The sequence below is a fragment of the Vicia villosa genome, linkage group LG1 (assembly GCF_029867415.1).
Source record: "Vicia villosa cultivar HV-30 ecotype Madison, WI linkage group LG1, Vvil1.0, whole genome shotgun sequence".
Lineage (NCBI taxonomy): Eukaryota > Viridiplantae > Streptophyta > Magnoliopsida > Fabales > Fabaceae > Vicia > Vicia villosa.
Window position 1 is genome coordinate 218,735,183 of NC_081180.1, and position 72,089 is coordinate 218,807,271.

General features: G+C 34.9%; 2 protein-coding genes, 1 long non-coding RNA gene and 2 other non-coding genes across 7 annotated transcripts; all 5 read right to left on the reverse strand.

The window, feature by feature from the left end:
* Positions 1 to 3,666: 3,666 nt before the first annotated feature.
* Positions 3,667 to 3,773, reverse strand: LOC131645423 (small nucleolar RNA R71). The gene has a single exon (XR_009297045.1). It is a non-coding gene; the product is annotated as a small nucleolar RNA R71 (small nucleolar RNA).
* Positions 3,774 to 4,773: 1,000 nt separating this feature from the next.
* LOC131644880 (uncharacterized) lies at positions 4,774 to 6,863 on the reverse strand. 3 transcript variants are annotated; one of them, XR_009296740.1, is made up of 4 exons: positions 6,579 to 6,863; positions 6,348 to 6,435; positions 5,298 to 6,254; positions 4,774 to 5,003 (listed from the first exon to the last, which is right to left on the reverse strand). It is a non-coding gene; the product is annotated as an uncharacterized LOC131644880 (long non-coding RNA). The 3 variants fall into 3 exon arrangements; XR_009296739.1 differs by having other exon boundaries at positions 4,774 to 5,008; XR_009296738.1 differs by having other exon boundaries at positions 4,774 to 5,018.
* Positions 6,864 to 17,338: 10,475 nt separating this feature from the next.
* On the reverse strand, positions 17,339 to 17,445 carry LOC131645424 (small nucleolar RNA R71). The gene has a single exon (XR_009297046.1). It is a non-coding gene; the product is annotated as a small nucleolar RNA R71 (small nucleolar RNA).
* A 9,768-nt stretch (positions 17,446 to 27,213) lies between these two features.
* Positions 27,214 to 34,316, reverse strand: LOC131644881 (uncharacterized protein YNL011C-like). The gene is made up of 12 exons (XM_058915492.1): positions 33,906 to 34,316; positions 33,629 to 33,765; positions 32,720 to 32,812; positions 32,365 to 32,408; positions 31,077 to 31,233; positions 30,840 to 30,911; positions 30,231 to 30,314; positions 29,142 to 29,243; positions 28,818 to 28,865; positions 28,389 to 28,514; positions 27,804 to 27,896; positions 27,214 to 27,695 (listed from the first exon to the last, which is right to left on the reverse strand). Exons 1-12 carry the CDS (start codon positions 34,231 to 34,233, stop codon positions 27,564 to 27,566), a joined length of 1,416 nt encoding a protein of 471 aa, XP_058771475.1. The 5' UTR covers positions 34,234 to 34,316; the 3' UTR covers positions 27,214 to 27,563.
* A 19,786-nt stretch (positions 34,317 to 54,102) lies between these two features.
* LOC131644882 (uncharacterized) lies at positions 54,103 to 57,834 on the reverse strand. Its single transcript, XM_058915493.1, has 2 exons — positions 57,160 to 57,834; positions 54,103 to 55,157 (listed from the first exon to the last, which is right to left on the reverse strand). Exons 1-2 carry the CDS (start codon positions 57,621 to 57,623, stop codon positions 54,311 to 54,313), a joined length of 1,311 nt encoding a protein of 436 aa, XP_058771476.1. The 5' UTR covers positions 57,624 to 57,834; the 3' UTR covers positions 54,103 to 54,310.
* Positions 57,835 to 72,089: the final 14,255 nt, after the last annotated feature.

The window sequence follows — 72,089 nt, forward strand, 5'->3', positions numbered from 1 at the left end:
TATTTGTATAATTTTATAAATTTATCTTTAGGAGAGAGAAGTAATTGATTTTCATACGTGTGTATTTATTATTGATTGCAGATAAAGATGTGATATAATTAGGGGTGTCTTTGAAAACAAATAATTAAAACATTTTAAAAGTTGAAGAGAATCTTATAAAAGAGACAAGAGAAAAATTCAGGAGAATCGATCTTATAAACACAGAGAGAGAGAGAGGGGTAGTATTTTATTTTTATAAATGAAAGCAAATACTTCTAAACGAGTTTAAAGTGAAGAAGAGTGAGCATTTATTTTCAAGTCTTTTTTGTATGTTGTGATGCATATTTGGTAAAATGATTTTCCGTCTCATTTGGTTCAAATTCCAAGTTAGAAAATTCACTATATTGGGATTCTAGAAAGTTTCACTATATGATGGGAAAATTTAGAAAATTAGAAATTGTGGTCATCAAAACAATTCCTAGGTAATTAAACCAACTGATTGGTTGAAAACATTTTCTTGTGTTTTTGACTCAACATAGAGGAAATATTTTTTTGTAGCTTGATAGTTGGATAACCCGACGGATAAGTTAAGACAACAAAGAAAATTGATTGATTTAATGAACCTTTTGTTTTTTTTGGAGATGTCACATTTTATCATAAAATCGTTCAAACTAATCTAAATAGGAAAATCGAATGATTTTGAGAAAGATTATTATAAAAAAAAATTTAATAATAAATTAGAAATCATATATTAATAAAGTAAAATATTTATTTTAATCAGTTAATTATATTCTTAGGTTTAGATTAGTCCCTTAATTTTTTTCGTATCACTTAGGATCCTTAACTTCTAAAACATTTCATTTTAGTTCTTTTTGTCTAATTAAAGACGGATTTAATGACCAATTTTAAAGTTTTTACGTCGTCAATTAGACAAAAATGAAACATTTTGAAAGTTAAAGAACCAAGGCGACGACACGAAAAAAATTTAAGAGACCAAACTGGATCCAACGGTATTGTTAAGGGAGCGAAATGAGTATTTTGTCTATTATTAAAATAAAAGTTCACAAAAAGAATAAAAGAACATAGAGTATAAATAGTATGCAAGAGCGGGAATAACAAATGAGACAGGGTCGTCCCTGTGGGTGTGTGGGGAGTGCTACCGCACAGGACCTCCAACTTTTTAGGAACTCGTTGATAGGCTTAATATAAATACAAAAGATAAATATTATATATGTCTAGTTACATTTTCAATCACATGTGGTTGGCTAGCCGAGCGGTTGTGGAGGTGTTTTTATAGTTAAGTTGTAATTTGTAATTAAGTTATAGACTGGATAAAATTTACTCTGGAAATTTGTAATTTTTGGTTGTTGGTTAAATACAACACTTCCTTGTTAATATTATCAAAGAATTTCAAATAATTATGTCCTTTCATTAAATGGTATGAACTTTTCTATAAATAAAAAATGGTAAGAATAAAAAAACGTAAAAAATCTAAACTTCGATGACTCGAATTTCTACATAATATTTCTATATCATTTTTTATTTTTATATAATTAATTTTATTGACAATATTAAATGAAATATGATGTTTTTAATTTGTCGTGTTTTTTTATATTAAAGGCCTAATTTTAAAATTGAACGGGGCTTCCAAATTGTTTGGGTCGGCCCTGAAATGAGAAAGAGCAAAAATCCACTAAAAAAATAGCCAACCAAAACAACAACTCAACCTAACAAGACATCTCTGATACTACGAACTAATGAAAAGAGCAAGTTCAAGGAAGATAAACACAACCGCCGTTACAAAACAAAATTCGCTTTAGCCGGTCCCGTTGACAATCTAAAATTTGATAACTTAGAAATCTATCATGTTTTCTACTCGATTTGCATATGCTATTTTATGTTTTTTTTCTTACCCTTTTTATAGTTTTATGCTGGTGTGAGAAAGTGGTAAAAAAACGCGACAAAATGCAAGGATAGAATTGGCATGATGGGCCCTGCACAAGCTGAGGAGAAGAAATGAAGAAAGAAAAAAACAGCAACACTGGCTGATGGGTAGGCAGTCAACTAGGCTGACGCCCGTGAGCCCACCTGGACAACACCTCTTTTGAAAAGGTCATGACGCTAAAAAGTCGATTTTCACACTCACTACATACACCTTCATCTTTCTCACTCCCATATTTTTCTCCACTACTCTTGCACGTTTAATGCAATTTCTGTAAGAATTTTAGCTCTATAAATAGACATTTACATTCAGTGCAATTTAAGGTTTCTTATTTATTGCTTTTATTATTTAACTACCACTTGCATGTGCTTATATTATTTTATTATTATAGTTATTATGCTTATAATATTTACATTTTATTATCAGTATTGTTTTTGTTTTGTTTGTAAGATGTCCGACTAAACTCTTAGAGCTCGGAATGTAAGGATCGTTGTATTGACGTTGCTCGCATATAGGTTGTAAAAATTATGATTAAATTGAGATTATTTTAGGGACTTTTTTAATCTATTTTTAATTAAAATGTTTACTGCGAAAGCGTAACATGAAGATTATGGTTCCAATTTGAAAGAACAGAACCTATATTCGACTTTGATAAAAATCATATTTTGACTGTAGGCACTGTGAAAGCATCTTTTAATACATTTAAACTTAATTTTCACCTTAAAATAACTTTTTGAATAACTAAAAGTAATTAATTTGTAAAAATATAGCTTTGCACTTTAACAATGTTGAACATGCGAAAGCGAGAACATAGATTTTTGGCTAGATGCCGATTTCGGTTATGCGAAAGAAAATGGCTCCTTTAAATTAATTATTTTCTTATGAGAAAAAATTATCTGAATTTAGTTATAAAAAAAATAAAATTTCGTGAGTATTGTTGGTCGATGAGGGCCGCATTCCGGTTTCCTTCTTTATATTAATTCTTAAAACTAGCTTACTATATTTCTTCGGCATCCAAAATTGTTATTGATAGCCTTAGATTTACATAGCAACGATAGATAACGACACATTTGATAATTGGTCTATGTGGGTTCGACATTCTTTTATATTACTATGATATTTCCTCGCACTTGCGGAGCTATCAACTTTTTGGCGTCGTTGCTGGAGATCACTAGGTTAGTAAATATCGTAACTTCGTTGTTGCGTTGTATAAACTAAGGAACTTTTTGTTATTTCCCCATTTCATTGATTGTATGCCAAGTACTCGAACTTCATGAGGGACTTGTTAAGAGTCCCACATCGGACAATGTATGGCCTGAACATGTCCTTATAAATGGGGGTAATCCTCACCCTACTAGCCGGTTTTATAGGGTTGAGTTAGGCCTAACCACATTTTCTTAACATGGTATCAAGAGCCTCGTTTAAGATCCGGTTGGCCACCTTCTATGGTTTCCGCTATCGGGCCACCCGCCATTTATTTCCACGCTCCAGTTGTCTAGTCCTGGGCGTGAGGGGGTGTGCTAAGAGTCCCGCATCGGACAATATATGGCCTGAACATGTCCTTATAAGTGGGGGTAATCCTCACCCTACAAGCCGGTTTTGTAGGGTTGAGTTAGGCCCAACCACACTTCTTAAAAGGACTGAACCAGAGCTTAGATGTAGTCCCCGTCATCGAATTCCATCACTACATAGAATAAACTGAAAAGGCATACTTTGCATATTATTTCTCTCCAAGTAAAACGGTTATGCTACGAAGCCAAATAAATTGTTTCAGACCGAAAGATGGTGAGTGCCTTTTTGAAGCTTAGAAGATGTATAAAGATATGATGAGGATTTGTCTGCATCACAGTTTAGAGAAGTGGTTTTTCACACCATTTAGCGTAATGTATATATTGAGTGTTATGCATGTGTTGTCGAGTCTTTTATGCATGATTTTCTACTTGTTATTAAGTTTACCCGATACTTAAACCCCTTGTGAAATTTTGAAAATACTTGAAATCTGTAGCATGATTAGAAAGTATAAAGGCTATGAAGAAAGAGAGACTAGGTTGAGGAGACTTGGGAGATTTTTTGCAAAATCGGTATCATATCTCGTTACCTCATGCCTCCTAAATATGGAGATCGGTCTGAAATTATGTTATAACAATAATTAATCAACCTTTGACCGATTAAAAAATGTCTTATAACAATAAACTTTTAATTAACTCAAAATTATTTAAAAATTTTAGCATTCATAATTGATGATTAGCAAACTTACAAGTTTAACATTGTATGATAAAATCAAATAAACTTACAAGTTTGACCACATTGGTAATTAGCAAACTTTCATAATATTTAATTTATATAGTTATAGACAAACATACAATAGATAAAATACACAGTTGTCAATGAAAATAAAATAATGTACGTATACGTCAAATATTATAAAAAATTAGATGAAAGTCCCATAATACTTTAATAAAAAAGTAATCACAGCATATTCAACGGAAAACATGATTTTTAAAATTCTATATTGGAAAACATAATTTTTAACATTTTAAATTGGAAAACATAATTTTTAAAATTCTAGATGATCGAAATTGGCGGCTTCAGAATGTTCTTGACACATGGAGTTTGCAGTTGTTGACTTAATACATGCAATGAATAAGTATAGGGCTGGACAACGGGCCGGGCTGGGCGGGTTCGGGCCCAAATCACCACCCAACCCAAACCGCGGGTAGTAATAATAGACCCATTTTCGCCCAATTTCAAAGTTAGTTTAGACGGGTTCGGTTTGAACGGGTTCGGGTTATTTCGGACGGGTATTTCGGGTTAATTATCTGATACAATATTTAGAGTCAAAATATTTAAACTGATATAATGCATATTAACTTATTAATTTAATACAGAGCCTCCAGTATGATCGAATTCTATTAATTATCAATAACTTTAATGATATTAAATTGCCAATACAAATTAAAATCCTAGATAAAAAATATAACATTGAAAATTGATAATTAATGTAACATTTAAACTCCATCAATTTTAGATAATTGTTGATCATCATCAACTTTGCTGATCTTCATCCCCTTTGCATTAATGGCTATTCTACATCAATCTGAAAAATGAAATAATGAAATTAAGCCAATATAAAATGATAAATTCAATTGTCCAAAAATTAGTATACAGTGATAATACTTAAAATCTCATTAAAAATTTACTTTACTGTGAATATTTCTACATCAATCTTATAAATGAGTTAGATTTAAGTTAACATGTGCTAGAAATAAGTATTCAAATTTGTGAAAAATGAATCCCTTATTCATCATTAAATTAAATTATGTGCAATTAAATGTATCTGGAAACAAAAACATGTCTGATGCAAGTATATACTCACCTAAATCATTAACCATCAGATTTGCATAAACTTGAATAGCATTGTGAATTCCACATAATAAGCTAATGGTTTATTTAAACTTCATTGAAACTTTAAGACTGAAAAATAGATCAACAGCTTGCACACAATAAGACAATAAATGGAGGAATTTTCTGTAGCTAATTGGAAAAAACAGAACAAAACATATTCAACTGGTTTATGCAATATTAAGATATTATAATCATTGCATATACTCTAACCAAAACCAAAATTCTTAACTTCAATAACAAGTTTCCATAGAAAGACCAATTATTATTAAGATAAAAACAACAACATTAAAATGAAATGACCCTTTTAATTACCATTATTTCTAAAGGACTGAGACAATTCCATGACTGACCAATCATTTTAGTAAACTCCATTTCTCAGCTACATTATACACACAAAAAGGACAAGAAGATTTCCATAATCATAGAAATTAGGCATAGCAGTTTGACATTCCTCAAAACTAAGCTAACCATATACTTTACAAAACGTTCTTGTTTTTAGGAGATTATTTACTTAAGCTTGGTACATAACATCTTTCTTATCATACATTTCATTTCAATAATATAAGTGCATGTGTGGAAAACGGACTACATAGTTTAGCATCACAGTAGATAGATATCAATATTTGAAAAATTCCTAGTCACATAACTTAAAACTCTAGTTAGATATTGAACCAGTACAATTTAACAACCATTACATAATTTAACTTAAAATTCCTAGAATGAGCAAATAAATTGTGAGATAAAGAAATTCATACCAGAGCAATTTCTAGAAGTTGGCATGACCGACGATTCTTCTAGTCTCTGTTTGAAAGAGAAAAACACAAGTATCATGATCTCTTCTAAACTAAGAGAAGCATGATTGATTTATTAGAACGGTTCTTAAGAAGGTAACTTAGGATTTGAAATCAACACCACCTAATTAGCAACCCTGGCATTTTTTGCATTTAATCAGTAAAAAAAACCCAAATCCAGTATGAATAATTAAATATTTTAAGTAATCAAACTCCACAAATAAACATACTCTATGCAGCATTTTGAAGGTGACTGAAGACGAATCAAACTCCACAAATAAACATACTCTATGCAGAATTTTGAAGTTGGTTGAAGAGCTTCAACAAATTTCAGAAAAATAAAGAAACAAAATCAGGAAATAAAATTAAAATCAGAAAAACCAAAACGCAATAACTATGTTTGAAACCCTATATAAGAAAAGCTAAAATTCCATAACTCCAAAACTAAAATAGATGCTAACCTTACAAACAACTAGAAACAAGCCATGAATAATAGACTGTCAAGATGATGAATGATTTCTTTTTTTGATTTGTGAAATATATGTTGGATTTGTGTTTTGTGAGGATGAGTTACAAAAACGTGGTGATGATGAGTAGTAGTGGTGACCGGTGACAATGAATTTGGTGGGAGTGTTGGTCATTATGTTGGTGTTGGTCGTGGTGGAGGTGGTGAGGAGTGGCGGCTAGGGTTTTTAGATAAGGGAGGTGGAGGTGGAGGTGAAGGTGAATGATGAGAGAGAACGTGTTCTTTTTGTGTGGTGAGAAGTGAATGAATAAAGTCAGTGTTTTAAAAACTGGACCGGACCGGCCGGTCGGACCGGTCGAACCGGGAACCGGCCAGGTAATCGGTCTGGTTCAATAGTCGGATCGGGTATGCCATCAAACCGGTGGGAACCGGAAAAGCCGGCGGTTTAATTGCTTTTTTTTTTAACTTTTTTTTTAGTATTTCTTTTAAACTTTTTTTTAATATATTTAGCGGTGTATTACTTAAATAGCATTCTAACATAGTTTTTTCGTTAGTGACAAATTAAAAACTTTATTGTCTATTTGTTATCTTTGCTAATAAATTTTCTTAAATAGCATAAACATATTGAATTTTATTTGATTTTCTTTTTAGGAGGATCCTATTTTGAATTAAATTTGGTACACATTGGAGTTATTTTGTTATAAACTATTCAATTAGATTATGCTATAATTAGACTTTGTTTAGATTATGTTGTAATTAGACTTTATTTGCAATTAGACTTTGTATTTTTTTACTATTTTGTTATGTGTGATACCTTTGTTTAAAATTTGAATTTAAGTTATGAAATTGTGAATTTATGATATGATATTTTTAAAAAATTTAAAAGCTAGTTATATTTTTTTAGAGACTGAATCATCCGGTTCTACCGGTTTTATACCTATATAATGACAGGTCTATTCAACCGAGTTATCCGGTTTAATCCGGTTTGGTCGTGCGGTTCGACCAGTGACCCAGTGGTTCAACCGATAAACCAGTGACCCAGTACCCTCACCGGTTCGATTACCGGTCCGGTTTTTAAAACACTGAATAAAGTAATAATCTGATGATAAAAAGTAAAAACAAATTTGCATATTAACTAATACTACATGGGCGGGTACGGTTACCTGCGGTTTCAGTTTCTTAAACCGGAACCGCCCAAGTGAGCCCAGTTAAAACCGCATTTGGCACCCGCAGAACCGCCAAACCGCGTAAATCCGGCCCAGTTTGATTTTTTTATTTCGGTTGATGCGGTTTGGGTCGGTTTTCGGGTCCCTGTCCAGCCCTAAATAAGTAGTTTATGGTCTAAGAATTATTAAATAAATCAAACAATTAATGAGATAGCTTTATTGTGGAGAATTTGAATAAAAACCAGAATCTTTAGATAGAAATGTGTGGTTTTACTCCATAGAAAAATTGCATGGTTTGCAGTTTACCATGTCATATTTTTCTTAAAAAAGAAAAATACGTTTTGCACCACTTGCTAACTCCAGCCCAAGAAAATATTTGAGATCTATAAAATCTTTGATATATATAACTTACTCCACATCTTGATTATTTATTCTCCTTGACCATTTATTTTCTTTGTCATCATCAAAATTTATTATAGTTGTTAAACACGTAAAGCCACATAAACGCCTTTTCCGAACCACATCACAAAGTATTTTAACTATTCTCATTTGGTTGACAAGGATACTTCAATTATATTAACATGTACAATTATTAAAATTTTGCAATATTTTTAGTTTAAAAAAATCATTAAATGGATAATATTATTAAAACTATATACTTATATATTACTACCTCCGTCCCTAAATATAAAATTTCGTAGGATAAATTACGCTAATTAAAAAAGTTGGTTAGAGTATTAAATTTATTGATTATTTGTATAATTTTATAAATTTATCTTTAGGAGAGAGAAATAATTGATTTTAACACGTGTGTATTCATTATTGATTGCAGATAAAGATGTGATATAATTAGGGGTGTGTTTGAAAACAAATAATTAATACATTTTAAAAGTTAAAGAGAATCTTATAAAAGAGACAAGAAAAAAACTCAAGAGGATCTTATAAACACGGAGAGAGCGATAGTATTTGATATTTTATAAATGGAAGCAAATCTTATCTTATTAATTAAAGTTCTTAAATCTCCTAAGTAATTTTTGGCGCCAAAACTGATGATAATTTTGTATTTTTATGTATTTATTTATTATTGTTTATCGTATAACTATCTATTTCTGTTCCATTACTTTTATCTCACTACTAACTATCTTGTTTATGTTTATTTATTAAATCAATTAATTTATAAAATATTCGTTTACTAATTTTTTTTATTATTATTATTATTATTATTATTATTATTATTATTATTATTATTATTATGACTATTTCTCTCTTATCTTATATATTAAAGTTTATCTTATATGAAATTTACTTTCACATATAAATTCATCTCAATTAATCTACTAAACCACATCGCTCATCACTAATTATCAATTTCCTCAAAAATAACTACCGCTCACCATTAATTATCAATTTCCTCAAAAATAACTATAAATTTACTTTCACATATAAATTCTTCTCAATGGAAGTTCTTCACACAATTTTTTTTTTGAAGAAGAAGAGTTCTTCACGCAATTTTCTTTGTGCAAATTCATTATTCATTATTTTCTCCTATGAGAGTTGTCCATGCAATTTTCTTTTTGCATATTTATTCTTCATTATTTTCTTTCTTTAATTATTCAGTTACTATTTTCAACACACAAACAAATTTGTACTATCTTATATAGTTTACAATATATTGTGTTTTTTACTGTTGAAATCTTTTACTATCTTTTTGCATATTTATTCTTCATTATTTTAACACTACTAACATATATGTTATTTATAACATTGTTGTGTTTTTCTTTGTTGAAGTTTATTCTTCATTCTTTCTCTTCTTTATTATTATTATTATTATTATTATTATTATTATTATTATTATTATTATTATTATTATTATTATTATTATTATTATTATTATTGTGATTTGTTTTTATTTTTTATTTCTTATTCCTTCAATTCTTAATTTTACTGTTGTTTGCTAATTTTTTTTATCATGATTTTTATGTAGGTACAAATTTTAAGTTATTACAAACTATACTTTTTGGTAAAGAAATTTGATTTCTTATTTCTTCAATTCTTAATTCAATTGTTGTTTGCTAATTTTTATAATGTTTTTTTTGTAGGTACTAATTTTAAGTTATACTTTTTTCTAAAGAAATGGTTGAAGATGTTTTCGGAAGTCAATCATAACGACACAAATAATTTAGACTTAATTGCATTTGACCAAATTTTTTAAGAGTGGTCATTACAATAGTTTGTGGTGGAATGAACCAGCACAATTTATTTATCTTGCATAATTTATTTTCTCACATGCACAATTATATGTTGTAATTTTAAAAATTACATAAAAAATAATTTAAAATTATTGATAACTAATAATAAATGTCAAAATATAAATACCACTTAAGGTATTACAATTATTTATTTAATTCTAACATCGTAAGGTGTGTGACATTATTCTTTATTCTAAATTTTACATTTATTTACCTCTATTTTACTTCATTTACCTTTTCAATCAAAAGGGAGGAAAATATTATATAAATTTTGTAAACTTCAAAACAATTATTTTATATTCTAATCAAAAGCATAATTATTCTTGAAAATATTTATAGCAATATATTCGACACGATTTCTTTAAATTATAATAATTATAAATAACAATTTAATAAAATTTATCGTGCATCGCACGGGTAGACGTCCGGTACTTCTAAACAAGTTTAAAGTCAAGAAGAGTAAGCATTCATTTTCAAGTCTTTTTTGTTTTTTGTTTGTTGTGATGCATATTCGGTAAAATTATTTGCCGTCTCATTTGGTTCAAATTCCAAGTTGGAAAATTCATTATATTGTGGACTTGTGGTCATCAAAACAATTCCTAGGTAATTAAACCAACTGATTGGTGGAAATCATTTTCTTGTTTTTTGACTCATAACATATAAGGAATCTTTTTTAGTAGCTTGATTGTTGGATAACCCGGCGGATAAGTTAAGACAACAAGGAATATTGATTGATTTAATTAACCTTTTGTTTTTTTTTAGATGTCACATTTTATCATATAATCGTTCAAACTAATCTAAATAGGAAAACTGAATGATTTTGAGAAAGATTATAAACTCTTTTTTTAATAACAAATTAGAACAATAATTTATTCATAATTTATTAATCAACCTTTGACCGATGTCTTATAACAATAAACTTTTAATTAACTCAAAATTATTTAAAAATTTTAGCATTCATAATTGATGATTAGCAAACTTACAAGTTTAACATTCTATGATAAAATCAAATAAACTTTCAACTTTGACCACATTGGTAATTAGCAAACTTTCATAATATTTAATTTATATAACTATAGACAAACATAAAATAGATAAAATACACAGTTGTCATTGAAAATAAAATAATGTATGTATACGTCAAATATTATAAAAAATTAGATGAAAGTCCCATAATGCTTTAATAAAAAAGTAATCACAGCATATTCAACGGAAAACATGATTTTTAAAATTTTAAATTGGAAAACATAATTTTTAAAATGAGATAGGGTCGGCCATGTGGGTGTGTGGGGAGTGCTACCGCACAGGACTTCCGACTTTTTAGGACCTTATATTTGGTTGATAGGCTTAATATAAATACAAAAAATAAATATTATATATGTCTAGTTACATTTTCAATCACATGTGGTTGGCTAGCCGAGCGGTTGTGGACGTGTTTTTATAATTAAGTTGTAATTTGTAATTAAGTTGTAGGCCGAATAGAATTCACTTTTGGAAATTTGTAATTTTTGGTTGTTGGTTAAATAAAACACTTCCTTATTAATATTATCAAAGAATTTCAAATAATTATATCCTTTCATTAAATGATGAACTTTTCTATAAATAAAAAAAGATAAGAATAAAAAAATGCAAAAAATCTAAACTTCGATGACTCAAATTTTTACATAATATTTTGATCGGAAAATTAGCAAGTGTACTATTTTTCACCGATGTAATTTTAAATAGAGGTTTATACCCAGTATCGAACTCGCGGACTGCGTAGGAAATACAAGTTTTACAATTATTCAATTGAACAAAATATCATGGGGTTTGTTGGTTTGTAGAGAAATTATATAAATTATAACTAATGAAAGCAAAAGTAAAATAACGGTTCTTGACAATATCAGAAAGCATGCTAGGTTAGGTGTTTAAATTGCCTCGCAATGAACTTGATTTCCCAATTTATGAAATATAGTTATAGTGAGCTACTACCGAATCTCAAGAGTTGTTTTCCTTAATTCCTTAACGGAAAACCTTTGTTGTTTATCTTTAATCCTAATTCCTTAGCTATTAAAGATAACATCAAGCGCTATAATAATAATTATCAAGAATTAAACGGTTACTACGGTTAAATCCTCATTCCTAAGCAATTTCACCGAAGTATTATTGTGCAAATTGCGTTGAGTTGGTTTGTCCGACCTAAATCTCAACCGTGAATCCGAAAACTATTTGTCCGATAGAAAAGGCATTAAGATTTTTGCACAATAAAAATAAACTCATAAAACTTCAATAACATAAATTGATGAAAATACGATTCATAACAATGGCAATTCAGGGACACCCCCTAGCAATGGGGGGTTTAGCTACTCATAGTAATATTCGAAGAATTAAAAATAAAGACGATAGACATTACAAAAATTAGGGAAGGCTTTGATCTTCAATTGCGATTGCCGTTGAAAATCTCCATTCTCCGAAACCCTTGTTAGCTTCTCTTCTTCACCGTAAAATTCTTCAATATGATCCAAGATAATCCACCAAAACTCTCAAACTAGGTCTAAGTAGTGTTAGGTTACATTCCATTCATGTAAAAAGTCTAGAACGCCCTTAATGAGACTTGAAATAATGAAACAGCTAAAAAAACAAATTTTGGCCGCATCAGCTGACATGGCCGTGTCCCACTTCACTTGCGCCCGTGTCAGCCTCTGTTTTCTCTTCAAAAAGCATCTTTTTCCATGTATCAGCTGACACGGTCGTGTCCCACGACACTGGCGCCCGTGTCAGCCTCTATTTGCTCCCAACAGCATTTTTCCCTTTTTCAGCTGACATGGCCGTGTCCCACGACACTGGCGCCTGCGTCAGCTTCTTTCCTTGCAATTTTGGCTTTGTTTTCTTCTATTCTCGTCCCATTTTTTCGGCGATTCTTCCTTACACCTGAAATAACCAATAACTACCAACAAAGTGATCAAAAGTAACTATTCTACTAAAAATTACCACTAACAATTAAATTAACAAAACATGAAGGAACTACTCAAAACAAAGAACAAACAATTCACAGTGTTACCGAAATGACCGATTTTTACCAAATAATTTGCGGAGTATAAGTGAAATTGGTGACCGATCATATTTCTATATCATTTTTTATTTTGGTATTTATATTAAGCAAAAAATTCTGTTTTGTAAAAGCGGTTATTGTAACACCCCGAATTTAATTAATTATTTAATTAAATTGATCAAGGATTTATTCATTGGAATTAGTTGAGGTCGAGATTTATCGATATTATTCTAAAGGCGTAATTTGGATTAATGTATTGATTTGTGCAGTTAATTTGTGGTCAGATTAGTCAGAGGATTATGAATTCGCGAGTCGGTATATTTAAGTTATGGATCGATGGTAGATGCGGAATATTATTGGAAATAATATTCGGTTATGTTGTGTGGTTATTTATTTATGTGTATTATTTGGCTTAATTGAGTAATTAGAGGAGTGTTATGAATTGGGCTTATATAGAATATGATATTGAATTGTGGGTTAAGCCCAATTAAGAAAAGAAGGATAGTAAGAGAGTTAGGGTTTTAGAGACATAACTCTCATTTGGTGAAAGAAGAGAAAGAAGAGAAAGAAGAGAATGAAGGAAAGAAAGAGGAGAGCTAAGGCTTGAAGGAGAAGAACTCCATTGAAGAAGGTGAAGCTTTTGATAAGGTAAGGGTGGGGTTCTTACTCTCTAAGGGTTGGCATGATGATGTTTATGGTGGGTTGGATTATATGATTGAACCATGGATTATCTTTGTGTAGAAATGTTAGGGTTTATGAACAAAATGCATGAATTTGTTATTAGAAATGAGTTTTGATTGATGTTTGATGATAGATGATGGTAGATTTCGTGTTTATACATGTTTAATTGTTGTTTGAGAAGGGTTTAGGGTGGTAAAGGTGGGTTTGCGCAAGTCTGTTTGCTCTGTTGTTTTTCTGCATAATCGCGCCTCCGCTAAGCGGACCTCATCCCGCTGAGCGGACCTTGCTGTCAAGAACATTTTCAAAACTTTGAAATGTTTTAACTTTTGATCCGTAACTCTGTTTTATGCGCCGTTCGAAGCGTTAGAAAGCTAACGGAATGAGCTATACCATGAAGCAATAAAATGATTCATAGGACATAGTCTCTTATTATGTTTATTAGGATTAAATGATGAACTATGTTGTGCTAACATGTGAAGTATGTTCTTTGCTGTGAATCGATGTAACCATGTTGTGGTATAACTTGATGTATGTTCTCTTATGACGATACAATGCTATTGAGATAATGATACGCACTTCCCTTATGATGAGATAATGATGCTTTATAAAGAATTAATAATGAATATGCTTTCATTAAGTAGTTGAATTAACCGTGTTACGTCGTTCCTTGAATTGTGTAATGTGATGTTTATTGTTAATATGTGTCATTTGAATGTTCTTGTGGATAATGTTTACTTGACGACTTAATTATGACGTGGTTGCTTTCATAACATGTAAGTATGTGGATATGTGTTATGGCTTGATGAAATGTGAATAACATGTTACTTGAATCGTATTTATGTAATATGTGAATTGGTGTTGATTTGATAACAATATTGTTGGCATGATACGTGATATGATATTCATGATGTGTATGAATGATTATGTGATGTTGTTTTTGAAAAATTAAGATGGCCCGCTAAGAGGAGCCAGTCCGCTAAGCGGAGCCTGTTTCGTAAAAAACTTCTGCCTATCGTTGCTTGTGGGCCGCTAAGCGGACCCTGTTTCACAAAACTGGTTCAAACCTTGAATTGATGTATATTTTGAACCGTAACTTGTTTTTAATTGCCGTTTGAACTTCCATGAAGCTCTAATTGATGTATATCCATTGTATATGCTTTGAATATTCTTGGAAATCTTTATGATCCCTTTCATTGTGTTGAATTACTTTATATTGTGATGTATTATGAAGTGAATTATCGTTGTATGCTTGTATGCCGTGACGACGTGGTTGAGACGTGATGAATTACTATGATAGTAATGATAAGGTTATTTTCATAGAACCTTGGCGTTGAGTTGGTTTGTTTGAGACGATGCATGCCATGTTGCTTAAGTTATTTGTGTTGCTTATGTTGTTTAAGTTGATTATGTCGTTTAAGTTGATTAAGTGGCTTAAATTGTGTTTGTGGATGTGCAACATCTGAGTCGCATCCATTGCATTGTTTGAGACGGCCCTTGTGGAAAATGTTTGAGACGGCCCAATGGCAAACTATTTGAGACGGGAGTTTACTCCAATGGTACCACATGCATGTGCATAAGTTTGAGTCACATTCGAGTCGCATTTGAATTGCATTTGAATTGTGTTTGAATTGTTGAGATGATGAGATGTTTGTTGTGACGTGATCATATTATAATTGTGAATTTGAATATGTTGTCTTAATTGGTCAATGACATTGTTACCGTTTTGAAAGTTGTATTATATTGATAAGTTGTTTTGTGATGAAAGTTTGTTATAAGATGTTGTGTGATGCGAAGTGGTGAAATTATGTATGATCTATATCTCCTATATTATTTATCATGCATTACTTTATATTGTAAGATATCTCACCCCGTTGCTGATATTTCCCCTACCATGGGAAATGGGCAGGTACTCAAGATTAGTCGTGGATGTTCGAGGTTATTTATGTGAAGTCTTTATGTTGCTTTATGGCTAGTTGAGTTGGTATCCATTGCTCTGATACGCAGCACTCGGGGGATTAGTCGTTATTGTTTATTTGTTGTATTCTATGTTGACATTTATTTTAAATTGAATTGAAAGATGTTTATAAGTTGAAGTAGGAAGTTGTGGATGAAGTTATGTTTCCAAATGCTATGTATCATTATTAAATGCAATACAAGTAGGTTTGTTTTGGTTAAGTCGAATTGTGACATCCCATTGTTTGATGAAGATTTTTAAATGCACTTTGATGTTCGCTTATAATTACGGGGTAGATTTGGGGTGTTACACTTATTTTCCCACACTGAGAGATAAGTGCATCTTAGATTTGGATTCTGCAAATTTTCAGTATACATCTGAATTGTCTGAGTTGTAATCTTGTTGGCATCAGATTTCCAAAAATTTTTTTAAAGATTATTTAGTACCAATTTTTGGAACTTTTCTTTATTATTACGTATGATCAGTGCAATTTAAGGTTTCTTATTTACTGCTTTTATTATTTAACTACCAATTGCATGTGCTTTGATCATTTTATTATTATAGTTTTTTTTATAGTGAGTATACTTAGAATGTTAATTCTTCATTATCAGTATTGTTTTTGTTCTGTTTGTAAGATGTCCGACTAAACTCTTAGAGTTTGGAATATAAGGATCGTCTTATCGACGGTGCTCGCATATAAGTTGTAAAAATTATGATTAAATTGAGATTATTTTAGGGAATTTTTTAATCTATTTTTAATTAAAATGTTTACTGCGAAATAGTAACATGAAGATTATGGTTCCAATTTGAAAGAACAGAACCTATATCCGACTTAGATAAAAATCATATTTTGATTTTAGGCACTATGAAAGCATCTTTTAATTAAATTGTAAAAATAATTATTTTCAAAAAGGGATTTCAATAATATTAACGAACACGTGAAGCGGGCGTTTATGTGATTAAAATACGGTATTGGGCGATGCAAAAATCGGTAATACATTTAAACTTAATTTTCACCTTAAAACAACATTTTGAATAGCTAAAAGTAATTAATTTCTAAAAATATAGTTTTGCACTTTAACAATGTTGAACATGCGAAAGCGAGAACATAGATTTTTGGCTAGAAGCCGATTTCGGTTATGCGAAAGAAAACGGTTCCTTTAAATTAATTATTTTCTTATGAGAAAACATTATCCGAATTTAGTTATAAAAACTAAAATTTTGTGAGTATTGTTGGTCGATGAGGGCCGCATTCCGGTCTCCTTCTTTATATTAATTCATATAACTAGCTTACTATATTTCTTATGCATCCAAAATTGTTATCGATAGCCTTAGATTTACATTGCAACAATAGATAACGACACATTTGATAATTGGTCTATGTGGGTTCGACATTCTTTTATATTACTATGATATTTCCATGCACTTGCGGAGTAATCAAGTTTTTAGTGCCGTTGCTGGGGACCAGGTTAGTAAATATCGTAACCTCGTTTGTATAAACTATGGCACTTTTTGTTATTTTCCCCATTTCATTGATTGTATGCCAAGTACTCGCACTTCATGAGGGATAGAACCAGAGCTTGGATGTTGTCCCCGTCATCAAATTCCATCACTACATAGAATAAACTGAAAAAGGCATACTTAGCATATTATTTCTCTCCATGTAAAACGATTATGCTAAGAAGCCAAATAAATTGTTTCAGACAGAAAGATGGCGAGTGACTTTTTGAAGCTTGGAAGATGTATAAAGATATGATAAGGATTTGTCTGCATCACAGTCTAGAGAAGTGGTTGATTTTTCACACTGTTTAGTGTAGTGTATGTATTGAGTGTTATGCATGTGTTGTCAAGTCTTTTATGCATGATTTTCTGCTTGTTATTGACTTTACCCGATACTTAAATTCCTTGTGAAATTTTGAAAAGACTTGAAATCTGTAGCATGATTATAAAGTATAAAGGCTATAAAGAAAGAGAGACTAGGTTGAGGAGACTTGGGAAAATTTTTACAAAATTGGTACTTCCCGACACCTCAAGCCTCCTAAATATGGAGATCGGCCTGAATTCATGTTATAACAATTTTTTTTTTTTTTTTGTAATCAAGATTTCATTAAAGAACCAAAAGTTCTTACAAGGAGATTACAAAAGACGGGGCATGAAACAAAAACCCCAAAGAAAATTACATGCCAAATACACTCTATAAAAAATACAATAAAGGAGCATTTGTAAATTCATAGAAATTATACTTGATGCGATAAATTTTAGCATTCATAATTGGTGATTAGCAAACTTACAAGTTTAACATTCTATGTTTAAAATCAAATAAACTTAGAAGTATGACCACATTGGTGATTAGCAAACTTTCACAATATTTTATTTATGAGTCTTGCTAACCAGTGGCCTCAGGGCAATGGTTAACCAGATTACCGAGATAAATAAAATAAAATACACAATTGTCATTGAAAATAAAATAATGTATATATACGTCAAATATTATAAAAAAATAATTGAATGTCCCATAATGCTTTAATCAAAAAGTAATCATAGCATATTCAACGGAAAACATTAACATTACCCTTTTTAAAATTCTAAACTGGAAAACATGATTTTTAAAATTCTAAATGTTATTATTAAAGTTCTTAATAAATAGAAGAGGAGAGAATTTAATATTCATAGAGAATCACATAGTTCCATAATTTCATGTCTTGATATCCCATGTAAGTTATATTTCATTCTTGCACATTTAATCAAGAAAATATCATCATTAAATGTGTACCTTATTTTAATGATGATTAAAATGTGTCGGATTGTAAATATTTTTAGGGTAATGCTAACGAGTGCCCTAAGGGCACCGGTTAAGAGATTAAAAAGATAAGTTGAACATTGTTTAATAAAGTAAGAAGATAAGTTTTTTTACTCTAAAATATATGTAATCAATGCATGAAAACATAGATAATTAACTTTTTTGAAAAATATTGTGTATATTCAATACATTGAATATACATATTTTCTTTATTAGGAATGTTTAACCAATACCCCTGGGGCATTCGTTAGCATGACCCTTATTAACCTAAATGAACAATACATGCAATGAACAAGTAGTTTATGGTCTAGGAAATATTGAATAAATCAAACTATTAATGAGATAGCTATATTGTGAAGAATTTGAATAAAAACCACAATCTTTAGATTGAAATGTGTGGTTCTACTCCATAGAAAAATTGCATGGTGATCGTACCTGATCAGAAGAATCGTCGTAGGCTGCTCGGACTGGATCTTCTAGGAAGGAGGAGGAGGGGGGGGTTAGGTGCATGTCGGCATGCCGCTGACATTTGTCGCATTTTTGAACATGCTCTTTGGCGTCCTGCTGCATGGTCGGCCAATAGTAGCCGGCTCTGAGGGCTTTCCTCGCCAGCGACCGGCCGCCGAGATGCTGGCCGTTAATCCCTTCGTGGATCTCCTGCAGTACTTCCATTGCCTGCGAGTCGTCGATGCATTTGAGAAGGGGAATGGAGAAGCCGCGCCGATAGAGTTTATTTTCGATGACTGTGTACGAGCAGGCTCTCCTTTTAATAGCTGAAGCTTCCTTCGGATCATCGGGGAGCTCGTCGTTCATGAGGTATTTGTATACCGGAGTCATCCAGCAATGGTCGTCTCCGATGGCAAACACTTGTATGGCCGGCGCGTTTTTGCCTACGCTTGGATCGGACAAGACTTCTTGTATCACCGACTTGTTCCCTCCCTTCTTTCTCGTGCTTGCGAGCTTGGATAAGAGGTCGGCCCTCGAGTTGTGTTCCCGAGGGATGTGTGCGACGTCTGCCTTCGCGAACCCTTTCATCTTTTCTTTGACGAGCGATAGATATTCGGCTAGTGTGTCGTTTTTGGCCTGGTAATCGCCGCTAACTTGCGACGCGACCAGTTGTGAATCGGTATAAATCACGACTTCCCGAGCGCCTACGTCCTCGGCAAGGCGTAGGCCCGCTAGGAGGGCTTCGTACTCGGCCTGGTTGTTCGATGTGGTGAAGGAGAGGACTAAGGATACTTCGATGACGAGTCCCTCGTCGTTCTCCAAGATGATCCCGGCTCCGCTGCCCGCGTGGCTTGAGGCACCGTCTACGTAGATGGTCCACTTATTCACGGTGGGTGTTAGGGAGTTGGAGATCGTCGTCATCTCGGCCACGAAATCGGCGAGTGCTTGGGCTTTTAGCGCTTTCCTGCCCTCGTATTGTATGTCGAACTCGGACAGTTCGAGGGACCATTTCAGCATTCTTCCGGCCATGTCTGGTCGGCTGAGAAGCTGTTTGATCGGTTGGTCTGTCCGGACGATAATAGTGTGGGCGAGGAAGTAGTACCTCAGTCTTCTGGCGGCCGTTATTAGGGCCAGCGCGATTTTTTCTATCTGTTGATAGCGGACCTCGGGTCCTTGTAAGGCTTTGCTAGTGAAGTACACTGGCTTCTGCCCGTCTTCCGTTTCTCGGATCAGGGCCGCGCTGGCTGCCTCGCCAGAAACGGCCAAGTAGAGATAGAGAACCTCGTTGCTGTCTGGTCGGGATAGCACCGGGGGTTTGGAGAGCACTTGTTTGAGGTGGGATAATGCTTGTTCGCATTCCTCGGACCACTCGAAAGCTGCTTCTTTCCGAAGAAGCTTAAAGAATGGAAGTGCATGCTGGGCGGATTTCGCGACGAAGCGGGACAATGCCGTGAGCATTCCGTTTAGTACTTGGATGGATTTTTTATTGGTGGGGGTAGGGAGGTCTGAGAATGCTCGACACTTATCAGGGTTGGCTTCTATTCCTCGTTCTGTTAAGTAGAAACCGAGGAATTTGCCTGCCCGTACTCCGAAGGTACACTTCTCCGGATTGAAGCGCATTCTGCAGGACCTGGCCTGCTTGAAGACCCGCTCGAGATGTAGTGTGTGGTCGGAGTCTTCCCGAGATTTGACGATCATGTCGTCCATATACACCTCGAGTGTGTCGCCGATTTCTCCTCGGAAGACCTTGTTCATCATCCGCTGGTAGGTTGCCCCGGCGTTTTTGAGTCCGAAGGGCATTACGTTGTAGTAATAATTGCCCGATTCGGTCATGAAAGCCGTGCATTGCTTGTCGCATTTCGCCATGGGAATCTGGTTGTAACCAGAATAAGCGTCCATGAAGGACAACAGTTTATAGCCGGCCGAGTTGTCGACCAGTCTATCAATATTAGGTAAAGGGTAGGCGTCTTTTGGACATGCCCGGTTAACATCAGTATAATCAACACACATTCTCCATTTTCCATTAGATTTTTTGACAAGTACAACATTTGAGAGCCAAGTTGAATACTTGGCCTCGGAAATAAAATTTGCCTCTAGGAGGTCTTTTACAGCTTTCTCGGCAGCCTCCGCTTTCTCGGGAGACTGCCGACGCCTACGTTGTACTACGGCCTTGGCGGTTGGATTGATGGAGAGGTGGTGACAGGCGACCTCAGGGTCGAGTCCGGGCATCTCTGCGGCGCTCCAGGCGAACAGGTCGGCATTGGCTCGAAGGCAGGCTATGAGTTGCTTCCTCGGCAGGTCAGGGATACCTTTGCCGATCTTCACTGCTCTGTTGGGGTTGTCTCCCAGGGGGATCAGCTCGAAGTCTCCGTCGGGGACAGGCCGGACGGGATGAGGGGCCTTTGATTGTGTCTCTTCCCCGGTCTTCAGTTCTTCCTGCGTAAACCTCGCATCGAGGTCGACCGAGCTGACGTTGGCCGTTGGAACCTGATCTTCCCGAGGACGCTTGTCTTCGGCTCTTGGTTTTTTGTTGGAGCTGTTCGGAGGAGCGATCAGCTCCAGTCCTTTGACGGATGCATCGAAAATCCTTCTCGCAGCTTCAATGTCGGCGTTGATGGTGGCCACTTTCCCTGTCCTCGTGTAGAACTTCATCTTCAGATGGACCGTGGAGGGTACGGCGGTTAGCTCGGCTAGTGTGGGACGCCCGATGATGCAGTTGTACAATGTCTTGCAGTCGATTACCAAAAACCTGGTTTTGACTTGCCTGGACGCTTCCCCTTCCCCGAAGGTGACAATCAGCTCGACGTATCCCCATGGTTTGGTGGTGGCTCCGTTAAAACCTTGGAGGTCGGAACCCACATAGGGGGTGAGGTGCGAGTCGTCCAGCTGAAGTGTTTGGAAGAGGTGGGAGTACATAATGTCGACTGAACTGCCTTCATCTACCAGGACCCGTCGAACATCGAAGTTTGCCATTCTGGCTCGGACAAGGAGGGGAATGGTGGCGTTTGGAGCTCCACCGGGCAGTTCTTCGAGGTAGAAAGTGATTGGCTCTGACTTCCCTCGGAATTTCCGCAGAGTAGGGCCGAGGTCGGCATTGGCGTTGAGTAGCTCGTCGAACTTTCTCTTGACTGAACTGACGGTGAGAGAGCCGGGGTCCCCGCCGTTGGAGATGACCATAGCGGTGGGGAAATGTTCCCAGGGGCTGAGGGCGGTGGTCACGCCGAGTAAGGGGATGAAGTCCTCAGGTCGGGTTACGGACAGTGCAACTTGAAGCGGTCTGCTGTCCGGTGAGTTCCCCTCGTCTGAGTTTCGAGGGATGTCTCTTTTGGAGGGTTCTCCCTTCTTGGTGTATTTTGCCAGGTGGCCCTGGGTCTCTATGGCATCTTTGAGGTGTATGCACTCGTCGGTCATATGCCCGTGACTCTTGTGGTACTTGCAGTACTTGGACTTGTCCGTCCCCGGTCTTGTAGGATTTGACTTCGGGGGCCTGATGTTGGATTTCTTAAACTCGGCATTCTGGCAGTCGGCCAGGATTCTCTCCCGGGAAGTGTTCAAAGGAGTGTAGTCGTTGAAACGCCCGGCCGGTCCCCGCCGTTCTTTGTTATCTCGGGGTCGGTCGTCCCTTCGTTTGTCTTGTCCTCGGCGTGACCCCGGGTCTTCAAGGTTTGAGCTACGAGCGGTACCACTGCCCCTCGGGGCTCTGATTGCGGCTGCCTCGCCTTCTTCAAAATCGATGAATACCTTTGCTTTGTTGAGGAGGTCATTCATCGAGTGCACCTTCTCAATCTTAATAGCTTTCTTGAAGTCACTGCCGGGGAGAAGTCCTCGCTCCAAGATGTACCTCTTCATGTAGTCTTCTGTCTGCACTTGGACGGCCTCCTTGTTGAATCTTTCGAGGTAATCTCGAAGAGGTTCGTTGGGTCCTTGTACTACGGCCTCGAGGTTGGCTTCCGATTTCGGTTGCCGTCGGGAGGCTGTGAAGTGGCTCAAGAAGAGTTCTTTGAGCTCGGTCCAAGAATGGATGGAGTTCGAAGGGAGGTTCCTGTACCAATTCATCGCTCCTTTCCTGAGGGTGGTCGGGAAAATGCGGCACTTGATCGAGCCTCTGACGACGTGATAGTCCATGACCGCTTCGATGCTTCGGATATGGTCGTCAGGGTCAGTGGTCCCGTCGTATTGGTCCAATACTGGCGGTTTTTCCATTCCCCGAGGGAGGCGGGCTCTCCGGATACTGGCGGACAAGGGGCTGCGAAAGTCCTCCTCGTCGCTCGGTCCTGGTGAATTGTAGTGCCTGTTTCGTCGGGGATCATCTTGGTTATTGCCCGTCGCAGCTTTGGAGGGGCCCCGACGGCCCTGTTCGGGGGAGGGGCTTCTTTGTTCAGCAGTTTCAGGTTTCTGGTGCTTCCTGTTCTTTCTGTGTGGAGAACGGGAGCGAGTCCTCCGGCGGCGATGTCTTCTCGGGGGAGACCTTGAAGAGGACGGAGAACGCCGGCGGTATCTTCTCGGCGGTGAGCGCGAGGAGGAATATGAGCGTGACCTGTAGCGCCTCCGTGGAGAGGGGCGACGTCGCCGCTGTCTTTCCAGCTCGTGAATTCGGTCATCCTGAATTCTGAGGAGGCTGTTCGTTAATTGTATTTCTTTGAGTAGGCGGACGGTGAGGGGGTCCGCATCCTCGGGAATGTTGAGCGGTTCCTCTTCCTCCCCGTTACGGGCTCTCCGCCTCTCGGAGGTGTGAGTGAACGAGGAAGCAGGTTGCCCGTCTCGGAGGTCGGTCTCATTCACATTCTGGGCATGTTCCGGCACGTTGGTCGTTCTGATCTGCTCGCCGTTCTGGACGTGCCCTTCTGGAGGAACATGGTCAACATTCTGGACCTGTTGTAGGACCTGCAACAGCTGGGTGTCCTGGGTTTCATGCCCGGACCTTTGTCGCCGACGATCCCCCCGACGATGATTAGCTAGCTCGCGGGAGGATTCCTCGATCAGATCGTGAAGGAGGAAAGGGTCAGCGCTTGGGATGTTGTTGTTGTCCGCCATGACGATTGGAGATGATTAGCTTTGATCTTTGTTCTTTAAAGATGGGGAAGCAAGTTTCCCACAGACGGCGCCACTGATCGTACCTGATCAGAAGAATCGTCGTAGGCTGCTCGGACTGGATCTTCTAGGAAGGAGGAGGAGGGGGGGGTGTACCTGCAAGGTACTCCAATGCCAAAGTAAGTTGACGAGCAAAGGAGCGCAAGTACTAGCTAAGAGTGAGTAAGAATTGAATACCTGACCCTCTAGTCAAAGAGGGTATTTATAGCCCCCAGCGCTGGGCCATGATCTCGCTATTGGGTTGGATTCCCAAGCCCAACTAGGAGACTGCCAGGTTTCCTGAGCGGAAATACCGGAGGTGCGTGTATGCCCTCTGTCCTGGTTAACCGCTCCGAAGTTCAAGGGAGACGCGGTCTTTTAGGAGCCACGTGGGATCCGTGCTATTCGGAGGGTTGGATATGAAGGAGCTCTGCGCGGAGCAGGGTCCTCGGCAACGAAGGTGTTCGAGGGGGTCGTCAGCGCCGAGCATGTTGGTGTCTTATGCTCGGGTTATAGGGTAGCCGAGCATATCTAAGGTGGGCATCTTACCTGCGTAGGAGAGTCGTAGAGGAACGTGGGCCTCTGAGGTTTATTGGGCCGAAAATCATAGTGGGCCTAACCTTGGCCCAGTCCAGAACACATGGTTTGCAATTTACCATGTTATATTTTCTTTAAAAAAGAAAAGTACCTTCTGCAATTAACCATGGTTTGAAATAATAATTTCTATTTTAATCTTATATTTTTATTCTTTATAGAATTAATCTTCCTATTTTAAAATTTTCTAGTTTTTCTTAATCAAATATATTTATGAACTAAAAGGTAATGATATAATGTTTTTTTTTTTTTTTTATAGCTGAATCATGCAAAGACTAAGTAAGTCTACAAGTCAACCTTAAACTAACAAACGTACTACTCATACTAAGACTAAGGAAAATTTCTTTATTTGACTCATGAAATTTCCTTCTGGTTACAGCAGAAACTAGATTTTAAATTATATAAATAGTTGTATATCCTTTCCTTTATATCCTTTTTTCACAAACATTCTCTTCAGAGTCTATCTACCTAAAAAACATGAAGTTTCTTATTGTTGTTTGTACCATGATCTTGTGGGCATGTGCTTACACAGCCATGTCTCGAACACTGTCTGAATTATCTATTGTTGAAAAACATCTCCAATAGATGATGAAACACGGACGCACATATAAATAGTGTTGAAATGAAAAAACGCTTACAAATATTCAAAGAGAATTTGAAATACATAGAAAAATTTAATAATGTTGATAAAAAGAGTTACAAGCTTGGCCTAAATCCATATTATGATTTGACAAATGAAGAGTTTATTGCTTCACATACTGGAATTAAGATTTCAAATCAACTTTCTTCCTCCAAGTTGGGGTCAAATGCAGTATTGTTTAACGTTAATGATGATGTTCCAACAAATTTTGACGGAAGAGAACAAGGAGTTATCACTAATGTTAAGAACCAAGGCAGTTGTGATTAGGGGTGACAATTGGATCCATTAAGAAATAATTCATCCAATCTATCCACTAAATAATCCATCCATTTAAAATCATGGATGGATCTAATCCATCCAACATATTCTAAAAATCCAATGAATTAATTTATTTTTTATTTTAAATTTTATAGATTATTTTTATTATAAAACATATAAAATGTCTTTATTCAATAAATTAAATTATTTTTCAAATTCAATCTCTAATCTCTATTTTATTTAAACAATTTACTATGAATACATAGTTGTATTAATTTGTCTACGTCGTAATTCTATAATTGAAATCATAAGAAAACTAAAAACGCATTTTGAATTTTAATTACCATTATATAAATATATAGCGCAGAAAGTAAAAGTAGCAGAAGGATCCGATATAACACGTTATTTGCAACTCATTGAATTTAAATGGTTGGTTACAGTAAATATAATGTTTTTTTTTTATTTATAAACGGTACATATAGTATTTTAATACATAATTATGTGTGATTACATTTTATTGTTTTTAATAAAAGGACAGTTTAGATGGAACAACTATTAATACTTTTTGTAAAGAGTTTAATGGTGATGCGCGGTAAGTGTAAAAAAATTTTACACTGTCATCCAATGAAAATATATTATTTTGTCATGTCATCTGAGTAATTTAAAAATAACAGTATGACTTGGTAGAATACATGATCGTGATTTATTGACAGTGTAAAACTTTTTTACACTGTCAGTGCATCACCCCTTTTCTCTTTTATAAAAACAGAGAATTATGTATTTTTCTTAAAAAAACAATGTTAAAATAATTATTTTTAGAGATATTATAAAAAATAATATTTTTTATAAAATAAAAAAATAAATGGATTATATTCTTAATAGATGAATTTGATTGGATTTTCTTATAGATAATGTTAGTAGATTGTTAATGGATTAATAAATTATTTTGATCCATCCATTAATAATCCAATTTATATCCATCTAATCCATCTATTTTGTCACATCTTGTAGTGATAAATTAAAAAATTATTATTTTCAATTAAGCAGCTAAGAGTTTTCATGGATCATTATCATATATATTACATGTGACTTTATGAAAAGTTTGTGGATTTTCTACTATAGTCAAGTTTTATAGCCAAGTTTAATTTCAGAATCATATGATATTAAATACAGATACCAGAAACATGACACTTGTTGACATTAATAATAACTTAAAAAATAAATAAATTAAATGGAATCATAAGTGTGATTTTGGACAACGACACTGACACACTTTTTTTTAAAGATGTCGATATATAGACTATAAACTGTTAAATATATGTGTTTTAGGATTCTGCTGGGCATTCTCAGATGTGGCGGCTGTAGAAGGTATTACAAAAATCAATACTGGTAACTTGATTTCACTGTCGGAGCAACAATTGCTTGACTGTGATCAAGAGAGCCTAGAGTGTGGTGAAGGTTATATGGATACTACTTTCAAATGAATTTCATAGTATCAGTTATTGTTGTGTTGCTATATATAAGTAACTATAAGTGTCCTATTTTGTCCAAGTTTTCCTTTTTCTGAAGCCTTTCGCTTCTTCGTGTCCACGCTTCTATTGTAATGAAATTCAGCTTATTTATATCAATTAAAGAAACATTATCATTAGCATATTTAACTGCTTTTGTGCTTCTGCTATTTACCTAAGTGAAGTTTAGATGATTTGGAAAGAAAATTAGAAGACATAGTCAAGTCAACAATAAGTGATAATAGGTGTATGTATACACAAAAAATAATATATATACAACAGTTACAAGAGATTCTCTTTTGTTCTCTATTCTTATAATACAACAGCACTTCAGACATGTCTTTATTTATCTTCAACAAAATCAAATATTTTTCACAGAAATAAGAGAACTGAACTATTGATTGTTACACCAGTCTCTAACTCTGTTTTTGATAGGCAGGAATAAATTTGACTAAAGAGTGGAAAGAATTTCTTTTGAAAAATAAGAATTTCATACCATACCATGTATATTGTAATGAACATACTGCGAAAATTTGATTCTGCAGCCAATATTGTGGTTATAATTGGATTAACCCCTCATGATCATCTGGTGTCAATTAAGCAATTAACCTGCGACTTCATGTATCTCTCTATTAGGCCAGCAAGAGCTCTAATCAGTGACTTTGGGTCATATATTATACCCACTTTAGGATCAAGTATGGAGTCAACGACTATCTGCAAAAATATAAAGTAAATTGCATCATAAGAATACCAAAATAAGAATAAGAGTATACAAAAATTAAACAGATCCACGTTAATCTGTAACATATTTGGGAGACATACCACATCGAATATTCCTTGAGTAGCCAAACACTCAACATCAACAGAAACTGTACTGTTTCTTGGCACCAAAAGGGTATTGATATATTGACTAGGCTGCATCAAATATGAAGACAAATAAAACTCTTTTACACATTATTAATGGAGTACTACCTTTTTGGTTTTCGTTTTCTATTATAGTTATTTTTAGCACAGAATATCTTATCTTGTATGAAAAGAAGATTTTTAAGATGACTCTCGTGAAACTGTAATGTTTTCTGGTAAATCATGTCTAAAAGATGCACTGAGAAATAAAAGAGACAAGGAACAAACGATAAGACTAATGAAATTAGAGTAGTAGAAGCAAAGCTAGTTGGCATTCCAAAATTTTCACTTTATGTTTTGTTTCTAAGGAAATCAAATAATAATATTAATAATAAAAAACATAGAAAGTATTTGTTTTCTTGACCCAGAAAAAGAGAGAAAGTAAATTACACTTCATATAACAGTTGATTTTGATGATAGTAACGACTATAGATTCCTTTACACAAATATAATTTCTATTTAAAGAAATAAAAAAGGGTAATTTCAATAGGAAGGAATTCTCACAATATTCTGTAAGCGGTTGCAAGATTCTCCATATGTTCGATTTAGAGCATCGGTAATTGCAGTTATGAAACAAGATGCTGAAAAGCCATTAGTCTCACGGTCATGTGTACCATTTAACATAAGTACCTATCAATTTTCAATCAAATTAGTGAAAACATGTACTCAACCAATATAACTGACAACACTGTTTGAAGCTGATGAATAGCAGGGGGCTCGAAAAATATCTTACAACTATGCAAGAAAGCATTAATTAATCTCAAGTTAATAACACCAAGCCAGGCATATCATGAAACAGGGGTCAAACATGTTGGAAAAATGAAGGCATGAGTCTTGAGGATAGCACTACACTCAGCAATTACATGGATGGATTTTATGGTTCAAATATCATAAGCATTCGAATATGTGAATTGTAAAGAAGGCGTGGAATACCTTGAGGCAAGACCTTGAAGAAATAATCTCCCCAATTCCCAGTAACACCTAGAATAATTAGCAAGTCAGAAAGCATCTAATGGGAGAACAAAAGTGTCAAAGAGTGAAATCTAGTATAAATTGCCTCAAAAATATATATGAAGAGTTGAACTGTCAAGTTACTCAAAATTCAGACACAAGATCTATATATATTTGCAATATTCAAGTAAAAGAAAGCTGCCGGGTACGTAAGCCCCAATTAATCAATGTTGCCATTTGTAAAGGCTGGTGCAGCCATATGTGATGGTAAAAATAATCGAAGCTGGCTAATTGTGAGAGTCTTACCAATGAGGGGCAGATTGAGGTAAAAAGGGAACCCATGCCATACACAATGCAATCAACATTGTATAGTTGTTCTAAGACAGCTGCATTAGGTGAGGGAAAAACCTATTCAAAAAAGTGAATAGAAGTTTCAATTATAATTGCACGTGATTAGGAACACAATAGCCAAATTAAAATTTAGATTTCATCCAGTAAGATAAATAAGTTTAAAACTTGTGCAGTATGCCAGTATTAATATTTTCATAATAGAAGAAAACAAGTAAAATAGAACCCCCACCAACGCGGATTTCAAAATACATGCTGCAAATTATCTTTTAATCAGCTGTATGTAGTAGTAACTCTCCTGGTAAAAATGTGTGTTTCCCCTCTGTTAAAGTTTGAACTTTAAACACGTGAAGTTGATAGTCATGTTTTAGAGTGTTGTAATCAATTAGAGATCAAACGGTGGGCCATCGCTGTCGCACGTTTAAGGCCTTTTTCACCGTGATTTTGAGAAGCTGATGTGTGTAGCTTCTGTTCCACTGTGATTTTCAAGTTTTTCAAACACACTACAAGTAGTATCAAAAGATAGAATGACCCTTCTTTTCCATATTGGATGGATGTTAGACAAAGAAATCCCTTTCAAAACAGATCACCCCCTTTTTAATAGCCTGGTTCTTAGCAATTAACTATTTGCACCTTCTCTCATTGAAATTCAATTGGAACGAATGAAGGTTTCGGTTTCACAGTTTTTTTTGTTTTGCTTTTACTTTTTCTTCTTTGTCATAGTATGGCATAGCCTCCATTCTATACGGCTTCTTTGTTCTAGTTTAATAAGTTGATTCATCATCCATCAGGAAGATATATTTTCTCTAATTATATGTAAAGTACTTTGTGGAAAGGAGTGAAATGCAAATTTATGCCTATCATTAGAAATTTTTCCTTCCTTTTTCCGAAATTTACATTTATATAAAACTCATATAAATGACTTCACTGGATGTATCATCCATATAAACCATTATCTCTTCTGCCCAATTTTTTTACCACAATGCATGACATGATGTGAGAGTCGGATATAGTTTAACAAAATGTGAAACATGGCACAGCATTTACCTCATGGAGCAAATTTTTTCCCTCACTTGACATGTAGAACACACGTTTTATTTTTGAAGGAAGAGCTGGAGCTGAAAAGCTTTCCTAACCACAAATTATATAATCTTAATAAAAGATATACAGTATGTAACAGTAATCAGCAGCATTGTGTAAAATCTCAATCAAGTGAACCAACAAAATATTGACTATGACTTTTAGTAGATGGAAACACAAATCACTATTACATTCTTCTGTGAATGAGAAAACAATGCATACATTTCAATTCAAAGTCAATACCCATCATTATATAGGCAATTCCACCTGGCAAAATTTATAAAATAGAAGGTGAAATCACAAGAATAAACTAATTTTGAAGTTCTATATTTTATGGTAAACTTTTCTCTGTTTCAAAAACAATTAACAACCAACATTTAATATCTTCAAATGCCAATCCAATTTTCATTAGGTCATGCAACATCAGAATAAGAATGTTCAAATTGCTCATTTCATCAAATAAGAATCTCAAAAAGCTATACAAGCTTTATCTCAAGCAACTTATTTTCAAATCGGAAGAAATTAAAACAAATTACAGTATGGGTAGGCAATGACAAGGAAAATACATTGTCTTACCTTCTTAATAGGTACCATTGTTCCACTGGATGGATGAGAAATTTCATTTTGTCCCCGTATAATAGTTCCGTCCTAATATAGTGATAATGCAACAGTTATTAAAATAATAGGGCAATCATCTTTGCAAATCTCTGTATCAAGTTTTCTTAACAGTAAACAAATAAACTTCACCTAAAAGTAGCATTTAACTATTAAGAAACCACACGGTAATTTCATCATTAAATAGATGTACCATACCAATAATTCACACCCTAATGTAAGTCTGTCATTCGTTGAAATCACAGGGAGAACAAGGCTTTCAGGGGGAATATCAGAAACTCTTGAAAACAAAAATATCGCCGCATCCAAGGACTGAAAAAATATACGCGCTCCTGCAAAAAAGAAATTTCCAATGCTGCATAATTTATAAAAGTCAGCTATGTCAATAGAATGTTGCATGCGGAAAAGTCAGTTAGTAGGTAATATTATTCTGTGTATTTCTTAATTTGAACCAGCTCGGCCATACCAGCATATCACCAAAGTAAAACAGAAGTTGCATTCACATTAGATTACAGCAATCATTTATATACTTGGGAGACAAAATCTAAAAAACCAGTTGAGCCCATTTCCAAATCTTTTTCTCACTTTCTAACTTTCCTTAAGAAGAAGTTATGTTCTTCTCTATTATATGTCAATTAAGTTTTAGTGGTGTACTCCCAAAAAGGAATCATCCTCTTCAAAAGTGTGGAAGAATTCAAGCCTTCAAAGTTCAAACTATAGTAGTTGCACAATGTAAGAAAAGGGTCACTGTGGTGAAGAATGTAAACATTAACCCTAGCAGTTATACCGTCTCTAGTATTTAACTTATTTCTGTGCGGGTAGTTAGGGTATATCACCGGATGTGGTTGTGGACAGTCAGCCATTGTAGACTGTAAAAGCTAGGTATTGAGCCTTTTTTATTCAATGTCCTTATCCTCAAAAAGGAAATTTAATTTATATTAATTAGAATACGCACACATAACAACAACAATAACATGCAAGCGTTTTGCTATTGGATGAGGTTGGCTACAAGTATTAGAATGCCTGGTCCTTTTAATTTTCGAGAAATAGAAATACCAACAATTTAAACAAAATGTTTCACTAGCCTCTTAATTAGAACAAAACTCATAAAACAAAAACATGTAAACCATTGAAATGACATACTTGAATTATTCTGATCCAAACACTAATATTTGATGACTCTTCCCGTGGGTTATAATTATAAATATGAACGTCGTACTCATAGCTCAGCCAAATGGCAACTACCACATGCCAAAATATAGAACTTTAAATCCTCTTGATAATGAAAGGAGAAAGGAAAACACAATGGTTAAGCTCAACCCATTAGGCATTACGCCTGACTAATTATATGCTTCTGCAAGGATGTGACTGTGGTCTTTAAAACAATAAGAATAAAATCAATAAAATAACGCTTTAGGGGAAGGGGAGACTATGGCACTAAAAAGATAATCAGCGCAAACATCTTTGCTGAATAAAAATAGAGGACCTGCCATTGCTGAAACAAAATGCTCCTTCAGATCGGCAGAGAATCTGTATAAAGACCAGAAAGAAATGCAAATTTAATGCCAAATTAATTCAAAGCATAAAAACTTTGAAAAGGCTTGATCATAACAATCATTGTATGATTTTCGAAAGATTGGGCTGTGAGAAGCAATTACTAGTTCCCAAAATAAAGGTAAGATATTGCATAAAGTACTAGACTAGACTCTAAGAGCAATACATCCATCTCAAAAGCAAATTACTAAGATGTAAGAATTGTTTTGCAACAAAACAGATTACTTAAAGCCAATAACAAATTATCAGCATTCAGAAATAGCCCAAGTTTTCTTCGTAGAAGTCACCTGATTTTGAAAATAAACCAGAAAAGCTCGAATAGTCTCCCTGTAGGGTTTTGACACACCTTCCCATAAAACATGATCGCCTTCCACAATAGAGTACCTAACATTATTAAAACATAAAAGAATTGAGACTGATAAAACAATAACAGAATGACCTTTAAAAAGTCAAAATTTGATTTACCAATCATGTTAACATCACATAAATAAAGGTCAAATAGTGTAAGAATATGTTACAGTTTTAAAAAATTTGTTGAGGCCGTGACATTGATATGACTCCTCAACTCAATTATACAAACAGGGTTAAGGAAATAGCTTATGACTTATTTATAAGCTATTTTAAGGAAATAGCTTATGACTTATTTATAAGCTATTTTAGAAACTTAAGGGCATATTTGGATTTTTTTTTTTATTTGAGTTTATCTACTAGCATGACCTATGAAACTATTTGAGAGAGCTTAAGGAAATAGCTTATGACTTATTTATAAGCTATTTTCAGATCATTTCTACAAGATTTCCATGAACGGTTTATGAAAACAGTTTATAGTCCATAGAAATAGCTTATAAATAAGCACTTATATGATAAACAATTATATTATACACAGTTAATTAAGTAGTTTATCAAAACATGGTATTAGATACTAACAAACAAGGTTCGCGTAAACACTTTTGCGATTTCGGTCAATATATGTGTTGTGATACTGATTGTGGTTGTCGCATACTGAATTAACCACAATTTCTTTTTCATAGTAAAAGCGGTGAATAACGGTATAGTATTGACACCTTCCAATACCGTTTTCACAGTAACGAACCGTTTTTTAAAACCTTGCTAACAAGTACTAACCCAAAACATCCAAAACAACAACTTCCAAAGCAAGTAACTATCCACAATCGAAAGATAAATACTACAATAAGGTACCATTCTGATTTAGCTTGCAAAGCATCAAGTGACAAACGATGACCAAGCAAATTTCGAACAGCAAGAGCCTCAGCCGTACTTTGATCAGACAATCTCAAACACCTAGAACGTATATCTCCAACCGCAGGACCACCTGTAACACACACACACCACAATCAACCAAATCCCTAAAAAAAAAAAACTTACTCATCCCAAAATTCCAATTCACCAAAATCCTCAATAAAAAACACAATCAATCAATTAAACCATTAATGATGAGTAATGTATATATACCAAGGACGCGAACGATCTCGGCGGTGCTTCCGCCGTCATCGGAAACGGGAAGAACATGAGCAACGCGCGTGGTGAAGTTTTTAAGATCCTCAACGACGCCGTTGAACGCGGTTCCGCCGGAGAAGACGAGCAAAGCAGGCTGTGGTTGAGGAAGGTTAGGGTTAGGGTTAGGGTTAGGGTTAGAGTAACAGCGACGGTGATTACGATTGGGGGAAGATGGAATTGGGAAGGATGATGACATTGGAGAAGAAAGGAGGATTCTGTTGGAAGTTGGGAATGGGATTGGGAGAGTGTAACGGAATGTGGGGCCCAATAATGTTTCCACCATATTTGTAAATCGACTAATATAGTAATGGAGTGGACTTTTGCTTGACTTGTGTTTTGTGCTGAGTGAGTGTGTACATTGTTCATGGTTGGACTTCAACACCGTTCTTTCTCTTTTTATTTATTTATTTATTTATAGATTATTTAGTTCAATCACCATTTAATTGATTTAACCGATTTTTAAAGCATTTGCTTTTTACAAATTGATTTGTCTTTTAAAAGACTTAGTTACGATTTTATTATTTATTTCTCTCTATAATTAATCATCATATTTATGATGTGTCATAAATTAAACATCATAATTTTTAAATTTATATAGTTTATGTTTTTTTATATTTTTATTTAAAATTAATTACATTTTTATTTTTAAATAAACATTCATCATATAAAATATGATATATCATCCAATAACATTTTTTACAATTTTATAGATAAAAAAATATAAATTAAAAAAATGAATATTGATTGACTTGAAGTGCAAAATTGTGAAGATATTAAAATTGTTTCTATTTTAAATAGTAAGATTAATTTTGTTATCCTTAATTAGGGTTAGAAATAAGTTGAGATGAGTCGAATTTGACTCAGCTCGACTCAACTCAATAAGAAGTTCAAAACAAGACCTAAGTTCGTCACAAACTTTTTTTAAGCTCAAATTTGATTTATTTTAAGTTCACGAAAAACTCTGTTCAACTCGTTAGGTTTAACTTGCTTGCTTCACGAACTTAAAAGTTATTTTCATTTGATATAAGAATTTTATTAAATAAAGAAGTTTAATCTTTAATCATTATATATAAACTTTTTTTATATGAAGTTGATTTTATTTGTATAATTATTTTTAGAAATATTTAGTTAACAAACTTAATTTTTTATCCATGCTCAGCTCATTTGGTTCATGAACCTAGTTCAACAATTTAGTTGTCAAATCAAGTTTCAAAATATGTTCGATTGTTTCGGTTCATTGTCACCCCTATTCTCAATCCATTACGAATTTGTTTTAGCACTTGGAGAGTGGATTTATTCATGAAAGTTGTTTTAGTGTTGTAAAATTATTATAACTTACTAAAGAATGTCTTATCTCTTTTGTAATATTATTAAAGAAATTTATTGTTTGAATCTTGTTATTAACTAGGTAAAATTTTCAAATCTAGTTCTTGCGCCCAGACAATTAAAAGCTCTCTTTTGATTTGAATACTAGTCGGTGAAAATTTATGTTTGGTTTGTGAGCTTAGTTTGTTAAAAGCTCTCGTTTGATTGTGGGATTAGCCTATTAAAATCTCTTGTTTGGTTCATGGGATTATCAAGTTAAAATATTCATTTAATTGTAAGAAGGTTTGTGGGGATAACAAGTGAAAAACTCTCATCTTTAGTTAAACTCTTAGGAGGAAACTCTTGAGGACAGAAATTGACCAAGTGGGTAGATCGAACATGTATAAGTTTTGGGAGCATGCTCTCTTTCTATTATCTCTTTAATTTTTATTGCTCTATTTTACTTACACTTTATATATTTTTCTCCATCTATTCTTCTTTTTTTCTTTTCGATATTCTGCTACTCAAACTCTTTTTACTTAATAAAATTAACCTAAATATTTTTTTTATAAACCAAATTTTTAAAATTGGACAACATGTTTCAACCAACACAATTCACCCGTTGTATATTTGGAGTCACTTGATCAACAAGTGACATTAGAGTTTAACTCTTGTTTTAAGACTAATCGTCTCAAGAGGTAAGAAAATGACTTCAAACACTTCTTTTGTTTTTAACTTGGACTTTTCATAAATATACCTTCAACGTTTAATCATGAAAGATTTGATATATGGAAAGAAAGAGTTAAAATATTTTTTGATTCAATTGATTGATTTATGGAATTTCGTTTTAAACGGTCATTTTGTCTATATTCATTTTATAAATAATGAATTAGTGTACAAATATAATATATGGACCATATAAGAAAAGAGAAAAATGTAACTTGGGTTTTAAGTCCAGTATTTCATGGCCATTGTGTTAAGCACTAGAGAGTCCTTTCATGTTTGTAGTTGTAGCACAACCAAAGAAGGATGAGATACCTTTAAGAAAATCCATGACGTCCTAACTGGTATAGAAATCGTAAACACGTTTATCCTTGAAAATGAGATACCAAGTACCAGTAATTAGTGTACTAAATTTTTTTCATCCGACAGATATCTAAGATTAAGGAATTAGTATAAAAAATATGATTCAGTACCCGACTACAAGAATAGAATTTTTTGATGGATTTTAATAAAGAACGAACAAAAAGGAAATTATCGAGAAGCTTAAGAATTGATTCAACTACTTAAAGATGAGGAAAGAATATTCATCATGATCATCCTCATCGTCATTAAAATATCTTTACAAAGGAATACCATAAGCATCGTTTGAAAGAGCCATCACTATAAATGAAATATCCTTTAGAAAAAATACATCTGAGAAAACCTTTGGAGAAACTTCATCGAGAAGATCAACATATGAAAGTTATTATGTATCAAAACGTGAAGAATCAAAGAGAGAAACTCTAGAAGATTCATGTAAATACTCATGAAATGATTCATTCAAAGTCTCGTTTGAAAGTTCATCAAAAGATTTACATAAAATATCTTTCAGGAGATCAATCAAGAAATCAAGCAAAGAAAATCACCTTTGTTTTAAAGTTATCTACGAAAAAGACGATGATAAGGTATGCTTTGCAGCTTCAAAAACGGAAGATATAAGTTAAAGATGTGTTAAGTATAAGTCTGAAGGCTGCATATATAAAAAATGATTTTGATGATCGTGACATTCAAGAAAGTTTCGGAAAATATTTTTTGGTGGAAAAATTCTTAAGAGTTATTGTTCTCTAGAAAACTGGAAAATATTTTTATGGTGAATAACTTAACTATGAGTGAGTATATTCTTATAGTATTAGAAATTATGAAGATTGTCTAAATGAACAACTCATTGTAAATCTTAAATTCAAATAATTTTATGAGAAATTAAGCAATACACTAAATTTTAAAGTTTTTACGAATGTCTTTATGAAAATAGAAATATTATCATAAATCAATCAATGGATTGGAAAATGAAGACTGATATTCGACACATGAAAATAGTTTTGCTTTAACTAAGAATGTCTTATTGTTTACAAATAGTTTTTCTTAACATTTCAAATTACTTAATCAACCATGAAAATAAATAATTTAGTCGGCTAAGATACGATTATATACTCTTAAAAGAGATCTAATTTACACTTTTTTTTAAAAGAAATCTATAAAAGTTAAAATTCTAATGACAAAGTAGAGACGATGATTTACATAATTGGTTGGAATTAAACTTGGAGTGGAGACTAGGAAGAATTTAATGGAATTAAGGTAACAATAAATGAACAAAAGTATGAGCCAATATATTTGAAGTGAATTTGAAAAGGTCATTAAAGTCCCACATTGGAGGAGAGTACACTTTAGTAGTGTTTATATATTTTAAGTTGGTCAATTGGGTTTAGGAATGGCAAGCAGACCCGCACCCGAACCCGAGTCAACGGGTGAAAATTCGAGTTGACTGGGTTTGGGTTCGAGTTCGGGTGCCACCCGATATTTTGGATGCGAGTTTAGGTAGTGTGAAACCCGCACCCAAAACCCGAAATCACACCCGCTTATATATATATATATATATATATATATATATATATATATATATATATATATATATATATATATATATATATGTGTATGTATATATATATATATATGTGTATGTATATATATATATATATGTGTATGTATATATATATATATATATGTGTATGTATATATATATATATATATATGTATGTATATATATATATATATATATATATATATATATATATATATATATAAATATATATATATATATATATATATATATAATATTGTGAAAATTGTAGAAAAAATGTATTTTATGTATTTTGTTGCGGGTTCGGGTTTGGGTGAAAAAATCCGAACCCAACGGGTGTATACGTGGGTGTTAGTTTGCCACCCGAACAACATTTGGGTTTGGGATTGAGTCCGGGTGCTTATTTCGGGTGCGGGTTTGGGTAGTATGAAACCGGCACCCGACCCGATCCGTTGTCATCCAAATTTAGGTTGAGCGCTAAGGGATACTCAATTTTGTAGTTGGATGAAAATACACTACCAGAAAACTTAACACATACGCACACGCCACTGCTGCCATCCAGTCGGCCAGCTCGGTCTGGTCTTGGACTTAGGCTTTGGTCCAATATTTTTGATACCTAAAATGATGGAAATTATTTAATATTAATTAATTTAATAACCGTGTGTGATGTAAAATAATTAATTATTATTATTAAATAATTGTTTGGTGTGTTGTAATTAGAGGTGTATGCGATGCAATTTGGACGGTTTTGACGTAAAAAGTCATTCGAATCGAAAGAAAAAAAGTGTGTTGTTCGATTTGGTTCGGTTCGTTTTAAGAAAAAAACAAACCAAACCAATGTGGTTTGTGTTGGTTTAGTTTCTTACAAAATAATTATTATTGATCCATACATATACATATAGATGACAACATAAGAATTGGTTATAACTGCTATTCTTTTACTTTCTCTTAAAACAAGATTACAAGTTTACAAGAATAACAAATAACCTCTCTCACCCTAAATTAGGATTTGCAGCTTAGCAATGATGAGAGACTAGTATGCTATTTATAATAAAACCTAACATACTAACTAATGGGCTTTTTCAGCAAGGCCCATTACACAAGCCAACTTAATAAACAAGCTAACTTAACAAATTAGGGTTTAAACACTAAAACCTAATTTAACATGCTAACAACCCTAGCATCTTCGACATCTGCATGCTAGACCCATCTTCGACTACAGCATGCACACTTCGACACCAGCATGTGAACAATTCTTCGACTTCATGCTTAACTCTGTCGAGCTGTCGAACCAAGAAGCTACCCTTCGACAATACTAGAGTTCGATCCAATATCTCACAAATCTCCACCTTGGACCTAACTCTACAACGTCAAGGAACAGACTAGCTTTCTTCATACAGCTTTATCAACTGCATACAGTGGAAAAACTTGCAACTCGGCAATGTCTTGGTGATCATATCAGCAGCATTGTCTTCAGTCGAAACCTTCAGCACTTGGACTTCTCCACGCTCGATTACTCCTCTGACGAAATGCAGCCTCACATCAATGTGCTTAGTTCGCTCATGATAGGCTGAATTCTTTGACAGGTGTATTGCACTTTGACTATCACATTTAACAGTAATACCTCGACCTTGAAGTTTCAGCTCCTTCGCAAAACCTTCAAGCCACAATGCTTCTTTCACAGCTTCAGTGAGAGCAATATATTCCGCTTCAGTGGTTGATAGAGCAACAACCTTCTGAAGAGTTGCTTTCCAACTAATTGCTGTGCCAAACATAGTGAAAACATATCCAGAAATAGACTTTCTAGAATCCATACAACCTGCATAATCAGAGTCGACATATCCTTCTATTACTGCTTTACTATCTTCACCCAAGGCTCCACCATAAATTAGGACTCTATTCAGAGACCCATTTATGTACCTTAAAATCCACTTCAATGCTTGCCAGTGAGCCTTTCCAAGATTCGCCATGTACCTGCTTACAAGACTTACTGCGTATGCTATGTCGGGTCTAGTACAGACCATAGCATACATGTTAGGAGTAAATTAATGGTAAATTCATGTGTTAATAGAAGTGATTTAGTCTCCAAACCAATGCAAAATGTGATGAATCCATAGATTTTTATGAAGAATTGAATTGAATAAGTTTAGTTCATGTATAAAGCAAATCGAATCACTTGTGGGTGTTATTGTTGCAGGTTTTGAGCTGAATTGGAACTTAAGAAGAACATGAGGAGGATAGAGAGTTTGAAGTCTCAAAGGCAAAGGAAAAAGTTGGTTTTTGCAAAGGTCGCGCCGCGAGAGTTCTTCCTTGCGCCGCGAAGATATCTCTGTTTGAGGGGCGCGCCGCGCCAGCCCGTTTCCGCGTCGCGGCCTCGGCGTTAAAAGCCCAAAACTTCTATTTAAAAGCCCTAGCTCCCAAGAGAAAAAGGGGGGTTAGAGAACTTTGTGAAGAGCGAAATTAGGAGAGCATTCTGAGTTTGCAATCAAGAACAACAATTGAAGGCCAATTCTTTACCAATTGAAGACATTCCATTGATGAAGATGAATCCTTCTATTAATTCTTGTGTGTTCTTCATGTCTATGGAGAGCTAAATCCCTCTTGTTAAGTCTAAGGTAGTAGTTAACCTATGAATATACATTACCATTGATTAATTCCTGTGAACAATTGTTTGAATTCATTATCAATAAGAAACCTTGTTTTTAATTTACATCATTGTTGAATCTTCGATCGAAAGAGAGGATTTTTACTTTTGCCCTAGGTTACTATATTGATTCAATTATAATTTGCAGAGATGGAATTGTGATTGGGTTTTCATAATTATCGTTCTTAATTACTATTATCGATATTGATATTTGGAGAGATCGAATCTCATACCGGTAAAAGTTTATCTACTTTGATTTGCAGACATGGAATCTTATTTGAGGATAAGTGAAGATAGTGATTCAAAGGATTGTTCTATTGGGAATTAATTGATAATTGTATAGGATTAGGTTGATGAACCCTAAAGGCTCAACATCTTTCTTTATTTGTTAACACAAAGTCCTTTACTTGCTTTTAATTTATTATTTGTTTTTGATATTATTAGAAGTATAAAACAAACCAAACTCAATTTTCCTAACTCAAAATAAACAACTATAGAACGGCAGTGATATTAACCAATCCCTGTGGATACGATATATTACCGAAAATATTTACCCACAAATACTTTCAACAAATTGGCGCCGTTGCCGGGGATTGGTGTCAATATTGCACGCATTGCAATAGTTCTTATTTTGAGTTTTAATTTTTATTTTCTCTATTTGGTTGTTTCACGTGTTTGCTAGTTTTTGCAGAAGATCGTGTATGCGCAGCAAAGTTTCTAGCGATCAACTTCTTTTTGATCCCGAGATCGAAAGGACCGCTAGGAGGTTAAATAGCAAAGCACGAAAAAGAGCAAATATAGCAAAAGCAAGAGACAACGCAACCGCGACATCGTCACAACAACTTGAAACCATTGACGAGTCGCAAGAAGGATTCTTCTTTCACGAACTATTCACGGAGGAAGAACAGGAAGTTTTTATACAACCTACTGTTGTAAACATGGCTGCTAATGGTCCATGTGCTAATAGTCCAAGACTCAATCCTCAGTTCGCTAGAACTGCCGCCAACGGGCGACCGACAGAACTGAAGACCGGTATCATACAATTGATTTGTGCAAGTCCTTTCGCCGGATTGGACCATGAAGACCCGTACACGCATCTTACTCGATTCTTTGAGTTAGCGGGTACTACGGGTGTCGCTCAAGCTGATGAGGAAGCATTATTTAAGAGGTTGTTCCCACATTCTTTGTTATCTAAGGCAAAAGATTGGTACCTGGATCAACCCGAAGCAGTGATGACTAATTGGAACACATTGGAAGAAAAATTTCTAGAAAGGTTTTACTCTCAAAACCGATTCTTTGAAGCAAAAACAGCAATAGCAGTATTTTCTCAAGGTAGTAATGAATCTTTGAATGAAGCATGGGAAAGGTATAAAGCTATGTTGAGAAAGTGCAAAGGACACGGTTTTTCAGACGTTGATCAAATCCATATGTTCCGTAACGGTCTCACAGCTACAAACAAGACACTTTTGGACGCCACAGCTGGTGGTTCTCTCATGTCCAAAACACCTGAAGAAGCTACTCAAATAATAGAGCGAATGGCTCTAAATGATCGTCAAGGCAATCATGATCGAACAGTAAGAGATAAGAAACCCGGAATGTTAGAGTTGAACAACAGTGATGCTCTACTTGCTCAGAACAAATTGTTAACTTCACAAGTGGAACTTTTGACACAACAAATGTCTAAATTACCACAACAGATCAAGGAGCTGAACGGGGTATCTAATTCATATCAAGTTGCTAAGTGCGAATTGTGCAAGGGAGATCATCAAACAGGATTCTGCCCACCAGCGCCAGAAGAAGAAGTGAATTACATGAATAATAACCAAGGACAAAGGCCGAATCAATATCAAAATCAGCCATACCAACAAGGCTATCCGCCAAGATATAACAATCAAGGGTACCAACAAAGGCCACCGAATCAAGGGTATCAACAACAAGCCTTCCAACCGTACACTCAACCACCGCAACAACAACAAGGAGGACAATCCAAGTTGGAGGAGACCGTGAATCAGTTCATTCAAACATCAGTGATAAATCAGAAGAACCAGGAAGCTGCAATTAAAAATCTGCAGACTCAAGTGGGTCAAATAACACATCAGCTCACTCTACAAGCACAAGGAGCCTGTCCAAACTCAACTGTGAAAAGCCCGCAAGACCAAGAGAAAATTAATGCTGTTACAACAAGAAGTCAAAAGGGTTTAGAATCGGAAAAAGAGAAAGAGGAAATAGGTGACCCTATGGTGATGGAGGTAGATCTGGAAATAAGAGAGAACCCAAAAGAGCCAGAAGTTGTAATACCACCAATGAAACCAGTTGAAGAAAAAAATAAGAAAGATGTTGAACAAGTGATTAAACCACCTCCCTCTTTGCGAGTGACAAAGAAGGATTCAAAAGAGAAAGACTTTCGAAAGTTTACGGCCTTGTTCAAAAAGTTAGAAGTGAATCTACCTTTCTTTGAAGCACTGGAGCACGTGCCTGTGTATAAGGAATTTATGAAAGAGGTGTCGGCGAAAAAAAGATCACTAGAAGGAGAACCAAAAATTGCAATCGAGAAGTGTAGTATAGTCGCTGCAGCAAGAAAGATCCCAATTAAGAGAAAAGACCCTGGGGCGGTGGCGATACCATGCACTATCAAGAATATATCATTTAAAAAGGTACTTCTCGATTCTGGCTCGAGTGTGAGTTTAATGCCTTTATCCATTTTCAAAAGGCTTGAATTAGACAAGATCAGTGAAAGTAAGTCGCAATTACGGTTCGCCGATCACACTATTAAGAAATCGTATGGGGTAGCGGAAGATGTACTAGTAGAAGTTGATAAGTTTGTTTTCCCTGTTGACTTCCACATCATGGACATTCCGGAAGATGAAGAAACTCCGATCCTTCTTGGGAGACCCTTTTTGTCGACAGGACGCTGTAATTTTGACATTGAAAAAGGGACGCTAACGCTAAAATCATTTGATGAAGAAGTAACCTTGAAGATGTTGGGAGTCAAGAAACATAGGGCAGGTGTGAATGAGAAAACTTCAACTGGTACGCCGGAAGGTGAACAAGAAGACAAAAATCTCAAAAATTTCCAAGAAAAAATCTCTAACATATCTTCTCCAATGGAACCAAATTATGAAGCTGTCAAAAGTCCTAAGAAGGCTAAGGAAAGTGATAAGAATGGGGGAGGTAAAGTGAAGAGAAAAGCTATCCATGCTTTTCATCTTCATGAGTTTGTGGTTATGAAAGTGCAGAGTAACGAGTTTTGGAAAGGGAAACACCCTCCATAAAGCAAAAAAAAGGGGTAATGGACCGTCGAGCCATGCGACGTTAAACGAAGCACTTTGTGGGAGGTAACCCACACTTTTAATGTTTTGTCTTATTTTGTTTGATTTTATTTCAGGAAATAATCAGGGAACCCGTTTGGTGAAAGCTAGGAGGCAGCAATTGATATTGCGTTACTCTCTGTAAGTCACCCTCTCGGACTTGTTACGAAACATTGAGGTCAATGTTTAGTTCAAGTTTGGGGGGTGGAGCTATTTATTTTTGAATTGTTCAAATTTTCTGTTTTTATTTAATTATGTACTCCCAGTTAGAGTAAGTAGTCCCATAACAAAGTGAGAATCTCAAGCAAAGTATCAACAATGAAGCAACATGTATGAAAGTGGTAGGAAGTGAATGTTCAAACTTTTTCAGTTTCACTTTCTTTTTCAATAAGTAACAAAGCAGGTATGAATTTTTGAACTCAAACTCTTAATGTGTGCAATGAAACTTAAGGTGTTAGTAAATACTGTCAGAAGTTCTTTATGGTACATTGTTTATTGGATCAGCTTAGCCTTAACCATTGTGAGGAAAGCTTTCCATTGTTTACTATATGCAGGAGACCATCAATTATTTTGACGTGTTTGTATCATGCTAAACCGTTTGTTGCATCGTTTGTGGAAATCTGTGAAAGTGATTTAGGCACTTGTTTGAATCTGAGAGTTCTTTTAGCCTATTCCAATGAAAAAACTTATTTGCTTCTGTGAGAGTGTGATCTGTTGCTAACCATTCTTTGAGCCTGAGGTCAAGATAAGCATCATAATATGCACCAAGGAAAATACCTGGTGAGTTTTGATCTCAATAAAAAGTTTTGTTCTGGACCATCAACCATAAAATTTGGTGATGTGTTTTCTCTTTGACCTTTTTAGAAAGTAGGGGAGCATTCATATAATCTGAATACAGGTTGATCTCCAAGTTGGGGAGAGTCACATTTAAAAGAAGAGTAAGTACTTATGGTAATCGGTGAAAGATAAAAGAAGTCGTAGCTTGAAAAAAAAAAGAGAAGTAACAACGTTTGAATATAAAGATTGTTGAAAAAAAAAAGTGAAAAAGAAGAATCAAGCTACGAATGAATGAAAAAAGATGGACAGGTAAAGGAATTAGAGTTTTAGAGAAAAAGAAATAAGTTATGAATTGGATGCTTCCCTATATTAGGAACAACCCTTGATTATCTTCTTTTCTTTGAATCTAAACCACATTACAACCATAGAAAGACCTTCTGATTCTCAGATTCCACAAGACTTAATGCGAGCAATTTGGTGAACGTATGATATGGATCTTTGTTGATTTAATTATTTGGATGAGTGTTTAACCCCTCTTTTATTCATCATACTTTTTGATGAGAGTGATTAGTGCTGATTCAATTACAATTGTGTAGTGTTTTGAACTTCTGGAGGTAATTTGCTTTCAACGTTTGTTTCATGGGGATGTTCTGAGTTTGCAGGTAGAAGAGGAGTATTTGACTTAGTTACTGGATTGAACCACTTGAGAAAAACTTTTTGAAAAACTTGTTGCATGATTGTCGGTAAACTTTGCTGGAGGTAAGTAATTTTGTTTAGGGACAAACAAAACTCTAAGTTGGGGAGAGTTTGTTAGGAGTAAATTAATGGTAAATTCATGTGTTAATAGAAGTGATTTAGTCTCCAAACCAATGCAAAATGTGATGAATCCATAGGTTTTTATGAAGAATTGAATTGAATAAGTTTAGTTCATGTATAAAGCAAATCGAATCACTTGTGGGTGTTATTGTTGCAGGTTTTGAGCTGAATTGGAACTTAAGAAGAACATGAGGAGGATAGAGAGCTTGAAGTCTCAAAGGCAAAGGAAAAAGTTGGTTTTTGCAAAGGTCGCGCCGCGAGAGTTCTTCCTTGCGCCGCGAAGATATCTCTGTTTGAGGGGCGCGCCGCGCCAGCCCGTTGCCGCGCCGCGGCCTCGGCGTTAAAAGCCCAAAACTTCTATTTAAAAGCCCTAGCTTCCAAGAGAAAAAGGGGGGTTAGAGAACTTTGTGAAGAGCGAAATTAGGAGAGCATTCTGAGTTTGCAATCAAGAACAACAATTGAAGGCCAATTCTTTACCAATTGAAGACATTCCATTGATGAAGATGAATCCTTCTATTAATTCTTGTGTGTTCTTCATGTCTATGGAGAGCTAAATCCCTCTTGTTGAGTCTAAGGTAGTAGTTAACCTATGAATATACATTACCATTGATTAATTCCTGTGAACAATTGTTTGAATTCATTATCAATAAGAAACCTTGTTTTTAATTTACATCATTGTTGAATCTTCGATCGAAAGAGAGGATTTTTACTTTTGCCCTAGGTTACTATATTGATTCAATTATAATTTGCAGAGATGGAATTGTGATTGGGTTTTCATAATTATCGTTCTTAATTACTATTATCGATATTGATATTTGGAGAGATCGAATCTCATACCGGTAAAAGTTTATCTAATTTGATTTGCAGACATGGAATCTTATTTGAGGATAAGTGAAGATAGTGATTCAAAGGATTGTTCTATTGGGAATTAATTGATAATTGTATAGGATTAGGTTGATGAACCCTAAAGGCTCAACATCTTTCTTTATTTGTTAACACAAAGTCCTTTACTTGCTTTTAATTTATTATTTGTTTTTGATATTATTAGAAGTATAAAACAAACCAAACTCAATTTTCCTAACTCAAAATAAACAACTATAGAACGGCAGTGATATTAACCAATCCCTGTGGATACGATATATTACCGAAAATATTTACCCACAAATACTTTCAACAATACATCAAAGAACCAACTATACTAGCATATGGGATGCTATTCATATAGGCTCTTTCGACATCAGTACTGGGACACTGATCAATACTCAGCTTGAATTGAGGGTTTGTTGGAGTCACAACTGGCTTCAAATTCGACATACCAAACTTTTCAAGAATCTTCCGTAGATATGCCTCTTGAGATAGGCATAACTTCGACTTCTTTATATCTCTTCGAATGTCAATTCCAAGAATCCTGGAAGCAGCTCCCAGATCCTTCATATCGAACTCCTTATTGAGTTCAGCCTTCACCCTCATCACATCTTCAACACTGTTGCTTGCTATGAGAATATCATCCACATAAAGCAACAAAATAACAAATGAATTACCAGGTCGAAATCTGAAGTAAACGCAGTGGTCGAACTGACTTCTAATGAAACTTATGCGTGCCATGAACTTGTCGAATCTCCTATTCCACTATCGAGGAGATTGTTTCAGCCCATACAAAGATCTCTTTAACTTGCACACATAATCTTCCTTCCCCTTTTCGACATACCCTTCAGGTTGCCTCATCAGGATCGTTTCATCTAGATCACCATACAAGAACGCAGTCTTCACATCCATCTGTTCCAGTTCAAGATCGAACTGTGCCACCATGGCAAGCAACATTCGAATGGACCTATGCTTCACAACAGGAGAAAACACATCATTAAAGTCGACACCTTCTTTCTGAGTGAAACCCCTTGCAACTAGCCTTGCCTTGTATCTTTTCGACGTCACTCCTTCAATTCCTTCCTTAACTTTGAAAATCCATTTACAGCTGACTAACCTTGCCCCAACAGGTTTCTTGATCAGTTCCCAAGTATGACTATCATGAAGAGATTTCATCTCATCATCCATGGCCTTCAGCCATTCAGTCTTATTTCGACTCCTCATAACTTCCTTATAGTCTCTAGGTTCTTCGTCTAGAACCTCACTTGCAGAGATTAAGGCATAAGCTATAAGATCTGCATATCCAAGTCTTTGAGGTGGCTTGATGACTCTTCTCGACCTATCTCTCGACAATAGGTAGTCATCGTCAGTTTCCTCAACTTCAGCATCTTCTGCTTCTTCTTCGACTTCATCTGGGATATGCAATTCAGCATCAACATGCTCCACCTCAACAGGAATCTCTGCCTGTTCCAGCTCTTCGTCAGATGTTTCTGTACTTCGACCAACATCATCAGTTTTCTTAAAAGCCATTTCAGCTTCATTGAAAACTACATCTCGACTGGTGATACACCTCCTGTGACCTGGCTCTAGGCACCATAGCCTATAAGCTTTGACTCCTTCAGGGTATCCCATGAACATGCATTTCAGAGCTCTAGGTTCGACCTTGTCTTGCCTAATGTGAGCATAGGCTACGCAGCCAAATACTCTCAGTTTGTCGAGATCTGGTGGATGTCCCGACCAAACTTCTTCAGGTGTCTTCATATCTAACGCTGTCGAAGGACATCTGTTTATCAGATATGTTGCTGTCGAAACAGCCTCAGCCCAGAACACCTTCTTTAACCCCGCACTAGTCAACATGCATCTGACTCTCTCCAAAATAGTTCGATTAAATCTTTCAGCCAAACCATTTTGCTGTGGAGTACCTGCAGTAGTTCTGTGCCTTGCAATACCAAAGGCAGCACAAAAACTGTCGAATGCCTCATTGCAAAATTCAAGGCCATTATCGGTTCTCAACCTCTTGACCTTCATGCCAGTCTGATTTTCAACCAGAGTCTTCCAACTTTTGAAATTCTCAAAAGTTTCATCCTTAGTCTTCTAGATGAATACCCATAATTTTCTGGAATAATCATCTACTATGGATAGAAAATACCTTGCTCCTGAATGTGATGCACACCTTGCAGGCCCCCAAAGATCAGCATGGATGTAATCAAGGGATCCATGTGTTCTTTGTTTGCCTTTGTTGAACTTCACTCTGCAAGATTTTCCAAGTACACAGGGTTCACAAAACTTCAGCTCTTCGACTTTGTCTCCACCAAGCAGATTTTGTTTCCCTAATTCGACCAAACCCCTTTCACTGACATGGCCCAATCTCATGTGCCAGATTTCTATCTTCGACAAAGGTTTCGTGGATACAACATTTGTCGAACCACTTACAACTTCAGCCTCAAGGGTATACAAGCCTTGTTTCTTCACGCCTCTCAAGACTTCCTTCGACCCCTTCATGACTCTTAGGATACTTTTCTCTCCTTGGAAAACATATCCTTTCTTGTCGAATTCACCAAGAGAAAGCAGATTTCTCTTCAAATCAGGAACATACCTGACTTCAGTCAACAACCTTATTGACTCATCATGGGGCTTGAATCTCACAGATCCAACACCTGCAATCTTACAAGCCTTGTTGTTTCCCAGCAATACTGATCCACCATCTTGATCACATAATTCCTCGAACAAGTCTTTGTTTGGAGTCATGTGCCAAGTGCAACCTGAATCCATAATCCACTCTCTTCTCGAGTTACTGCTTGAAACCACAAGAACATCAGATGATTCGAAATCATCTTGAACAATGGCTGCATTGCCATTATCCTTACCTCCATGATCTTTCAGGCGTTCAGGGCACACCTTTCTTGTGTGACCCTCCTTCTTACAATGATAGCATCGAATGCCAGATGCTTCGCCATTGTAAGACTTCGACTGGCTTTTGCCCTTCTTGTCGAACTTACCATTCTTTCGCAAGAATTTTCCTTTAACGGCCAAACCTTCACCAACAGTCGAAGGTTTATGCTCCTTTCGTTCGTTCAGGTCCTTTGAATATAGGGCTGATTGAACTTCTTCAAAGGTGAGGGACTCCCTTCCATACAAGAGAGTTTCTTTGAAGTGAGCATGTGATCGAGGCAAAGCGCACAATAGTAACAACGCTTGATCTTCATCATCAATCTTTATATCGATATTTTCAAGATCAAGAATCAGCTTGTTGAACATATTCAAATGCTCAGCCAACACTTTGTCTTCAACCATCTTGAATGAATACAAAGCCTGCTTCAGGTAGAGTCGATTTACCAGCGATTTGGTCATATACAAACTTTCAAGTTTCGCCCATAACCCTGATGCCGTCGTCTCCTTTGATACCTGTCGTAGAACCTTATCACCAAGGCTCAACAGAATTGCGTTGTGTGCTTTCTCGATCATAGTTGTCTTCTCCGCTGCCGTTAATGCAGCATTCATGGCTGTCTCTCCCTTCAACGCTTCCAAACAACCCTGCTGAACCAGTAGGGCTTTCATCTTCAAGCGCCACAGACCGAAATCATTCACTCCAGTGAACTTTTCAATCTCATACTTTGTTGAAGGCATCTTCTCCACGCTCACCGCACCAATTTGTTGTGAAAAACGATACCAATAACAAAGTATAATAGGGAATTAGGGAACAGAAGAAGAACACAAGAATTGGTTATAACTGCTATTCTTTTACTTTCTCTTAAAACAAGATTACAAGTTTACAAGAATAACAAATAACCTCTCTCACCCTAAATTAGGATTTGCAGCTTAGCAATGATGAGAGACTAGTATGCTATTTATAATAAAACCTAACATACTAACTAATGGGCTTTTTCAGCAAGGCCCATTACACAAGCCAACTTAATAAACAAGCTAACTTAACAAATTAGGGTTTAAACACTAAAACCTAATTTAACATGCTAACAACCCTAGCATCTTCGACATCTGCATGCTAGACCCATCTTCGACTACAGCATGCACACTTCGACACCAGCATGTGAACAATCCTTCGACTTCATGCTTAACTCTGTCGAGCTGTCGAACCAAGAAGCTACCCTTCGACAATACTAGAGTTCGATCCAATATCTCACACTTTGTATTTAGTCATTTATGCGTTATTAAATAAGAACAAAATTCATTATATTTGGACAACAATTTTCCATTTAATTTACAAAATAAGATTAGAGAAAAGTGCAATAAAAAACATAAACTAGTAGCATAAAACAATATCAAAAACATTATAATGAAATTAAAAAATAGAGAAAATGAAAGATTAGAGAAAATAAAAAAGAAAGAGCCGAAGAGATGAGAGATTAGAGAAGAAGATGTGCATTAAAAATGTAATTGAAAGAGACAACAGTAAAATATAAATAAGAAAATGAAAAAGAAAAAACATAATAGATGAGAGACTAAAAAAGAAAAGGCCAGATGTACATGGAAAAGAATATGAGAAGAAGGTGTGATACCATTAGGAGAGATTTGACAACACTTAAACTGAAACCTTAAGTGTGAGGAAGAGAAAATCATTCGTAATCGTAATGTTAAGGCATAATAGGTTTGGACTTAGGTTGGATGTGAGTTAAGTGAAGTATGGATTGTAACGTAATGTGGCGTGATTCGATTTTTAAAATATAAACCGCAAACTAAACTGCGCGGTTTTGTTAAAAATGTCCAAACTCATTCGAACCAAATGCGATTTTTTCAGTTTTGGTTTGGTTTGGTTTGGTTTGGTTCGGTTAGCGATTTTCTATTGGCAAGATTTAGTTTCGAACACCCCTAGTTGTAATTAATTAATGGTTAATTAATTATTAATTAATGACGTTAACTTAACCTAACCTTAAAGTTTTACTTAAACTTTATCTTGCCTTTCGAGCTTCCGTGTCTGACTTGCTGAACAAGTTTGCAACGGATAATAATGGACCAGATCCGTTTCACTCTCCCTGACCCCCACGATCTTTTCCAATTTGGATCAGATTCTCATTTATAAATAAATACCTTCTCATCTCTTATTTTTTACTTCAGAATTCCGTATTCCAAATCCTCTCTTCTCTTTCTCACTCTCACGACCTCGCTTCTTTATTTTTTTTCTTTCTATTTTCGAGTGGCTAGTCTGCGCCATCAACAGTGATTTTTTGGTAGAAACTGCGAGTGGTTTTAACACCGTTATCGACTAGTCTTTGTACCATATGAGAATGTAACACTAGAACGATTACATATCGTGCAAGTAGTAATCGTACAACTAAGTTGTTATATCTAGGAGACGGCGCGGTAGTTTGACTATTTTGCTTAATTTTGGACAGTGCCACAAAACATCTTAAAAAAACGATCTAGTCCACAACCCGATCTGTTAATTTCTTCTGTGGTTGATTTTTTATACTGCGAAACAACATAATATATATCTAAAACTAGTTTTAATTAAAATTCTAAATCTTCAAATTAATTAAACCACAATATAATGATTCTTTTTAGCAAATAAAAAACCGCTAAATGTAAACTAGTTGTTAGTGAAACAATAATTTTACTATATATTGATATAAATTGAAAATTTCTTTACCCACCTCTCTATGGGGGTCACCCCCAGCGAAAACCCCACTTTACCCCTGCTTCGGAAATGCATTTCCGAAGTATTTTTTTTTCTCTAAATTTTCCCAGACTTCGGAAATGCACTTCCGAAAACACCAAATGGGGGGTGTTTTCGGAGATGCACTTCCGAAAACACCTTTTTTCAGATTTTGGGGGGTTTCGGAAATGCATTTCCGAGTTATGCAGAAACTGTGTTTTTTTTTTATGTTTTTCAAAATAGTCTCGTATTTTTAATTAAAGGAAAACGCCAAATAAAAGAAGCGACATATAAACAGAAAATACTAATATGATAAATCAAATCCAAATAATATATACAAGCCGATCCAAATAGTAATAGTGTGCAAGAGATACAATCCGAAAACAAAAAAAATAAACCCGGACCCCTACTGGGTATGCCTAACCCTCTCTCCCTGGGACCTCCTCTGCCGCCTGTATGCTGCCGCACGGCACGCATCAGTGACGATCATCTCCATCACGGCGACTGCCTCTGGACCGCCCTGATGAACGACACCTCGATCCAACGCGTTCCTCCCAAGCATCTCTATCCGCTGGCAGATCGGCAGGAGATCAATGGCGTGGTCATCCTCGGCCTGCCGGTTCTCCAGGATCTCCTCGTGTGCTGGCCTAGGAGCGCCGGGAGTGTCGGGTCTCAGCAGAGGATGTGACACCCGATAGAACCATATGACATACCCCTCCACACTGTGTCAGTCCTGGGTGACCCGAATGTGACGATACTCCTCTGGTACCACATGACGCTCCCAATCCTCAAATATGCCAGTGAGCTGCACTCGGGTCACCGTGTCGGGAGCAGCGTCAAAAGGTGACCTGGGTATCATATGCACATACCCAAACTGTCGCATGAACCGCTCAGGAAGATACCGCACCATGGTAGTGGTCCCGCATGCCAACCAGCCAGAATATAAAGATATGCCGTCAAAGGGGACAACATGAGTGTAGTCGCTGAATGGCCTCCAAGTGACGTAATCGTGCATCGTGCGGTCGAGGTACCCACGGTATGGTTCCACTGCATTGTTCCCCCTCTGGAGAACGTATCTGGCGGCCCTGGGCATGGCGTCATCGTACTCATGATCAATGTGGAAGCCGTGGATGCGGGAGAAGTAAGAGATGATCCAGCTCTGAAACACAAACACGATAATGTATTAAAAATAAATACAAAACATAAATAAATACGAAACAATTAAAATGAAACGTGTCGTAAGTAGTGTGCAGGATCCGGTCAACTGCCTCGTCCTCCAGTTAGAGGCCTCATTCAGCTTCTGGTATAGGTATGCCAGAGTAGCTGCCCCCAGTTCCACTGGTGAGCGGTAGTCAAGTCCATGAAGTAGCGGAGGTAGGTCACGTCGACGTACCTTGCACTCTTGTCCACAAAGATTGCAGCGCCTACCACAAACATGTACCAGCACCGGAGAGCGCAACCACGGTGATAATGCAAAATGCGCAGTATTTCGGAAATGAACTTCCGAAATGCTGTTTTTGGAAATGCATTTCCGAAATAAGACAAATTTTGAAAAAAAAAGCGCTTTCGGAGATGCATCTCCGAAAACACCTTTTTCTTGCATTTCGGAAACGCATTTCCAAAGTCAGGGGTATGTGTGGTTTTTCACCAGAGGTGATCTAGAAGGTTGGGAGGTCGACAAAGAATTTTCCTGTGGTTCGGCCTATCACTCTTCCATATGAAGAATATAGGGGAGAAGATAGACAATACTCAACAATATTTGAGGTAGTTGAGGATGCACGAAGTAGTTGTTTGTGCCTAGTTTTACTTGATGAGTGGTAAGATATAGTACATTTAATTTGTGATCTAGAAAGTTTTGGATTTCTTCTTTAAAACTTTACATAGAAAATTGTTTATAAAAACTTCATCAACTTAGCTGCATCATTGCCATATATTTATCAAAACAAACAGGTTAACATATATTTCAACGAATTTGCAAAGTGCTTGTGATTTTTGTATTGATCAGAATGGGTTCTATGTTAAAACCAATTTATTATTTACAATAGAAGTGTAAATTCCTAAATATTCAACAAATTTTTTTCATCGCAAAGCTTCCATTTATGTTGTAGCAAGAAATGTCAAGGTAACATTTTCAAGCTCTATTGTTTTTCATGTGTACATACATTAAAGAACCTGCATAGGTGGAGTAGCACCTATATACATACTAGTTGAATCAAATTTCAAATCCAATTGTATCTATATAAATCTTCATAGCCACCATAAAGAATCATCCAAGATTTCCGAAATCACGATGACATTCTAATTTTGTTTGAAGTTTTGTAGTACAATTTTTGTCAAAATCACCGTAATATTCATCATTCAGCCAAACTTTTCGTCAATCTAAATTTCAGTGACATTTAATCAAATTCAAAGAATTCAATAAGGCAGACTCTTGGAACTTGTGCTGACAACGAACGACTTAAGTTTCGAGTACTCTCCATTTAAATTCGCCCTTTGAGTTATTATTTCCAAATTCTTATGCAAACTTTGTTTCACCAAACTCTTCATCAAATTCTTCCCTTCTTTACTATCTCTTTGATTCAAAGGTGATCCCATTGCAAATCTTGGTGTTTGAGGACCAGAATGTGGCTCCATCTTAACTTGCCTCTCATTCTTAAACCATTGCAATAGCTTCATTGCTCTCTTTTGAGCTAAAGGACTCCCCAACAAAACAACTTCAAGAAGCATAGGAACAACCCTAGCTTGTGCCATTTTCTCTCTTTGATCCAAACTTTGATGTGCCAAAATCATCAAAATATAAACCGATAACTCTTGACATTTCGGTTTGTCTTCCCACGACAAAATCTCGACAAAATTTTGTGGCACCATTGAGCTTTCCTCTATCGCCTTTTTTCCCATTAGAGTAACCAACAAGTTACCTAAAGTAGCAAGTGCCTTTTCCGAAATTTCTTTCACTAAGGAAAGTTCCAATAAAATTGGGACAATACCATAAGAAACCAAAGTGCTTCCATTTTCTAACATTGTTGATATGTTGTATAAGGCTCCTAAACATGATCTTTTGGTGTCAAAGTTTGTGTCTTTTTTAAGAATGTCTTTGAGAAATGGTAGAAAATCTAATGAAGGAAAAGGGAATTGTGTGTTTGCAAGTGATGATAATGATAGAACTAACTCTGCAAACTCATTCATGGTTGAGTTATCTATAAGGTCAATTGTCTTAGGTAGTTTGGATAATATTCCTGCCTCCACTATCATAGCTTTGTTCCTAAAGAAAAAACATGCACACATGTTAGGTAAAGAAGAAGATTATAAGCATGTTTTAAGTTGGTCAAAGTTTGGTCAGAAACAAGTGTGGAACATATTCTCAAAGTCAATATTTATAAATTAGTCAAGAGATGGATAATAGGGTAAATTATTTGAAGTATCATTTATAGCATAAAGTCAATGAGAATCTAAAATTATTGTGTTGGAAAATTGAGGTCAATAGAAGACAAAAAAATTGTTATTAAGATGATAAAGAAGTGTGATGAACTACCTACACTATATTTTATTAGCAATGTGCAATTTCTTATGACAAAATTGTCGCTTCAATATATACTTTGTCCCCAACCAGCTTTATTCCAGCAACTCAATTGACAATAATGTACATTTTAGGTGATTGAATCTCTTATATTATATTTGATTTGTCTATCTTTAATATTATATATTAATATAACAAATTAAATTAAATGTTTAATTATTTAATATTTTATTATAACATATTCTAGTATTTTACTATTCATGTTATGTTAAATATTTTTGTATTATTTTGAATATCTTTTTTTATAAAGTAGTCTCCTTCCTTCCGTACCGACTAATCCATCTGAGAGTATTACTGTCCCACGTAACCTCAGAAAATTGGTCCTAAGTATCAAAGTATGTTATATTTGCACATAATCCTGGATGATATTATTTTAAGTATTATGATTAAGTTTCCTATTTGTGTGTAGACTAAAAAAAACACTGGTTGTGGTTAGTGTTTACTATGGTTATTATAATTATGAACAAAACCAGCCAAACCAACAACTACCACTTTGTATTAAGAGCATCTTCAATGGTAGTATTTTTCAATAAGTTCTCCAACTAGACATAAATATAATAATTAAATATTGAATCAATTTGCCATGTCATAGTAGAGTTGCATTGCAATGCAACTAGTAAAAAACTGTGGTACCCAATCAAATTAATTTATAAGATAAAGTTGTGGGACCCATTTGAATTATATCAATAAAATAAATATTAAATAAATTATTTTGAGATGATATGGCTGGTGGGACCCATAAAGAACTCAAAAATGAGTTGCACCATTGGAGATGGTCTAATCAATCTTGTCCTTAGTTTCTCCAAAGTCAAAATCATCTGTTAGTCCGTATTCGTACCCATGATCCTTCAACTCTCACCAATTTCTTTATTAAATATTCAGAGTATAATGTTAATAGTTATATAAAGAATCCCAATTTTGAAATAAAATAACTATATTAAAATATAATAAAACAATATTCATTTTAAAATATTTTTTTTTATTTTGTTAATATGGCATTCATTGCAGAACAAGAGAGACTGTCATTATACATATTTTTAATTCTAATGCGACATCAAAAAATAAATAAATGGAAAGACCATAAGAGAATGAGAATCTGTCCTAATTCATGCACCTTGTGTATGATCTGAAGTTAGTGCTACTTATCCCATGTTCAAATTCACCACTAATATTTTTAATTCTTTATCATTTCTTCACTCACAATATTTTAATCTAAATTATTGTATAAACTGAATCAACCACAAAACAAGTTTTCAAACTTGAATCAATTAACACAAAGTTTCACATCAAGTTAATAACATAAATAAATATGCATTATTGAGTTGATTGCATTTTGTTAATCTTTTTAAACTCCGACAACAAGATTAAGACTATAAAACTATTAAAAAAAGTGTAATTTTAGAAGAAAAAAGTGTTAAATTATAAAAAAAAAAATACATCTAGTAGAAAGATATAAATTATGTCACTTCCGATAATATTATGCGTTAGAAATATTTGATATGTTGCAACGCAAATAAAATTGTCTTTAAGAACATATAATGCAAACAGTTGCCTATGATCTAAAATTTGTCACAAAATTTGTCACAGTTAAACTATAATTAAAAAAATAATATTAAAAATTATTGTCGTGGTTAAATCGTAAGTAAATATCTCGACATGAATTAATAAAAAGATTCGAAAAACATACGTGTAAGTTCCATCGGCAAGAAAGATCAACGCCGTCAGCCCTGCTCTCCGGCGGCTAACCACCGACGACGCCACCATGGATACCAAAACCGGCACCACTCCAAGTTCTGTTATCAACTTTCTAACTTTGACATCTTGTTTAACTAAACTCTCAATCTCTTTTGCAGCAATCTCTTTCTCCTCCCAGCTTCCAAAGTGAAGCATTTTCACTGTCTTTTGCAGCAGAATTTCAGTTTCCTCCACCACCTCCACCTCCTCCTTATGCTTCTCCACAACTTGAACGGTTTCATTCTTTTCAACTATGTTCTGTTCAGCTCTATTTTTTTGTTTGTTAGACTGATCGGAGGTGTCGCAGCGCTTTCGGGTTGCTTTGGATTGGAGAAAACGTTTGATGCGAGTAAAGAATTGAAGTTTCATGTTAGATAGAATCCAAATAGAAGAAGAAGATGATGAAGGAGTTGACATGTTAGTTTTGTGAGAAAGATAGATATTTTTGTGTTCTTTTATGTATTTGTTTGTGTTCTTGAGTTTGGAAACAGAGGAAGAACAAAGAAGTGAGAGAAGTGAGAAAGTGAATTGGTGAGGATATTTGAAGGGCTTTGTGAAGTTAAAATACAGGGGAAATACAAATCATATTCAAAGAACAGAACAGTGTTGTTTTTTTTTTTTTAAAATATATAAAATTATGGATATTGTGACTTATGACACAAGATCTCAAATTATTCATTTAATAATGGAGATTTATATATCAATTTTCGTAGTAAATTAAAGGATTTATCAAACTTTTCTTACTATTAACCCTCAAGTTTTAAGGAATTAGTTGAGTCGAGACTCCTCTAACTCAAATCACAAATGTCGTTTACTTTTTTATGTGAATCTGATTCCGAGAAGAAATACGTCTCAGTAGTAATTTAGAATTCGTGTCGAGAAATACTAACACTGACGAAATATTATTTTTACTAAGAATCGAACTCTGTATTCTTCGAACCTTTGTTTATTAGGAGAAGCTCGTTTATCACTCAGATCCAAATACTTTAAAATTTTGTTATTATGTATTCATAATTCAATCATTTAATGTCATATATTTTTATATATTAATTTATTTTGAAATAAAAATGAATTTGTATGAGATTTTATCCAAAAATCTAAGAGTATAGAATTTTTTTTTTATTCTCAAAATTTAAGATTGTTTTTAACAACACAAAACATGAACTTGATATTAATTTAAAAGAAAACAATATATATATATATATATATATATATATATATATATATATATATATATATATATATATATATATATATATATATATATATATATATATATATATATATATATATATATATATATATATATATATATATATATATATATATATATATATATATATATATATATATATATATATATATATATATATATATATATATATGGGGTTTGCTAACGTAGACCCACTTCTTTTTATGAAGGTCTATTTTAACAAGTATTAATTAAAAAGTGATTAAATGCACCTTAAGGTGCATGTTGCTAAATTACACCTTCATAAAAATAAGTAAATAAGTGAGTGTATTTTACAAAACTCCTAAATCCCCATAGGGTTTGCTAAAATACAACCACTTATTTTTATGAAGGTGTGTTTTAAAAAATTTTAGCTAAAAAATAGTTAACTACACCCTAAGGTGCATGTTGCTAAAATAGACTTTAATAAAATTGAGTTGGTCTACGTTAACAAACTCATATATATATATATATATATATATATATATATATATATATATATATATATATATATATATATATATATATATATATATATATATATATATATATTGACAATTTTGACCATAACATATGTATAACTTTTTATGGAAATTTGACTATATTTGAACCAACATGTATAATATAATAGCATTATTTGTGGAATTGTAGTTAACAATCCAATGGTTGATATTGCATTATTTTATTAGATATGTACTATTTGGTACAATATCACTTAATATAGGTCCAACTTAGAGTTTTTCTGTACCAGTATTTCACAATCTCAACCTAATTAGCCTATAAATTAGTGGGGATGAAATATTAGACCTATCACTTGTCTTCACCAAATTGAATTTCACTTGTCTTCACCAAATTGAATTCAATTTTATGGACCTGCATTAATTGCTATTTTTCTTCATTTAAAATAGACAAAGTAGCATAAAATTGGGCTTTGGTTTTGATGTAAACCCACATCTAGTCCATGTGAGACCCAGCCTGTATGTTTCATGCATGAGCCATAAAAGTTTGGGGCAGTGCACAAGCATCAACATTAATGGACATTTAATATATATTTTTTAATATAAAACTTTAAGAAAATATAAATGATTAGTTTATGATTTAATTTCTGATGATGATGATGACCGTGTTTATTTATATTGATTTACTAGTATAAAAAATTATTGATATTTATAAATTAATTATTTAAAAAATTAACTCAACTAAAAATATATTGATGTTATTAAATAAAATTTTATATAAATTTTTGATAATTATTATCATTTTATCAACTAGTTAAACTAAATAAATAAATATATATTTCTATAATATTTTGTTAGCTACAAAATCTGATTTGCAAGCTATGTGATATTCTCACATGCATTAGTTATTTAATTATACTTAATTATATTGCATTTCTCTATTAATTTTCTTGATTCCTCATGCCATAGTATCCTTAAATATAATTTTTTTGAATAAAAATGTATTTAAAATTAAAACCAATCAACTTTATAGATGTATCGTAGAGATTTGAGTTAGAACCCTACTGGAACATGTGGTCATAGTGGAACATAATTGATAAAAAAAAAACATCAAATAATTATTTCTTTTTTGTGATTGACCAAATAATTAGTTAGCACTTGTTAGACGAGATTAGATGAAATGATATGAGTTTTTTTAATTAAATTAAAATTTTAAATTTGAAATCAATCCTAAAAATATTGTGTGATAAATTTTCAAAATTAAAGTTTTTCTAATAATTACAACCCTTCTTAATTTTTCACAACTACATGCAAATATCTATCATTGATTTCAATATTTTGTTAAAAGAAAACCAAAAAGTTACCAATGACTTTTTGCAAGAAGTCTTCTTAGCAATTTTTTGTTGTGTGGGAACGTGAAATCAAAGTGCATTCATTGGGTAAAGCGGGAGAATATTTGCAAGTCCAAAGGAAAAGGAGAGTTAGGCATTAGAGATGTGGGAGAAATGAACAAATCTCTTCTTCTTAAATGGAAGTGGAGAATTCTATAGGAGGATAAGGCAATATGGAGTAATTTTTTACGCTTGAGATATCATAACCCGAAGATAAAAGTGTTAGCTTCTAGCAAGGACCTTTTAAATCGGGATGATTCTAGATGGTGGAGAGATATTGTTGTTAATGACTTCAAAGAGGATGAATTGGGTGAAGGGTTCACCGATTGGGTTAAATGTGATTTCAAGAAAGACAATAACATTCTCTTTTGGCATAGTTGTTGGTTGGTCGATCAACCGCTTCGTGTTTCTTTTCCGCACTTGTTTGATCGTACAACCAACAAATTATGTGTGGTGAATGATATCTTTAATTCGAACAATGGTGACATTTTGTGGAATTGGGAAGCCATCTTCGGTGATGATGTTTTGATTCATTTGGTCCCGAATGCCACTTTCCCGAATGCCTAAATTGTTACCATTACTTTGTAACAATTTTACCTAGTGTGTTCTCGATGTAAGGGTTGCACCCCTAGTGCGATATCTTATATTCAATTGCTTATTAAAAAAAAATGTAAGTATGCAGTTTCATAGACAAATGAACTATGTATTATCGACACATTTAAAAAAAGATGTGTTTGTATCCATGTTGATGCTAAACACTTGTACCACCAACAATTATAATTATATTTAATTTATTTATTTTCAAAATTATTATCGACGATCGTATTCAGTGCACATGTCCGTGTTTCATAGTAGTGTTTCTCCAATACTTGACTAATATTTGATTCAAACACAAATATTTAGGTTAAAATTAGGAAATTTCTTTGGCCACCTCCCAACCTTCTAGTCCACCTCTGGTGAAAAACCCAAACTACCCCTGACTTTGGAAATGCATTTCCGAAATGCAAGAAAAAGGTGTTTTCGGAGATGCATCACCGAAAGCGCATTTTTTTTTAAAAAAATTGACTTGTTTTGGAAATGCATTTCCGAAAACACCATTTCGAAAGTTCATTTACGAAATATTGCGCGTTTTGCAGATTAAGCAAAACAGCCCCCCTCCCCCCAAATCATTTACCCTAAACCAATATCAAACTCAACTCCTCTGAGATTTTCTGCAAACCCACTTCCAAGGCTGCATCAAAGGCTCCAATCACCTTGCTATACTACATTCAAAAGCCCTCCAATCACTCAATTTGTAAGTTTTATATTTGTTAGATCCATATTTCAAATGCATGTTAGGGTTGCTTTCAATTGCATAAATGATATAGGGGTAGGTTGTTAGTAGTATTTAGGTTGTTTAGAAACATTATGGGTTGTTTTGAAGTTTGGTTTTGGGGTCTTCCATTGGAGGTTGCAGAGAAGTTCTGCGCAGGGGTGTTTCGGAAGTTCATTTCCGAAAACACCTCCATCCCAGTTTCGGAAATGAACTTCCGAATTGTATCAGAAGTGCAATTTTTTTAGTTTTTTCTTTTGTCTCGCATATTAATCGATTTCAATTGTTTACAGGAACATGTCAGGCAACCAACCAGCACGCATCAGACAGGGTAGAGAGACCCAGACTGCGTCGGCTAGACGCGAGCGGGCGGCGGCGCAGCTGGCGTCGACACAGGGACGGGGGCAGGGCCGGGGACGACGTGTGCGAGTTCCCGTGGACGTGGGAGAGGGTACCTCTTCATCTGGATCTAGGAGTCGGATGGTTTCGGGTATCTTCTTCCCGCCAGCGAGAGGAGGAGGAGGAGCAAGAGGAGGAGGTGGCAGTGCCATACCACGAGCCGGAGGGGGTACCGGATGTTGACCCTCCATCCGGGGAGGAGGATGAGCAGGGGGACAGCTACCTGGGAGGGCCCTTTGACACTTCCGTGCTGATATCCTACCGCAATCACGTCGCTCGGCGTATCTGGGAGGGAGAGGTATTTTTTTTAATTTAACCGTTTATAATTTAGACGTTTATTCGATATTTTCTTAACGGTCTATTTAACATATGCTTTTATTTGTTTTTTTTGTAACAGGAGAGAGATCCTTTGAAAATGGTGAACCACGCCCGGAAGATTTTCAGTCTGTTTAAACCAGCAGCTGAGTGGTTTAACGACGCGGTGCGAGGTTCAGGGCTTAGCGGGCTCTGCATGACGGGGTACACCACCATCAGCCATGGCATGCAGGCGGCATTTGTGGAGCGCTGGCACAAGGAGACGTCTTCTTTCCACTTGCCGGTTGGGGAGATGACGATCACCTTGCATGATGTGCAGTGTCTTCTACACCTGCCCATCAGGGGGCCGCTGTTGACCCACTCCCGGATCCAGAGGGTCGAGGCCAGTCAGTGGATGGCGCTCTATTTGGACATGGAGCCCGAAGTTGCTGACTTCGAGTGCATCACGACAAATGGGCCTCATATCCGGTTCACCACACTGAGCTGCTATTTCGAGCACCACCTGGACGCGGCGGCTGATGCCGAGGAGGCGGGTGACGATCTATTCACACAGTATCACCGCAGTTGCGCTCTCTAGTGCTGGTACATGTTTGTGGTAGGCGCTGCATGCTTTGTGGACAAGAGTGCAAGGTACGTTGACGTGACCTACCTCCGCTACTTCATGGACCTGGATACCGTTCACCAGTGAAACTGGGGGCAGCTACTCTGGCATACCTCTACCAGAAGCTGAATGAGGCCTCTAACTAGAGGACGAGGCAGTTGGTCGGATCCTGCACACTACTTACGGTACGTTTCATTTTAATTGTCTCGTATTTATTTATGTTTCGTATTTATTTATAATACATTATCGTGTTTCTGTTTCAGAGCTGGATCATCTCATACTTCTCCCGCATCCACGGCTTCCACATCGATCCTGTGTACGTTGACGCCATGCCCAGGGCCGCCAGATACGTTCTCCAGAGGGGGAACAATGCGGTGGGACCATACCGTGGATACCTGGACCGCACGATGCACGACGACGTCACCTGGAGGCCGTTCAGAGACTACGCTCAGGTTGTCCCCTTTGACGACATTGCTTTATATTCAGGCTGGTTGGCATGCGGGACCGACATCATGGTCCGGTATCTCCCTGAGCGGTGCATGCGTCAGTTCGGATTCGTGCAGCAGATACCCAGGTCACCCTTTGAGGCTGCTCCCGACACAGTGACCCGAGTGCAGCTCACTGCCATATGGGAGGACTGGCAGCATCATGTGGTACCGCAGGAGTACCGTCGCACTCGGATCACATAAGACTGACACAGTATGGAGGGATACGTCACATGGTTCTACCGGGTGTCACATCCTCTGCTGAGACCCGACGTTCCCGGCGCTCCTAGGCCAGCACACGAGGAGATTCTGGAGAACCAGCAGGCCGAGGATGACCACGCCATTGATCTCATGCCGATCTACCAGCGGATAGAGATGCTTGGGCGGGACGCGTTGGATCGAGGTGTCGTTCATCAGGGTGGTCCAGAGGCAGTCGCCGTGATGGAGATGATCGTCACTGATGCGGGCCGTGCGGCGACATACAGGCGGCAGAGGAAGTCCCAGGGAGAGAGGGTTAGGCACACCCAGTAGTGGTCGGGTTTATTTATTTTTTGTTTTCGGATTGTATCTTTAGCACACTATTTTTATTTGGATTTGGATCGGCTTGTATATATTACTTTTTTTTATCATATTAGTTTTTTCTGTTTATATGTCGCTTATTTTATTTCCCGATTTCCTTTAATTATAAATACGAGACTGTTAAGAAAAACATAAAAAAAAAACACAGTTTCTGCATAATTCGAAAGTTCATTTCCGAAACTCCCCAAAATCTGAACAAAGGTGTTTTCGGAAGTTCATCTCCGAAAACACCTCCCATGAGGTGTTTTCGGAAGTTCATCTCCGAAAACACCTCCCATGAGGTGTTTTCGGAGATGCACTTCCGAATTGTGGAATTTTTTTTTAAAAAAAAATTGCTTCGGAAGTTTATTTCCGAAGCAGGAGTAATTTGAGTTTTTCGCTGGGGTGACTTCCATAGGGAGGTGGCTAAAGAAATTTTCTAAAATTATCTTTGAGGCTGACAAATGACAGTTCCATTAGGTAGAGGATATGTTTGAGACTTATAGTGGAGTACACTAAGAATTTATCCATGTTGAATGGAAGTCACCAAGGTTTACTCACACGTGTGAAGGAGAGGCATCTAATTCATATATAGGTAGCAAATGGCAATTTCATTTTCGTTTTTTGGCTTTGAGTTTTTGTGTGTGTGACACACAAAATTGGTGGTGCAATTGTGCAAATATGATGTGTCCCACTCACTAACTACGGCCAGAACTTGCGTCTTACAAACATTAGTTTCCTACGGCTATATACAATAATAATAATTTACTTTCAATTATATGTGTTTTGTAATAGAGAAAAAGTGAACATTAAGGCTCGTGAGACTCTAGACTTTAACAATACAATGAGATAGAAAAAAAAATGTGAAATGAGATATTCTTATGAGATGATGAAAGAAGTACATAAAACAACTTGCTATTTTGACACAGTTTTCATACACCCTATTTTGTACATCAATAAAATCAAATGATATTGCACAAAAATATTTTATGCATGAGATAAAATAAATATCTTTTATGTATGAGAATTACTATGCTTACATCAAATTATTACACGGTAGCCATTTACACCGTAGTTTGAAATACTATTTGAAAAATAACTCAAATTTTAATGTGCATGATAATAATAAAATAAAGAAAAAATTGGATTGTACTGTATTTAATACAGTGTAGATATTAAAACTAGGCTCTGTTTGGTAAAACTAGCTGGTAGCTGATAGCTTATAGCTGGTAGCTGGTAGCTGGTAGCTGGTAGCTGATGACTGATAGCTGATAAGCTAACATGAGTGTTTGATAAATTAGCTGTTTCATTAGCTGATAGATACAAAATGACATAAATGATCATTTTAATTAATAAGGATAGTAATATTTTATTAAAATAATAAGGGTATAAATGGAAAAAAAAAATTACAAGCTAAAAGCTACAAGCTGAAAAGCTACTTCAAATAGCTTTTGATAAAAAAGCTAAAAACTAATAAAAAATCTACAAGGTAAAAGTTAAAATAACATTACCAAACAGAACTTTAGTGTCATTTTAACGTTTCTGTTTATGCATACATATTCGGTATAAATATTAAAAACTAGTGCGATGATATTTTTTCTCTAAATAAAAGAGCTTTGCTATACACCGTATATTCTACACCATATATATCAACAAAATCAAATAATCTTGCACAATGTATGTTTTGTAAAGTTCAATAAGATTCCAACATTTTAGATGTGCTAGAGTGTTTCATTATTGCATGGATGCACATGGAGAGGTATATTCTGCATTGAGATCCATATTTTTCTCTACTCTTTCAAGATCATTGTATTGTTGTATACTCTTCCATGATTGTAGGCAAATCTTTCCTTGAAAATACTAATTCATTCAGAAATAATAAAGCTTTAGCAAGTTACTCCATCAGTCCATAATGAGTAATTATTTAAAATAAAATGGTGTTCTAAAATGAATGATATATTTTAATTTTTAATATAATTTTTTTAATTCTATCCTCTTATTAATAAAAAATTCACCATTTCTAATACTTGATAAGGGTAGTATAGTAAAAATAATATTTTCTCTCTTATTTTTTTACACTTTTTTTAATCTTTATGAAATGATGTGTTAGGTCACTCATTATGGTACAGAGAAATTACAATGTAATGAATAAAACAGTTATCTAAAAATACTTCATAGACATGTTATGTCATATGATTTAAAAAGAAACAGCATAAAGTTCAATATGTGACAATATTCATCTAAAACAAAAACAGTAAAAAGTGATAAACTATTTTCCTCACGTTCCATAAAAACAAAATGCTGATGTGTTACACAAATTAATCACATGAAAGTAGATCGAGGTTCACGGATTATAACTATGTTGTTTTTTTATTCTTTCAGAAAATACTATGTGGTTATTGTGAGTCATCTTAATTTACATCAAATTTATGGCGGCACATGGATTAATATCCTGGCATTGGCAAAACCTGAGCAGTGATTTGTCATTACACGTGGGATCATTAAGAATGTGAGATTGAGCCCTCATTTTGAGATTTATCATCATCACACGTGTGGACATTAATGAAATTTGGGACGATCAAAATGGATTCCACTAATGAAAATCCAATGATAATATAAAGAAGTGTGTAAGGTTAGCAGCATAATTAACAATTTAAGAATATATCACTAAAAAGGACAACTAAACACGGTAATGCAATAGAATACGAAGAGGAGGATTAACAATTCAAGTGAGTATTTCAATTATACTCTAAAAATGTGAATTATTTTTCATCCACATATATTTGTATCATCGTTGACTTTCTTTTAACATAATATGCCACTTACTCATCATTTTATGGGGAGGATTTTCAATACAAATGAGTCGATCCTTCACTCAAATCAAAAGCTCATAATAATAGTGTTGGATCATCAAATCGTGGGTCAATATGAGAGAGCATTTTTTTGGTGGGGTCTTTCTTTATGAGCAACACAGTTTGTGAGAGATACACCACATACTCATCAAAACTTTAAGGTGATGTGTGTGGATTTTGTCACGTATAACACTATGCCAAAAAAGACCTACGAAACCGTTTTTTTGGGCTTTAAAAGCGCTGCCGTAGGTGGCGCTGCTATAGATTTTAGCAACGCTTTTTGTTTAGGCAAAAGCGTTGTCGTAGGTAGGCCTAAGGCAGTGCTTTTTCTTGAAAAGCGCTTTCATATATATAGGCCTAAGGCAGCGCTTTCTCTTGAAAAGCGCTTTCGTAGGTGGGTCTTTAGCAGCGCTTTTTTTTTAAAAACGCTTTCGTAGGTAGCCTTTAGCAGTGCTTTTTTCAGCTTTTATGCAGTGTTTTAAAAACCGGACCGGTCATCGAACCGATGAGGGTACTGGGTCACTGGTTTATCGGTTGAACCACTGGGTCACTGGTCGAACCGCACGACCAAACCGGATTAAACCGGATAACTCGGTTGAATAGACCTGTCATTATATAGGTATAAAACCGGTCGAACCGGATGATTCAGTCTCTAAAAAAATATAATTAGCTTTTAAATTTTTTAAAAATATCATATCATAAATTCACAATTTCATAACTTAAATTTAAATTTTAAACAAAGGTATCACACATAACAAAATAGTCAAAAATTACAAAATCTAATTACAACATAATCTAAACGAAGTCTAATTACAACATAATCTAATTGAATAGTTTATAACAAAATAACTCCAATGTGTACCAAATTTAATTCAAAATAGAATCCTCCTAAAAAGAAAATCAAATAAAATTCAATATCTTTATGCTATTTAAGAAATTTTTTTAGCAAAGATAACAAATAGACAATAAAGTTTTTAATTTGTCACTAACGAAAAAAACTATGTGAGAATGCTATTTAAGTAATACACTACTAAATATATTAAAAAAAGTTTAAAAGAAATGTTAAAAAAAAGTTTAAAAAAAATTAAAAAAAAATAAAAAAAAAATAAAAAAAAAAGCAATTAAACCGCCGGTTTTCCCGGTTTTTCCGGTTTTCACCGGTTCCCACCAGTCTGATGGCATATCCGATCCAACTATTGAACCAGACCGGTTACCTGACCGGTTCCCGGTTCGACCGGTCCGACCGGCCGGTCCGGTCCGGTTTTTAAAACATTGCTTTTATGCTTTCTTTTATCATCTTAGGCAGTGCTTTTTGTTAAAAAGCGCTTTCGTAGGTAGGCCTTTAAGAGCGTTTTTAAAAGCGCTGTTGTTGCTAAACGCAATATTTTAAACTGCAACCTGTAATTTAAGCCTCCCAGTTCGACCTGTAATTTATTTGGAAATAACCTGTAATATTTTTGGAAATAATCCATAAACCTGTAATTCAAGCCTTACACACACACACACACACACACACACACACACACACACACACACACACACACACACATATATATATATATATATATATATATATATATATATATATATATATATATATACCATTATTTCAACAAAAATCCGTATGTAGGACATTATATACCAATATAATACCATTATAATCCAAAATAAAATATATACACCATTATAGTTCAATTCACATATGTTTGCAACAGATACATATAACTAAATCATCTCTAACATAACTAAAACAGAATAAGCCAGAAATTCTCAAAATCCGACGAGCGGACGGTCCTGGTCCTGCAAAGTATGAACAGAACAACACAGTCAATTAAACTAACTTTGCTCAAACACAATTAAAGGCTCTAACACAAAGTCATTATCAAAACCCGTCACACAATAATGTATTCATAACACTTTTCACACAATAATGTATTCATACCTATACGATTCTTTGCTGAATATAAAATTGACACAATTCCTCTTTGATTTCTTCCAACTTAAGTCTTGTGTAAGAAGCAGAATAGAATTCATCAAAGTACTACATAACAAAAACATAATATGCATGATTTAATTAAATGTAATAAATTATAAGAAATTATCCTAAGTTATAAATTCATACCGTGATTGGAATCTCTAACTGATTCATTTGAAGGGTTTCTTTCAAAAACCTCAAAACATAGTATCCGCAAAATCTGTACTGTTTCGCTGTTGCGGACACTACATAGAAAAACAAATAAGATTTTATAGTTGTCTTGTTTTATCAAGTAGCATAACTATTATAAGCAAAATTGTGAAAATTAATGTACCTGCACTTTGATCCAAGTAATGTTGTTTGATTTAGTTTGTGATACTCGTGCAGCTCTTGGAATACTTGTATTGATCTAACAAATAAAAGCATATATTTAGATCAATCTCACAAATAATTAAATATATAAATATACACGAATATTTAGAACGATCTCACTTACCTATCAATCATTTTCTTCATATCCGAATAATTGGTCATCTACCGAATTCAGATAATAGACCACTTCTTTTATATGATTGATAACAAGCAACAACCAGTGTGCTCTATAAATTAAAACAAAAATTTATATGAAAATTTTGCTATACAAAAGAAACAAAGATTAGATGAACCAAGAATGAAAAACTAACCTTATTGATCGGTATTATACGCCCAAAGATACAAGCTTTATGTATTGCCGGTGGCCATGAATATCTCGACTAAGCGCTGTCTAGCTGAATCCGGTTCTCTATCAATTGTCGCTCCGCTGACATGGGAGGAAGACACGAAATGGAATCTGTTTGACAATTCAGTCTCGCGCATCATTTTGTCATACAACAAACTTAACTAAAAACATAATAAACATTAGATTATTTTCATTGAAATGTGTAAATAAATTGTTCAACTAATTAAATAATATATTCATCGGATTACCGGATGTATGAGTGAATATTACCGACGCCTAATTGTTCATGCTTAAAAATCTCATCCATGTCCTCTAGTGCAACTCTTTCGGGGAATTCAAAACCAAAGACAGCTTCATCCATATTAATTTCACGAATAGCACCTGTCGTCAAATCTGACATATTCACAAGTGTTCGAAGTGTCTGCTAGTATCGAGGCACAAAAGCACCTCTTTTTGCCACGGCCTTCGGATGACCCTTTTCCTTTTCCTTGGGTGGTACGCTACGAATTTGCTGGCTCACTTGTTGTGACCCTTGAGCAGATACCTAAAAATCATATAACTTAGGTAAATTATAAATTCATGCAGTTTTAGATTCAGATCATATAATTAACATTTTTGAATGTACCTCTTTTAGTGATGCAACAGTCTCGTCGTGCTGCAAAATCCCTTTACCCTTAATTGTGAGTTTTGAAGGAGTCTATAATTATCATGTAAAAAGTAATTAACGTAACGGTTCAGAATTGACATTTGAAAACTAAATGATTCATAATGGTTTTCAACATACCTCATCATCAATGAAAATGAGTTCCGAGGGCCATGCAACAAATGACCCTATTGCATCTCGCAACAATGTTGTCTCTGAGACCATGTCAGGTACCGGTAGCAACGCATCGTGATCTAATACAACATCAGCCGATACTTTCAGGTGTCCATACGGGAGCGGTCTATGGTGAAGTAAATCTCCCAAAGTGTTGTGCACTTTTCCCTTGCCAACTAGGCGATAATCCGGTACGATAAGTATAGTTGGCAAGATGAAATGCCCTAAACCAATAATAAATATGTTACTGTTAATTCAATAATAGAAAGAGGTGGATAAAAAAGCGAAACTTGAACAATATATAGTCATTATCATTACAGAAATAGAACAATTGTAAGAAAAAAGAATTTATAATTACCTCGGGAAATTTTTTTGACTGTTGATACTAGCTTTATCACTAGTTTCTTTCACCGATGAAGTATTTCACTTTTCCCTCATATATATCTCTTTATCTCTTTGCAATTCAGAGACTTGTGCTTGTAAATCCTGCAATTTTTGCATCGCTTCTTCATTGGTAGGATTTCTTCTCCTAGGATGCTTATAGAAAGAGGTTGGAGTCACACCATGACCTTTACCCCTCACCCGAAGGGATACTCAGGAACATCTAGTACTCTACTAAGTACGCTCCTGTTATCCTAGTCCTCAGTGGTGGATACCAATTGCGACATGGTCTCCTGTAATTCATTTACATTTCGAAAATTATTAGTGGAGATGAAAAAATCAATTATATATTAATAAACATTTGATTTAATTAAAGACACAATGTTATACTTACACATTCATCATAAACTTTTTGAACATCGGGATCAACAGCTCGATTCTTGCCCACACGAGCTTCCTTCCACAACACATGTACTAGAAGTGAGGTTTCCTCACTTTTCGTCTCCTCTAACTATGCATTGACAAAAATGATAAGATCGTCAATTACAACACATTTAGACAATTAATAAGAACGTAGCATTTCTATTTACTTACAATTTTTTCCTCTAAGCGTGCATATCCCAAACGCCCTTTTTTGTATGGATATGTGGGTTTTGATGCTCTCGCCTTATTTTTGGCACTTTTTTTCTGGAAATCTTCATCTCTTTGATTTACAAACTCAACCCAATCTCCATATTTAATGAAGATCTCATATTTTTTTGGACGTCCCGGGGCCTCTTCAAGAAAATTTCCTTCTTTATCCTTAAGATAGGTGTTTGTTAAAAAAGCTTTCCACCCTCTATGTCTTTTTCCGGCCAAACTAAGTATGTAGCGTTTACGCTCATCTGGTATGTTAAAAGACCTCTGCGAAAAAACATACACATAGAGTGTGTTAGTATAAGTAATTTAAACACATTATCGTCAAGATAATAACAACAACCATATATGATACCTTAAGCTCAGTCCAAAGCATATCTTTTTTCTCGTCCAACGATTTACTTTTCATATTCCATTTAGATACGGAGATTGGAATATGCATACGAACAAGTGTACCAATGTAGCTTGTCAACTTTGCAGCATTAGTACCAATTGCTTGGTTATCAGGATTCCATTCTAAATTATATATTAATCCTTTGTCTCTCTCTCTCGAATGATTCCTTTCATAATGGTGATGCATCGTGCAACTTCTCTTGCTGAAGTATCAACTGGAGGATTTGTATCTGGAGCATCTCTATCTTGTGAGTTTTTTTGTGAGTTTTCTTGATTACTAGCCATTTGACCTGTATCAAACAAACTAAAGCACATTAGTACACTGTTACTATTTAAACATGTATACAAGTCAAATGGAAGT

Coding starts and splice junctions, on each gene's coding strand:
- LOC131644881 (XM_058915492.1), bottom strand. CDS start 34,233: ATGGTGGAAACATTATTGGGCCCCACATTCCGTTACACTCTCCCAATC. Junction 27,897..28,388: donor GCAACCGCTTACAGAATATT/GTGAGAATTCCT, acceptor TATTTGATGCAG/CCTAGTCAATATATCAATAC. Junction 27,696..27,803: donor CTCAAGGAATATTCGATGTG/GTATGTCTCCCA, acceptor ATATTTTTGCAG/ATAGTCGTTGACTCCATACT.
- LOC131644882 (XM_058915493.1), bottom strand. CDS start 57,623: ATGTCAACTCCTTCATCATCTTCTTCTTCTATTTGGATTCTATCTAAC. Junction 55,158..57,159: donor CTTGCCGATGGAACTTACAC/GTATGTTTTTCG, acceptor TTTTTTCTTTAG/GAACAAAGCTATGATAGTGG.